The 72,089-nt window shown below is 37.7% G+C and overlaps 1 protein-coding gene and 1 long non-coding RNA gene across 2 annotated transcripts; one reads left to right on the forward strand and one right to left on the reverse strand.

The window, feature by feature from the left end:
* The first annotated feature begins 1,785 nt into the window (after positions 1–1,785).
* LOC134205595 (serine/threonine-protein kinase OSR1) lies at positions 1,786–58,010 on the forward strand. Its single transcript, XM_062680974.1, has 2 exons — positions 1,786–2,213; positions 55,338–58,010. The coding sequence occupies exon 2, from the start codon at positions 55,539–55,541 to the stop codon at positions 57,120–57,122; it is 1,584 nt and encodes a 527-aa protein (XP_062536958.1). The 5' UTR covers positions 1,786–2,213; positions 55,338–55,538; the 3' UTR covers positions 57,123–58,010.
* LOC134209066 (uncharacterized) lies at positions 32,663–33,216 on the reverse strand. The gene is made up of 3 exons (XR_009978717.1): positions 33,062–33,216; positions 32,835–32,974; positions 32,663–32,757 (listed from the first exon to the last, which is right to left on the reverse strand). It is a non-coding gene; the product is annotated as an uncharacterized LOC134209066 (long non-coding RNA).
* Positions 58,011–72,089: the final 14,079 nt, after the last annotated feature.

Below are 72,089 nucleotides of genomic sequence, written 5' to 3' on the forward strand. Positions count from 1 at the left end.
CATCACATTCTATTGAACCATGTTTGTTCTTTGTGTGTAGATTTGAGAGTGCATCACCCTGCTTTAATCCATCTAAGGTAACAAATGACGTCGATATTTCATCCGCAACCCTTACACTTGATTTCGATCCGTCCAACGTTATACGAATCAGCCGTATCAGTTTCGCCGGAAAACCATGTTCAAGCATAATTTGCCATAATTCATTCCGTTTCACTGAATCGTACGCCGCCTTAAAATCAATAAACAGATGATGTGTCTGCAAGTAGTACTCCCGGAATTTATCAAGGATTTGTCTCAGGGTAAACATTTGATCCGTCGTTGATCGGCCCTCACGAAAACCTGCTTAGTATTCGCCGACGAAGGACTCTTCAAGCGGTCTCAATCTGTTGAACAGAATACGGGACATAATAGTGCTGTCCAATGAGAGCTTTAAGTAGCTCGAAGTTTCTCCCTGTCCCGCTCATGCCCATTTGTTGACAAAAAAGAACGAGCAGGATGGGAACAACTTCGAGCTGCTCATTGGACAACACTAATTTTGTACGCCGAATTAAGGGCTCATTCACAAATTACATAACGCTTTAGGGGGTGGGAGGGTGACTGTCCGAACGTTACGGCCCATACAAATTTTAGAACCCTTCCATACAAAACACGTTACGAGGGGGTGGGTGGGGGTTGAAAATGGTCCATTTTAGCGTTATGTAATTTGTGAATGAACCCTAAGGAGGGTTATTCCTCAGTAATTGACGCACTCCAGTCTGTGCCCTTTCTTAAAGAGAGGCCGTCCCAACCAGCTAGCAGGCAGTTCCTCGTCTTCCCATATTTTCGACATAATATGGTGCAGAACTTGTTTTGAGTTCATGCTATGAGTTCCTAAATAGCATGTTCCGTAGTTCCGTAGAATAAAAATAATTCAATCACGTGTTCGCTTCAATTCGAAAGCCGCCAAAACAAATTATCCGATGAGTGCGTTCAATGTATCCTCTTCACCCGCCATGCAATGGGCTAACTTGGCGTACATCATTGACGTTTTACGTTTTACTCTGATGATGATTATCTTTCTTTCTCGAGCTGAAAATGTCATGCACGCTTGAGTTCATTAACAGAATTCTATTTTTCGTTCACACAAAACGGGCCTTTCAAAAAATGTTTAATGTCAGTTTGATTACATTTTAAATTATAATATTTATTAACCAAGCAGACGTTATTCTTTGGAATAGGCAAGAATGTGCGTTGGCAACTGCCCATGCTAAATTTCCATACAAATCCTAATTTCATTTTAACCAATTTTAATGAATTTAATACGTATATAATTTTCATATGAGAAATGGTTATTGAATTTATACTTAAATAATTGCATTAAGCTAAAGATGATCCGTTAATATTTAATTTCAAAACAAAATGAAGGCCAATCATATAAAACACCACATATTTTCTGAAATTGGCGTTTATTCTGCTTAAGCTGCTTATAATTATATTTAAAGGAAAATAAAAAAATACGCTCTCTTCATAAAACTTCTCACACTTTTTTTTAATCGCAACTTTTATTGTTACTTTTGCTACCTTTTGCTTCTAATCGCATTTCCCCCATTTTCCGATTTCATATCAGTGCTTACGTTTTGGTTGTATGCCACTTTCAAATGTTACGCGAGAGATAACAAAACGTCGTCACACCATCAGTAAAGAGGCTGCACTCATAACAAAGAGATGAAGTGTCAAAATTGGAACAGCGCATTTGCTGTCAAATCGGTTGTTCCAATCGAGCACAAGGTTGTTAAAGGTAGGAGTATTGCGTCTCTTTGTTTTTAATCCAGGCTCGTTAACCATCAGAAGGAAAACAGCCAAAAAATACACGAATCATCGTCATCAGCCAACTTTCTGCTGCAGCACGGTCCGATTGAACGAAACCCGTGTCGGAAAGTTTTCACCCAGCGTAGCTCCTCCGGTATCGAAGAATTATTGTTCCCGTCGTTTCGTAGCGTTTCGGAAAAGTGTTTCGATTTCGTCGCGAGAATCGTGAATACCGTGGGATTATTGGCCGACGTCGTTCCCCTTCGGAAGAAGTGCAATTTGTGTGTGATTTTTGTGTCTCGGAAGAACCTGCGCCACAGAAAGCTTCGAGAAGGAATTGATTTTCTCGACGTGCAGGACGTGATTACATTGCTTGCCCACTAGAACACCGGTTCCGTTGCGGACACTTGCCGATTGCATTGCAGGTAGGATCCGTTTTAAAATTACATAATTTCGTCAGAATTCCATTCCTGTTTCGGACCATTTCTGACAACAAATCACTGGGTCAGCAAAGTGCGATGATTGAGGAGGAGGAGATGTTGCCATAGGCGGCTTCAGGGGACATATCGGTTAGAGCTCCTGACGATGAAATAAAACACTATAAAATAAATTTCCTTAGCACATGAATGAGAATTTTTATAGACGTCTAATTGAAACTAGTTGATTTTTTACTTTCCCGTATAACAAAGTTGTACCAAAAGGATACCATTTCACTCCAAAAACGAAGTTTTTAAGAAGGCTTGGTAACCAATAGCACAATAGGTATACCAATCAACTTAGCTCGACGAATTGAGCAAACGTCTTTTATAGTTATTCTCAATTTATTTTAATTTGTAACTTATTTTTTTATCTTACAACGTAAACCTGTTGTTAGTTACAACTTTAAATCAGGTCAAGGAAGCTATTATTGAGGAACATGTTTGGAAAAGACAAATTGTTTTTTTGCAACAAGTTGCTTGCATTGTATTTGTATAGGTACCAATCTATTTCAACGATAACTTTAAACTTTTTACAAGGTCAAGGATGGTTTGCTTCTAGAAAAATACAGAGCCGGATTTTAAATAAACTAAACATAATTATAGAATATACTGCAAACTACGATAGAAGTGGATGAACTGGAAAATAAATTGAATTAAAAATCTAAAACTTCAAACTCAAGACTTTTAGTAAACGCTTTGAATGAGGAAAATGTGGGTTTTAGTTTAGCTTCGATTGGAAGACCATTCCAGCAAGTGGCGCCGTAAACCAACAAACTTTTTCCGCTGGTAGTTGTATGCCTCGGGATGATCAAGCAACTTGTTCGTTGCTGTTGTCCGTATTGTAGATGTTGCTGGATGTACTCTGGCAACTCTCTGAAGTAGGCCTGTCTCATAAAGCAGCATATCCTCAAATGGTAGTTGGATGGTAGATCGATTCCAAGAATCGAATTCCGAACTCCTGCAGTTGAGTCGCGTCTACGCAGATTATAGGTGAATCGTAGAGCAGATTTGAAGCATCGGTGTAGTTGGTCTTTGAGAGCTACCGAGAGTCCGGGATAATAAATTACATCACCATACAAGAAAATGGGCATGATCACTGCTTGTACCAGCAGCTTTACTCGGGTTTGAATGGAAAGTACCGAGGCAAACCAGCAGAACGTACGTAGTACATTGTACGTTTTCTGAACAATATTGTTTACCTGGTGATGACCGCTTTTTCCAGGATGAGGAAAAGCAAGCATGTCGATAATTGTGTTGTACAGGTGAGTCAGATGTGGGAGAATAACAGGGCGGTTGTAGGACAAAAGGTCGAAGGACAAAAGGTCGAAGGACAAAAGGTTGAAGATCAAAAGGTCAAAGGGACAAAAGATCGAAACAAAAAAACTGCGTAAAAAGGTCGAAGAATAAAAGGTCGAAAGGACGGAAGGTCTTTCTTTTTTATTCTTTCTTTCTTGTTTCTTCTTCCTTTTTTTTCTATTCCCTTTTTCCTTTTTCCTACTTACTTCATATGTTTCCTTCCTTCTTTCTTACTTCATTCTTTCCATATTTATTCTTATTTATTTCTAACTTCTTTCTTTTTTCTTTTTTTCTTCCTTCCTTCCTTCATGTTTCTATCTTTTTTTCCTTATTTCTTCTTTCTTTTTCCATTATTTCTTCCTACTTGCTTTCTTCTTTCTTTCTTTTTTCCTCCTTTCTTATTTCTTCTTTCTTTCTTCTTTCTTCCCCTTTTTTTCTTCCTTTTTGTTTCCTGTTTTTCTTCCTTCTTTCTTTATACTTTTTTCCTTTTTTCCTTATTTACTTTTTCTTTTTTGCTTCTCTTTTCCTTTTTTTCATTTTCCTTCTTTCATTTTTCTTTCTTCCTTTCTTCTTCGCTTCTTTCTTTTTTTCCTACTTTGTTTTCCTTCTCTCTTTTCTCTTCATTTCTTCCTCCTTTTTCTCTTCTTTCTTTCTTTTTTCTTTTATCTTTTTTTATTCGTTCTTCTTCTTCATTTCTTTCTTTTCTCTTCTTTCTTTCTTTCATCTTTATTCCTTTTTTCCACATTCTTCCTTCCTCCTTTTTTCTTTCTTTTTGCTTCTTTTTTCTTACTTTCTTTCTTCTTTTTTTTTTCTTCCTTCCTTCTTTTTTCTCTCTTTCTTCCTTTTTTCTCCCTTATTTCTTTCTTCTTCCTTTTTGTTTCCTGTTTTCATTCCTACTTTCTTTTTCTTTGTTCCTTCTTTTCTTCTTTCTTCCTTCTAGTATCCTTCTTTCTTCCTTCTTCCTTTCTTCCTTCTTCCTTTCTTCCTTCTTACATCCCTCTTTCTTCCTTCTTTCTTTCTTACTTATTTATCTCTTCTTCATTCCTTATTTCTTCCATCTTTCTTCTTTATTTCTTCTTTCTTCCTTATTTCTCTCTTCTTTCTTCCTCATTTCTTCCATCTTTCTTCTCTTTTCCTGTTACTTCTTCCTCTTTCTTTCTTTTGTTTTGCTTAATTGCGTCTTCTCTCCTTCTTTCTTTCTTCTTTCTTCCTTCTATTTCCCTTTTTTCTTCCTTCTTCCATCTTCCTTCTTTTTTCTTTGTTCTTTCTTCCCTACTATATTTGTTTCCTCCTTTCTTCTTTTTTCCTTTTCACTTCTTATTTACATCTCACTTTTTACTTCTCTGTTCCACACTGCTCACATCACATTTTTCACTTGCCACTTTATACTTCTTATTTCTTCCTTTCCACTTCTCACTTCTCATTTCTCTATGTTCACTATTTCCATCCATCTCACTCACAACTCCCATCTCATTTCTTGTCTTTTTGTTCTTTCGACCTTTTGTCCTTCGACTTTTTGACCTTCGACGTTATGACACATATTCGACCTTTTGACCCTTCGACCTTTTGTCCATTCGACCTTTTGTCCTTTAGACCTTTTGACCCTTCGACCTTTTGACACAGATTCAAGGCATAGTTTGATGAAAGAAATTGGGATCTCATCTGTTCCAGTTACGTTCGTCTTATCACGGATAAAATGAAAAAAGCTAATTAGCTTATTATTTAATCCTTCTGAAGCTTTTTCAAAATTTAATTGTTACAAGGATTATTAATAAATTTAGCTTCGCTTGCTTTTTAAGCATTGTAATGATTTTCTGAAAAATAAATGTTTAAATGCTTAACAAGCTCGCATTATTACTCTTGAGACTTGAGAAAAACATTCATTACACTTTTGTCATTCAGCAAGGTAGGTCGAATCGCAGCAACATTTAATCTTTTTTCAGGTTGTTCCAGCTTATTGGACGAATAATCTACGCCATCTTGCCCGACTCAAGTCCGGCTTTGTGAAGTCAGCAAAAAGACTATGAGAAATTGAGCCGCGCGTCAGAAAAAAAGAATAGTAGTTTGTGCAACAAGTTGCAAAAAGATGATTTTTTCAGCACGAGTTGTACGTTTATCCAACGAGGCTTGCCGAGTTGGATAAATACTACGAGTGCTGAAAAAATCGAGTTTTGCAACGAGTTGCACACGCTATTTTTTGCAATGACGAAAAATGGACTTTAATTTGATAAATCTGTTCCAAAATTGTAGTCTTATTTTCTCCACATGATCATTCTTGCCAATAAAATATGTTGCTGCGGAGAAGAATCAGATTCCATGTTACCGTGCCACATTGCAAAGTTCAATGAGCCGTGAAGCGATAGATGTACTTGCCTTTGGATGTCATGACCGCCAAACTATTTAATTTATTACGGGGCGCATAGAATACACTATTTGAGCACATACCCAAGCTAATTTAGCAAAATGTAGTCACGTAACGACTGTTCTGGTTTTTCATTATAGCACCCAAATGAGTGTTATAATGAATATTATGCAACCCATTTGAGTTGCATAATGTTCATTAAAGCACCCATTTCGTTGGTATGGAAAAGTAGGCCGTTTTATCACTCAAAGACGAACTGTAAACCAGATATTATGATAAGAAATTGCAAAAAGTTATTTTTCGCACTTGTTCCGGAGTTGAGCCGAACCGACGAATTCCTCAAGGGGAAAGAAACAAGTTTTCCTATGCCGAAAAAGACGGCATATCCCTCACAAAAGACGGCATGCGGGTTGTCTTTTTTTGGAGGAATCACCATCGTTTTCGGAACTTCAGCCCATAAAAACTTGTGTCGTTTCCCTTGGCAATCCAACAAATTCAATCGGTTTTCCCCTGTTTCCCCATATGGAACCCAAGCTAGTAGTACTCAAGTTTCAACACGTTCGCAAAAAGGCTGCTAAAAACGAACCGTAATTAGCCCGCTCTTGATCACAATTCCATTCAAAGGAACTTACTTTTTACCATTGGACTTTTACATTCTAGTCGTGGCTGAAATCCCGTCTTTTTTCAAAATTTCATTTCAACGTCGTGACGTTATCATTGTTTGTTAGTTTTTCATTTTAATTTTTTCATATTTGATTTTGTTGTAAACAACCTGCACACCGTTGACTAACAATTATAGCTAGGAAAGCCTTGCAATGATTAAATCAACTTTAATCCTCAAATGATTAAATCAAAAATAATCATAGCAATGAGTGGGTAGACCGAATATGGTTATAGCTTAAATTTTAATCTATTTAACTTTTATATTTTTATCCGTGTAAGTGAGTTTGCTTGGTTTCGTATGTAGGGGGACAAGGTTCAATATGGACACCCTAAGGTTTTAATCAATATTAGGTGATTTAAATTGAATATAATTCGGATTTCTAGCAATTACATGATACTATTACTCGTTAACTACCAGTTCTGTATTGAATCGTATTGAAAATCAGGCAAATTCAATTAAATAGGACGATTTTGTAATAGTTAATTTTTCACTACTCTCGGGAAGGGTAGATTGGACACCCCCATGGGGCAGTATGGACACCCTTATAAAATATAAAGAAAACTATCTTACTTGTGATTATATGCCATTGTAACCTATTTTATGAATCATCCAACATAAATATTACCCAATTGTTCATCTTCCTGTCATGATTTTGTATAAGACACCTAAAATTGTGTTTGGATCATTAACATCCGAAAATCTATTTCCCTCTTCTTAAGCGAGGTAATATATGGTCGTTTTCTAAATTAATTCCATGGTGAATTTTCCCAGTCGTCTCTACTCTAAGCATTGCACAATCTATGCATACTCTTATTCACCCTACTGGCATCGCCAATCCTTCCAATGGGTTGTACCGATGACCTTTGTCAACGAGATTGCCAAATCTATACAAAACACTTCCTCTTTTTGTTGCACTTTCAGCGACTTTTATGGTAAATTAATGATTTCGTGTGTGTTACTTCCCTGTCCATGGATAAGGGGCTTGACGTTGATATTTCAAGTGTCTTAAAAAGATTTTTATTTTATTTTTATTTTTGTTGTTTAATAGAGTGCTTTTTTCAAACAAAGGTTAAGTTCAACACTAAATTAAAAATTAAGATATTTTTCCATGTTTTATATCTCCTTCACAAGAATATCGTTATTTTAATGGTAATGGTTTGAAAATAAGCTCCGTAGAGAAACTTTTATCACATCTTACTTAAATAAGGTCAACAGTTATACCAAACACTTGAGGTACCATGCCTCCAAGTTAACTAATGGTTAGTGTCGCACGATCTAACAACAACTGCCTATTGGTAAATTTGGAGGTGCCGGCAGGGCTTAGTAGGGGTCTAACTAACATAACTCTAATACTAACAAGACCCTGAAACAAACGCTTATCCAAATAGCATACATCTATTTATACTTGTAGTAGTAACTAACAATAATTCATTTTGTACCCGTATACTGCCGTCATACGTATGTTTGTCCCATGTTTGCTGGGATTCCCTATATACATGGGACAGTTATGCGTATAACGGCAGTATAGCTGAAGTAGAAGTAGAATTTTAGTAGTGAAAAGTAGAATTTGTAGATTTACTAATTTGGCATTGGAGATAGTGAATGTATCTATTATATCTTCTCGGTAATCTTTTTATTTTAGTCTCTCTAGCTGCATGGATCAACGCAAAAAAACTGTTTCTCTCTTCCTTCTATTAGGTTAGTTAGAAAAATTAGCGGATATATAGGGGACATGACTTAGTGTTTCTCGTATTAAGACAAATTCATGACCTTCACCTTATAATAAAATAAATGACCGATAGTAAAATAAATGACTGAAATTTAATGATATCAAATAAATAATAAAAAACGAAAATAAATACATGACCATCGGTGGACAGAAAGACAAGAGACAGAGTTCTGTTTAGAATAGTTAATTGAGACCATTGCACTCACAAGATAGAGAATAACTAGTACCACTATTATTGCTACAAGACTAATAACTTGACCACTTACGGAAATGAGGATAGACCATATGATGCGTTCATCCACTATTATATTGAATATTGTATACCCTGAATCTGAATAACTGAATTTTAGACCTCATTATTTTAATAAATAATAAAGGTTTGAATATTAGAAAAGGGAATAGAACTTGACAAAAAAAAAGCAATTACGGAACAACTGGACAGAAATTTTGTATAATGATCACTATTAGACTACTGAAACTTTAACATATGACATTACTGTGACTGATAGGATACAATTAACTCGACGACGTATTGACAAACATCCGATACTCAACCGTGTTAAAATAAGGGAAGCTCTTCAATGTGTCCATTTATTACAATAGTACTTAAATTAATCTATTTTGAAACTACCCTACCAGAATGATATCATTACATCTTTATTCGAAATTGTTACTTGAAATGGCAACAGTACCACCTGTTGTCAACATAGACTACTATTAGGTATTGAATGTCGGCTCCAAGTAACTAATAATTAAATTTACATGTTAACTACTTATTCAGAAAACATCTATGTACATGTTGAGCTTCCATTATTTGTTCGGTTTATAATTGACAGACTGTAGATAGAAAGAATAATGTTTCGGTATGATCACAATACAAACCCAGGCCGCAGTGACCTAGTGAGCAACATAGCTTGAGTCGTCTGCTAGTATTGTGTATCACATGGAGAGCCCAGCCGAGATACCAGTCTATTAAGACTACAACTGGTCAACTCTCGAAAAAAAAAAAGATTTCGTGTGTGTTACTTCTACGTGAAGTTAAACGATTTACAATGATATGGAAATGCTAATATCATCTTCCAAACTTGGACGTACATGTTCATGATAGCATTAGAGGCGAAAGTATAGAATTGATAGTTCCGTTAGGATACGGCAGGCATGAAGAATGTTTTTTATAGAAGTCGATTTGAAAGCGAGCGGAGGGCAATATTTGTGATGGCACATATCGCACGACCTTCCTTCTGCCAAGCTCCCGTATGAAGGGGGAGGGAAGAATATCAGTGTGGAAGCTGATATATCTCCACTGGCAAAAGGAAGGTGGTTTGACTTGCTCATATGCCATCGCGTGCGGAAGGATTTGCTATCGACGAGTACTGTCTCTAAATTTCTAATATGACATCAGCATTTAGTCGAATAGGATTTTTATTGCACAGTTCTGTTTTCTCATTGCGTCCGTCTCGTCGCAACCAACTTGGCTGCCTCGGAGAGAACAAAGCAGAGAAAGGCACTGCTGCTGTACCGTCGACCAATAACAGCTGAATTGATGGATGCCCCCACCAAGTTTGGAAGATGATATTAGCATTTCCATATCATTGTAAATCGTTTAACTTCACGTAGAAGTAACACACACGAAATCATTAATTTAGTGTACTACCCTTGGTGGGGGCATCCATCAATTCAGCTGTTATTGGTCGACGGTACAGCAGCAGTGCCTTTCTCTGCTTTGTTCTCTCCGAGGCAGCCAAGTTGGTTGCGACGAGACGGACGCAATGAGAAAACAGAACTGTGCAATAAAAATCCTATTCGACTAAATGCTGATGTCATATTAGAAATATTAGACAGTACTCGTCGATAGCAAATCCTTCCGCACGCGATGGCATATGAGCAAGTCAAACCACCTTCATTTTGCCAGTGGAGATATATCAGCTTCCACACTGATATTCTTCCCTCCCCCTTCATACGGGAGCTTGGCAGAAGGAAGGTCGTGCGATATGTGCCATCACAAATATTGCCCTCCGCTCGCTTTTTCAAATCGACTTCTATAAAAAACATTCTTCATGCCTGCCGTATCCTAACGGAACTATCAATTCTATACTTTCGCCTCTAATGCTATCATGAACATGTACGTCCAAGTTTGGAAGATGATATTAGCATTTCCATATCATTGACTTTTATGGTATTTATATGCTTCTATGGTATATATGTCATGTACTGGAACTTTTATAGCGATTTATAATTCCGCACCATGATAACACGAAAATAACACGATATGAAAGCCAAGTTCGATGAGTTTGAGGTTATGTTTTTAATTTTTAAGGTGTCAGTTCTACCCCCATATAGAGTGTTCAGTTTGCCCCAACAGGTGAACAAATTTAAAAACTGTTGGAAATTTTGTAAAAATCAAGGAAACTTGTCACAAATGCATGCCAGAGCACTGTAAATAACAGAATTTTGCTATGGGATGACTAATAATTGAGAAATCATCTTCTGTGGTAAAGTAAAGCTTATTTTATGGGAGGTGAAACTTATAATTTTTAACCATTTGGAAGACATTCTAACTTTTTTTTGTCAAATTTATGCTCTAAGAAAATAAAACAATGGCTTCTACGCTATAAATTAGTTGTTTATGAAAGGATTATAGAGTTCGCTGCATTGAAAGTAGAAAAATGATTGAATTAACAAGAATATTGGGGGTGTCCAATCTGCCCCGGGTGTTCATAATGCCCCCTGGTCCCCTAGTCCAGCCATTGATTGTCTCCTCTGAATCTGTTTGGGTTCCGTTGGTAAAGCGTGTAAGCCATGTCTCTCATTGAGATGGCCTGCTTGATTGAGATCCAGGGAGTTTTCTCGTCACGTATGACAATGGACAGGGATCAACGCTTCATAATTATTGTTCATTATTTAATTTGATAAAGATGGCCCATTCTGTAAAATAAGAACGATTGCGCAATGATGACCAAAACGGTGCGCGTCTGACCTTCCCATTTTTTTATTTTTTGTTAAATAATTCCTTTATTCCTTGACCTGAAAAAAAGTCTTGTACCTACTAGCAGGGTATCGTTTTTAATAAAGCACCAATTACCAAGTATTGACTTAATGCGAAAAAGGCAGTATTTATAAAAATATTTTTAAAAAACTGTAAGAAAAAGTAAATAATTGACTAGTGACTAGGTAAATAATTTTGTTTTTTTTTATTAATTCTGTGGAAATGTAAATAATAGAATAATATTTACGACTTTGGCAAAAAGCATTTTTTTAGGATCTTATAGCCTAATAAGACTACGAGTTTTATCATGTAATAAAATGTAACGTCATTTGTAATTTTTATGTAATTCCCTCCCCTCGGATATGTTATCTTGCCGCGACATTAGCACTGGGATGGAAATCAAAGACATATCCTGTCAGGGCCGAATTTATGGGGGGGTGCGGGGTTTGGGCGTGGCCCCGGGCCCCCACAAATCTTATGTACCAAAACCAACCTTTTCTGTGCATTTTGGGGCCCCCACATACCGTCGGCCCCGGGCCCCCTTCCGGCTAAATCCGTCCTGGTGATATCACATGTTGACTTTTTTTTGTTGAGTGCCGCGTCACATATAATCTGGCATTGACGCACTGATTGTGAACTAACGGACATTGTGTCTTAGAGCCTTGAATAGTAGTCACCCGAGCAAAGGTTGAGAGCAAAACGATAACTTGTTTTGATGTCGTGAAATCGCCGAATATGATTACTTAATTAGATATCTTTTTGGTCGTTTTAACACAAAATTTATATCAGAAAAATCTTACTGTGACATCAAATCGAAAACTATTCTTGCTATCGCTGAGAGCAAATCGAAAACTAAATTTGATCTTCTTCTTCTTCTTCTTATTGGCATTACATGCCCACACTGGGACAGAGCCACCTCGCAGCTTAGTGTTCATTCAGCAGCACTTCCACAGTTATTAACTGCGAGGTTTCTAAGCCAGGTTACCATTTTTGCATTCGTATATCATGAGGCTAGCACGATGATACTTTTATGCCCAGGGAAGTCGAGACAATTTCCTATCCGAAAATTGCCTAGACCGGCACCGGGAATCGAACCCAGCCACCCAATTTGATATTGGTTCCGATAACAAAATAAGTTCATAGTTTGATGTAAGATCATACAATTTAGAAATCTACAGCAAAATGTGATCAAAATATGTAATCAGTCATGATGATTCATATACCGCCGGAAATAAGTATAAAGACAAGCATGATTTTCATACATTTTCATCATGATTGAGGATCGATATCTCGATTCGTAGCGATTCGATTTGGCTGAAATTTTACTAGGCACCTGTTTTTAACTTGAACTTTCGATCTTTGAGTAAATTTTATACATCTCTGTTGATTTTGACCTCAAAATCTGGAAATAATTATAAAGACACCACTTTTTTATATGGAGCTCCATACAACGGAACTGTCTTTATAATTATTTCCAACAGAAACGCGTATAACCAGAATATATGCATAAATGTAACTATCATTGAATAAAAATTCAAGTCATTATAGGCTTGTTGGCAAAAAATCAGCCCAATCGAATCGCTAAGAATCGAGATATTGACTTCCCAATATGGCCATTTTGTATGGAAACCGAGCTTGTCTTTATACTTATTTCCACCAGTGTATTTGAAAACAAATTATGACTTCAATTTGATGTCAAAATCAAAATGTGTTATCGATATGCTCTCATTATGTTTTCAGCCTTTGCTCGGGCAGACAATACAAATTATGTAAAATGTCTTCTTTTCGACAATACTTTTTTGATGCGTTCCCTGATGATGATGAGCCATGGCCACGCTTAAATCAAGCTAGGTGGGAATACAAATTAGGGGCCCTCCTTAGCCGTGCGGTAAGACGCGCGGCCACAAAGCAAGACCATGTTGAGGGTGGCTGGGTTCGATTCCCGGTGCCGGTCTAGGCAATTTTCGGATTGGAAATTGTCTCGACTTCCCTGGGCATAAAAGTATCATCGTGCTAGTCTCATGATATACGAATGCAAAAATAGTAACCTGGCTTTAGAAACCTCGCAGTAAATAACTATGGAAATGGTTGAAGAACACTAAGCTGTGAGGCGGCTCTTTCCCAATGTGGGGATGTAATGCCAATAAGAAGAAGAAGAAAGGTAGGAATACATCAGTAGTAAATGTTCAAGTTTATCGACATTAACAGGGAATCGACTTTTGGACTCATTGAGTAGAAGTTTTATCAAAACATGGCACCTGATTTACAATGTTCTGAAAACTCATATGTGAATATGTACATTATGTGGAAGATAATGATTTGAAAAATGTATTGGAGGTAACCACTTTCCCTTCATGGGACTCGAACCGACGACCCTCAGTTCGTGGGTTCGAGTTCAATCCCCGGAATATAGACAATTAACTTAGATTGAACACCTGATTTATTTTGTTATGTCTCACTATAGAGAGTCATAATAAAAATACCACAAGTTATAACGACGGTGTAAAAACAAATCTCACTTCATTGGCTTCATTGACGATAACTTTTTAGTAATAGATACGGAATAGGCATGATGAAACTTTACTCTGCCACCGAAAAGTGAAGCTGAGCACTACTCAAGCAATGCTTATTTACAGTTTGAACTAGGTTTCGTCAAGCGAGATGGACTTTTAGCGATAACTATTAGACAGTTAAACGCATAATCGCAAAATCTACAATGAGTATAACTTAAACTGGATTTAGGAAAGAAACGTATGGATGAACTTCTGCCTTACTTACTAACTTAATTTTTACTTATGAACCCTGTACACCACTCGATGTCCAGCTATCGCCCAAACCTGTTGCCAAGTTAGATTTCGGTTAACTTTTATTTATTTGTGTAGGCTGCGCTACCATGAGCTTCTGAGTCTGCCTGTGCTTCGATGCTCAGCAAGCTTCTAGTGCTTTCCGGATCAACGTACTTGGTGATCGAATGGTTACCGCTTCTGCTTGTCCGTGATCGTTGGTTCAGTCTCAAGCTTGTTCCATTATCCTACTTTGTATCTTTCTCTATAATTCTCAAGTTCTATCGCTATAACTGCAAATGAATTCCATACCGTTTCCTTCTTCTATTCTTGACTATTCTTGCATTCTGCTAGAATTGGAAATAAACGGAAGTAAATCCTCGTTTCTGCATTCAATTGGAACACTATCCTTTCTTTCCTACCCCATTTGCAACCGTCAACCAAGACGAACCTCTGCCATAGAACCTTCCTCCAAATTGCAATGAATTTCCGCATGCACTTGTACCAAGTTCAGAAGTATACTGGGCTTGCAGTGGGCGAGTGACTGCATTATCAATTCCTTCCCATCCACAACTTTTCAAAGGAATCACTAATAAAGTGTGCATAAGAATTATTAAGATTGTTTTAAATTATTCCTAGAGCTATTTCCAGGATGAGTCCCCGAAAAAAAACAGGAGGAGTTTCCGGATAGATTTTTAAAGAAATTTTAGAAGGAGAACCTGAAGGGATTTTCAAATAAAAAAAAGTCTATAGGAGATCTTGATGGATTTTTGCTAAAGGAATTTTCGAAAGAATTCCCGAAGAAATTCCGAATGTATTTTCCGAAGGAATTTCTAGAGGAATTTTTAAAGGAATACCTGAAGGTATTTTCAAATGAATTCATATTTTTTTTTAAAGAATTCCTCAAAGGAATTCCAAAATAAATTTCCGAATAAATTTCTCACAAAATTCTATTCTATTTAGAATTTCCAAAGGATTTTTCGAAGGTTTAATGTTTGCTCAATGTTTGAAAGAATTTCCGAAAGCTCTGAAAGAACTTTCGTAGGAATATCCGAAACAATTCTTCAAGGTGTTTTCAAAAGTTTTTCTTCAAAGAAATGTTCGAATAAAAAAAAAACAAAAAAATAGATACTTTCCGAAGGTATTTTCAGTAAAAGCATGAGTACTAGAACGCTTATGGTACTACTATTTTGCCAAAGTATGCTTCAAGGCTAAGTTACCGTTTGGTTTCATCACCAATATCGGCTTATGATCGCATATCAGTCCCATCTTTGCTGGATTTCCTGTTCATATAGGACAGATATGCGATCATGGACAGTTTAGTACCGGTACTTTGACAGCTCGGTCCTAGGAAACTAGATGTTGGTCACGCAAGCATGAGTGACATTAGCAGTTTTATACTGTTGCATCAACTATATTTACCAACGAATTTCTAAAGCAATTTTCAAAGGAACTCCTGAAGGACTTCTAAAAACATTTTCGAGGAAGTTGCTATATGATTTTTGATAGGAACTTGTAAAGAAATTTATAGAAACATCATCAAATGATTTTTTCAGGAATTTACGTAAGAAGTTCCCATACAAATCTCCGGAACAATTCATCAAGGAGTTTTCTATAGCTTCTCCGAAAAAATACGTAATTTAAATCCAAATGATTTCCTAAAGACATTTCTGAATTCTCAAAAAAATTTTAAAAGAAGTTCTGAAGAAATCTCCGAAGGATTTTTCCTGGAAATTTTTGAAGGAGCCCCTTAAGTGGTTTCAGATTTTACGATCGTGATTGAATTGAATGATTTGTTAAGAAAATTATTTTGAGCTTATTAGTGGTTTGAGCAGAACTAACCGATAAACCCTATAAACAAATCATTTATTGGAGCCCCTTAAGGACTTTTTGAATGTGTAAAGGAATTGCCAAAGGAATCTCTGAAGGATTCTTCGGGGGATTTTGAGGTGTTTTCTGTAATGGAGTTTCCGAATTAAATGCTGGAAGAAATAGTTTACTCTCATCAGGCCTTTTTTTCTTTAACAAAATGATTTCTCGGCAAAAATCCGCGTGAGTGAGCAGGACTATTTATTATCCCACCAGTTTTGAGCAGCACACAGTCGTTTTGGCGGAGCCTGCTTGCGGATACATGCAACTTTTTATAGAAGTTCTAGAGAGTCCACTGTCAAACAGGCAGGCACCACAAAGCGCAGTTGGCCTGGGGAGGGATCGTCAAGCCCTTGGACATAGTCCCTGCTGCCCCCATGGATCGATTCATCGACCAGATGGAAGACGATTTGCAGACCCTCCGCAGAATGCGTGGTTGACGACGTGCAGCCATGGACCGAGCATTCAGACTTTTCGAAGTTGTCCAACATTGAAGTAGTTCTCGAGATTTGTTACTGTGAGTACAACCTCTCTTTTATCATTGTTCGTTATCTATTGTGCATTTGGACCAAAACTGTTTATATGACGCTGATGAACTGGCAGCAAGGACCACTTCCGACGAGATTCACACGGAAAAATAAAATAAATATGCAGCACTGCACGGTGTTATCTGTCACAAAATCGAGCTTGTTTTGTCGCTGACAACGTCGCTGGCACCAAATTGAAGTTCGAAAGTCGGAAAGATATTGAGCACGATTTCTGCAAACCCTGCTTTTCGGGTATGCACTTTAATGACTGATGAGCATTGCAGAGTGCCATGAATAAAATTCCTGAAATTATGAGTTACAATCATGCTTTCATGAACTGACAATATTTCTCGGGTACTTTTTCAAATCGGCGTATGTAACATTTTGATCAAGCTGAGAAAATCGGCTTGGAAGTTTTCAGATTTCATTTTTATTCCTATTTAAAAACTAAACATTTTTATTGCAAGTGAATTCACCTCAACGATACATTGAGAAAAGGTTCATCGTCACTGACTCTGAAGTCTGTCATGCGTGTGAACATTTCAGTTATTTTGACAAAAATATATGTTACAACGTTCTGCAAAAGATAAATCACATACGTCGTTCTGATACGTCAGCATGACCGAGGTCATGCTACTTTCGTCGAAATGTTACGCTGCTCCGTATGCTGCATTGTTGATACGTCGAAATGTTGCGTCAAGTTGAAACGTTTCACGCACATGCGACAAAAAAATTGCAACACTTACAGCACGACGTAACAGCATTTGCTGCAGAAAAACAACGTAAAATGTTTTTCTTAACAAAAATCAGAATTTTCAAGCAACAAGCTTAATTTTGAACTCAGTGATAAAAAAGTACAAGCAGACGCACGTTTTAAACTATTTAGTTGTTCGAAAAACTTTTTAAAGTACATTTTTTGCTAAGCGGTGTATGTGCAATATTTTCAATAATGATGTTACACCGTTTTGTAAAATATTGATTTACATTTTTAATACCGCATTTTCATGTAGCTTTGAAGATATACACATTTTTAGATGAATTTGATGCCATATGCTGTTGAAAACGGGTTTGTTTACAATTTGCGACATACGCCGTTTTGAAAAAGTACCCGAGATTTATTATTTCATGATTTTATATTCATGATTGTTGGAATGCATTTGTTTCCGTGTACAATGTATATTCAAGGCAATGATCCACACTCAGCGAACTGGACTATCGAAATTCATAACTCATGAATCTTCGACCAATTATTCCAACAACAGTGCTTCTTATACGCAGTTACCTTCTCGGGTATTCAAGCGTCGATGGGCGTGTGGTCTACATACCGGTCTCCCGACCTCGACGTCCATGGTTCGAACCCAGTCTGCCGCACTTTACTTTTTTTTTAAATGAAAATCATCATTCATAAGGCAAATGAAATTCATACCGATTCCTTGTGGCAAATTTTCATAAGGCGTTTGATTGGAAATCATACCTCCATTTTCCTCAGTGCAGGTCAAAACTACGTTTTTTTGGAGGATATGATCCACAATGCTCGAAAAATATTTATTGGAATATCCAACATGTGAACAGCATATTGTGTTGTTCGCTTCTCATAGTGTGCATGTTTTATAATCGTTTCAGCATACTTTTTATAACAAGTCATATTCGAGCAAAGGGTTCATCCCTTGAACTGCCATTGGAAAACTATGGGGGTTAAGTTGGTGGATAGCGTTAAGCTAGTTGTTGCGGTGCTGCTAAGAGCCTGTCTGGTGCCGCTCGCAAAAGAATGATAATGATTCACATCGCAAAAAAGTGGACTTAAATGAAAAGCTTCCAACACAGCGATTATACGTGCTTTCCATCCAATCGACTTCTTTGAAATACGCAAAACACTCTTCCACCATCATCGCACAGTTGCCGGTTGGTTTCGTTGATTTCTTTCGAACCAGAACTGCCAGCTCTCTTCTATGGCAAATGCGTCCGTTTGGCCACTCAAACTCAACCCGCTCCCACCCGCAGTCAGTGTTTCTTCGCCGGACGGCGCGCGGCAGCAACCCCGTTCGTTGTCCTGTCTCGCTTAACAAACTCGAACCCAACTGCTGTCGTCGTCACCTTAATATTTGCGTTTGCGACATGCCTATCAAATCTACCAACACAGCAACAGCGCTGCGACCGATCGCAGCTAGTAGCAAGCGCCAAGCAGCAGTATTGCTGGCAAGCAAGCGGCATGGATGTAGGCTGTGCTAATGTTGAAGAAAAGTTAAAATTGTTGCATGAGATTTGGCAGTCCATTTTTCGATTATGACGAAAAGTCTGTTTCGTTTTCGTTTTCTTCAATTGAATGAAATTTAAACTTAAAGTGATAGTTTAACAAGTTTGATTGCAGAGCAAGATTATGGTGACAGGTATCGAATAGTCGCTGATAAATGTGTTAACAGTTATATAAATGCAATAATTATATTTATATATTGCTAAATATATTTGGCATTTCCGTATAACAGGTACACTTGGTACAACTCGTGACTCATACGTTTACGTATTCACCATTTTCCACCAGGCGTCCAAGTATCGAACGCAGTATTTTCCGCTCAAGCACTCCAAGAAATCTATAGTCTGCATCTGTTAACATCCATGCTTCATGGTCGTACAAGGCGACTGGATGAATCAACCATATATACGAGCTAATTTTGTCCATGTCTGTCAGCTGCGAGACTTTACCAGGCTACAAAAACCGTAAAAAGTTTTACTTGCAGCCGCAACATGCCTTTTCACATCGCGGCTAACATCATTATCACATGGTGTCTTGACTAAAAGAGAAAGGCAGTATCACTACTCTAAAAGTTTTTGAGTAGTAACACCTTTTATTGTGAAACACATAATTTTGGCCAAATTTGTCTTTTTGCCTTTCGCGTATATTAAGTATAGGTAAAGTCTATAGGATCACTCCAAAACCGAACTTTTGATAGAAGGCTCAGAGACCCATAGTGTTATATACCAATCGACTCAGCTCGACGAATTAAGGTGATGTCTGTATGTGTGTATGTATGTATGTATGTGTGTGTACAAAAAAAATGTGAGACACTTTTTTGTACTTAGCCTTATCCGATTTGCTTGCAACAGATTGCATTCGACGCGGAATCCTTCTTTATTTTTTGCTATTGAAAATTGGCCCACTTGAAAAAACGAGTTATTGATGATTTATGAGTTATTGAAAAAACATTGTTTTTCCCATATTCTTCCCAAAAAAAATTTTTTTTTCAAGGATTGTAATGCATTTAAATGAACGCAAACAAATGTGAATTGATGGAAATAACTTAATCTGTCTCACCAAAGTGAAATTCTGACCTCTCTTATGTTCTTTTCTTGTTACATTTTATAATACACGAGAAAGGCACCATCACCGCTAGGTGGATTATTTTTTCTATTGTGCCTTGGTTTTTTTCTATTGTGCCTAGTAAGAAGAATACTTTTTGTGTAGCGAAAAACTCTTCACTATTCCACTGGGTGTTGTGTAAATTTCTTGTCCGTTGCAGGGCTGGTAGCGACCGAAGCCACTCAAAATAGTGACTTTAGTGACCAAAGCTGATGAAAAAAGGGAGCAAATAGTGACTTTCAGTTGCAGAAAAAGTGACCAAATAGTGACTTCCAATTTCAATTGCAAGTTCGAGAATATTTTTTTCGTAATTTGTGGCGGAAAACATCTTTCGCTCACCACTCTTTTCTCTTAGAACGAACTCAGAAGAGAAACGAAAATCGTACTTGCTAACTTTTATCTACTTAGAAACTAAGTAAAATTATTGCCCTCTCTTTTAACCCCACGGAAAATTTAATCAAAATCAATAAAAAGCAAGACAACTCAAAACTATGAGTAGTCGTCAAGCAAATCAAATTTTACGCCAGTGGAAGTGAGCGAAATATGGTTATCACTCTTAAGGACACTCCACACGAAATCAAAATTTGAAAGTACTCGCGTTTTCAAGGGCACACCACTCGATATGGAAGCAATGCACAACTGTCATTTTTATAATTTCAGATTGGCTGCGTCGCAGCAGGCGTAATGGCAGTACTTTGAAATTTGGATTCCGTGATAAGGGCAAACCTGTTTTTTTTTCCTGAAAATTATTTCTCGGCGAAAATCTGCATGAATGAGCATTCTCTTCTCGTGAGAATGAGTGAAAATTACGATCATTGGATTAGCTGAACACCTACTTAAGAAAGATGCAGAGAACTCTACGATTTATCATAGGTTTCACGGATGTTTTTGGAATTTTTAGTGAGACAGGAACAAAATGCGAGTGTTACAAACATGCGATCATGGGCAGTTTAGTTCTTGGTAAAACAGAGGAGAATCAAGTCTCCCAAGGAATCAAGTCTCCCCACCTTCCCATACTGCATAAAGTTTGAGTCTAAAAAAATTCGAAACCAACAGGTGTCTTGCTTGCATAACTGTATACCAATTTATAAATTGTGAAGTAAAACACCTTCAATTAGCTACTGGTGAAATGCCAATAAGAGCAGCGAGTTAAATGGCTGGTGATGTTTCAGAGTCATTTTTCCAAGATCCGTAATGTCATTTCCACCATGCACAAAGCATCTTCCGATGGATTTATGTAACACTTTATAAAAAAAAATCTTAGTCAATAGTTTCAAAATAGTTGAAAATAGTGACTTTTTGCGAGAAAAAGTGACTTTAGTGACTTGAGGTCAAAAAAAGAGACTTTTTAGTGACTAGCCCGAAAAAAGTGACCAAGTCACTTAAAAGTGACCCGCTACCAGGCCTGCCGTTGTCAAAATGCTATGTGTTAAGTGTTTTGCCTATGAGACCTCTTGTCGAAAGCGGTGTGTCTATTTTTTTTCTTTTATAACAATCTTAATGAGGATGTAGATAAAGTATTTTTGACTCAGCCATATTTCCACAAAAAATGCAAAAATCAATCGGGTTCTATGATCACAAGTTATATTAAAAGTTATATGCTACTGGTTTCCGACAGGTCAAGAAGGAATAATAATAACTAATTTTAAAACGAAGTACTTAAATCGATGCGGGCGGCCGAAAAGCTTTCGGCGTTGGGCCAGGACGTGCGAAGTGTCAGGCGCACCAAGATCGGTGAAATGATCTTGGTTCTGAAACGTGGAGCATCAAACAACGTGGATATTGTTGTTTTAATCTTCAAAGCTTCAACATAAATCATCCTGTCTGCATGAAGTAAGCATGAAGAAGAGATTTATTTGTTTATTTGTTCATTTATTGAAATAATAATAGATTTAACTGCGACAGTAGTGCTGGACAATCGATGTCACCCGTGAGCAGCTTCCCAGCAAACGTAACTTGAGCAGCGTCTAAACTCTAGTGGTTCGATGCTAATCAACCGGCATAAAACCCAATTGACGATTAGCTCGGGCTACAATGTCATCGTAGTGAGGTCTGTATGTCAGTCTGTTATCCAGAATAACGCCAAGATCCTTAATGTGCTGAACGCGAGTGAGCCATCGTCCAGACAGGACATAGTCGAAGATGATGGGTGCGTTTTTCTATACTTAAGTCCATAAGATTTCTTGAGCACAAGTCCGCAGAAATACACAACATATTTTGCAGTTCGTTGCAGTCTGTCAAGTTTTTTATAACGTAATAGATTTTGGAATCGTCGGCGTAGAAGAGGCGGCAGCCTTGTAACAACAGCATGAAAATATCATTAATAAAGTTCGAGAATAATAGAGGGCCCAGATTGCTGCCTTGAGGTACTCCCGATTTGTTTGCGAAAACTTCTGATTCTGACGTGCCAATTTTCACACGCACCGAACGATTCTGCAAATATGATCTAAACCAATCGGCAGCCGTTGATGAGACGCCGAGTAACATCAGCCTAGCAAGCAGAATTTCATGGTACACAGTATCTAAAGCGGCTTTCAGATCCATATATGCTTCCTCGGAAGCCTCCTTCCAAGAGGCTCGGAAGCCTCCTTCCAAGAGGCTCGGAAGCCTCCTTCCAAGAGGCTCGGAAGCCTCCTTCCAAGAGGCTCGGAAGCCTCCTTCCAAGAGGCTCGGAAGCCTCCTTCCAAGAAGGCGCGGACGCCTCCTTTCAAGAGGCTCAGAAGCCTCCTTCCAAGAGGCTCGGAAGCCTCCTTTCAAGAGGCACGGAAGCCTCATTCCTAGAGGCTCGGAAGCCTCCTTCCAAGAGGCTCGGAAGCCTCCTTCCAAGAGACTCGGAAGCATCCTTCCAAGAGGCTCGGAAGCCTCCTTCCAAGAGGCTCGGAAGCCTCCTTCCAAGAGGCTCGGAATCCTGCTTTCAAGAGGCTCGGAAGCCTCCTTTCAAGAGGCTCGGAAGCCTCCTTTCAAGAAACACGGAAGCCTAGAAAAATCCCTAAAAGTGTTATAGGACGCTCGATGCATAAAATAAATTTTTCATTCAGAAAAATTCCAGACAACTCTTTGGGTTGCTTATATCCCGTTAGTTTTCAGGTCAGTTTTTCACATATCTCATTAGTCATGCTTATTTTCATTAACAGCGAAAAAATAGGGGTACCTCAATGAATGTTAAAGTTCGAAGGAGTACCTCTCAAGCAAAACGTTTAGAGCCGCACTCTAATCGAGCAGACATTACCTCAATTCGTCGAACTAAGTCGATTAATATATAGTTTGGTTTTGGAGTGATCATATAACTTTTACGTAAGGAATGTTCAGTTTATTGTGAGGACACTTTTACATGACGACATGTTGTTTAGTTATCGATTCATCGTCGTGATCTTCATTCCCATAATTTTATTCGCTTTCTTACACCCAGTAAAAATTATGGCCGAAACCGAAACGAACCTATCAGTAGTACCGTACGGAACGTTCAACCTGCGTTATAGTGATATAAAATGTTGATATAAAAGACAGAGGTTTTCATGCCTGTGCATGCATTGTCAGGGTATAAATAATATGTCTATGTCAAATATAGGTGACAGAACTCAACTTAAGTTAACTTTAAATACAAAATTAATTAAAATACTCACATTTTTCAGATTGAAGTTGTCCAAAAGTATAGGCGCCGATGAGTGCCCGCAATGATTCTATGCTCATTACAAAGCTTAAAGCAATAGCTTTCTATGAATCACTATTTTGTTTTGCGAAAAGTTGCGATAAGCTGTTTTTTTAACCGTTTACTTCGAAATGTACATACTATTTTTGGTCTATTTCTAACTAAAACCTTACAAATGCGCATTTTTTGTTCACAAGAACCTTAAAAATGCCTTTTTTAAATTATTTGATTGAAGTGGAAACGTTTGATATAATTATATAACATTTAAAACATGTGTAATGAAAGCGATAATTCAATTATTATTATTATTTATCTTTATTAACGAGATTTTCGGCCCTTGGCCGGCTCCTCTCGTGGATAATTCAATGACGGAATCATTTGTATACTTTTATTTGAATATTTTTATTGCTGTAAATGAAATTATTGAGTAGTTTTCTTTCCAAACGGCTAGAAGATAAAACACACAAAATTTCTTACTTCCAAAACTTTCTCCTGACATCCGCGAGTCTACGAATTTTAGATTTCTTTCAAATGAATTTTATTGTCTGGATTTTGTTTATGTCTAATAATCCGAATTACGTAATCATGCTGAAATTTTTTCTAAAGCAGGAAATGAAATGAAAATTCTTAGTATTTTTTAGCAAATTGGCATTGTTCAATACTTTGCCATTAAAGTGATTCTACATATCAAGAGTTTCAAGTTTAAATGTTTGAGCTGTAACACACTATTCTTGGCAGCAATAGAGAATGTTTGCACTGAGCAATAGAGAATGTTGGTACTGAGATTTGAACTGAAAAGCTGAACTATAGACCATCAAAAAACCACAATACAAACATAAAACCTATTTTTAGAGACATTTTGAGGTTTTGGCCAACCTTTGTTCTAGAGCGAACCACTGTGCTGTGGGAGCAGGAGTGTAGTAGTAATTACAATGTACTTCGGTTGTACTGGTCACCGACTAAAATAATTTAACAGATTTTTTTAACTTTTTTACAGTTGAACAATGCAAAAGATAGAATTTATGTCCTACTGGTCTCCGAAAGATCAACGGGAAGGGGGAGGCATGATAAAAAATAAATATTAAAATGAAAAAAAAAATTAAAAACTCCTCGTATTTGTTGAAGAATGTTTTGAAAATCCTCAAAAAAAAATTTGTTACCCCCTCAAATTATTATTTTTGGGGAAAAATCTGAGGGGGGGAGACATATTTTTTTTAAATATTTGTATCGGCCTAATTACAGAACAGATCTGCAGTCGAAGTTTCGACGAAATTCACAAAACTTTGTGGAATGAGTTAAATGTGTATCGTTTTGACTCAAATCCCGAGCATGACTCATATTCCGAACACTGGCGTTTTAGCGTCCTAAAACTAAATTTTCCATCGGTTTCAGATACGGAGGGTCAAGATTACAAACGAGCGAGTGTTTGGAATTTGAAGTCAAAACGGTAGATTGCTTCGATCGTCCGGCGTGCCACAAAGGAGCGTGCCAACTGGCAGCATGTCAGGACGACGTCAAACCAAGATGGACCCATAGGCTGATTCCACATGTACAAGCTGGATCAATAGAAACCATTGCAATAATGTAAGGAAAACTTACACCTAAAACGGGTGTTGATCGAACATGGTTGCTTAAAAAATACTTTTACTGATTAGAGCTTGCATATCCATCTGACTTCGTTTTTCATAGACGCCGTAGAATCGACGAAACATGTATTATGGGGGTCACCTCCCATGTGTCTAGTTGTACATTACTGATTTATAGTTAAGCGATCGAAAATAATTGCTTATGAGCTCGTGTGTACCCACTGATCCCGTTACGATCTTTGCAAGGACCCGTGCCTTCGTTTTACGTTGGACCCGTTTGCGGAAGTAAAATTCCGACAAGCGGTGGTAATCCTGCAGGGACACCGTTCTGGGAAAAAAACCTCTTAGAAGGTCACGTCTCCACGCTCAGAAATGAGCATTAATAAAAACAAGAGGAAGGGGGAGTCTCTGAATTCTCCACTTCCTTCAAAGAAACAAGGTTTCAAGACCGTCCTGCCAAAGCGCGGAAAAAATAGAAGGAAGCTGGAGAATTCAGATATTCCTTCTAACTCTACACAGTAAAAAATAAAAAGTAATATCACATCAGATTTGATGCACATCATCGCCGTCGTAAATATAATGTTATATTACATTAGGTTGACGTAACCAAAAGTTGACGTACTTGATTATTCGTTTTCAAATTAAAGCCGTGTAATTCATTTGCGACGTAATATTTGCGATGTAGCAGAAAAACGACGTAGAAACAGGTCAGGATGAATCCCGCTTTCGGCAGCGGGGTTAGGGGTATTCGGATATTTTTCTTACATGTTCGAAAATACATTTTCAGATGCAACAATTTCGAATTTTATTTATTCAAAACACATTACATACAATACATACAATAATCCACACAAACTTGAACGCTTAACTTAAAATTTTCAATATTTTTTTATAGATATTTTCAATAAATCCTTTTTTAATTTTTAATTATTAATATTCAATTTTAAAGTTAAATTTTTTTTTTTTTTCATAGATATATATATTTTATTCAATTCATTTAATTCACTATATATTTTAGCAGTATTTATGTATTATATTTTGTCGGTGGTGACGTAGCGGCGTCACGTTGTTGGTTATCGGCAATAGAGGTGGGGAATTTATTCGAAAGTTTTTTCAGGTAGTCCTCCGGAAATTGCTTAGGAAATTCCTCCAAAAAATTCTTTAGAAGATTTTCTAAACATACTTCAAAAAGTTCCTCTAGGAATTCGTCCGGAAGTTTGTCTGGAAATTCCTCCAGATACTTCTTTGCAAATACCTCCACGAATTCCATTGAAAATTCTCCCAGGAATTCCTCTGAAAATTCTTCTAGCTATTCCTCCGGAGGATCCTCCAATTCTTCACAATTTCCTTCAGGAATTCATCCGGAAGTTACTCCAGAATTCCTCCGGAATCTCCTAAGTGAGTTCTTCCAGGAATACCTCCGGATTTTTCTACGGGAATTTATTCGGAGCTTCCTCCAGGAAATCCTGCAGAAGCTCCTCCAGGAATTGCTCCAGAAGCTCCACCAGGAATTCCTCCGGAAGTTCCACCAGGAATTCCTCCGGAAGTTCCACCAGGAATTCCTCCAGAAGTTCCGCCAGGAATTCCTCCGGAAGTTTCTCCAGGAATTCCTCCGGAAGTTCCTCCAGAAATTCCTACGGAAGTTCCTCCAGAAATTCCTACGGAAGTTCCTCCAGAAATTCCTACGGAAGTTCCTCCACAAATTCCTACGGAAGTTCCTGCAGAAATTCCTACGGAAGTTCCTCCAGAAATTCCTTACGAAATTCCTACGGAAGTTCCTCCAGGAATTCCTCCGGAAGTTCCTCCAGGAATTCCTCCGGAAGTTCCTCCAGGAATTCCTCCGGAAGTTCCTCCAGGAATTCCTCCGGAAGTTCCTCCAGGAATTCCTCCGGAAGTTCCTCCAGGAATTCCTCCGGAAGTTCCTCCAGGAATTCCTCCGGAAGTTCCTCCAGGAATTCCTCCGGAAGTTCCTCCAGGAATTCCTCCGGAAGTTCCTCCAGGAATTCCTCCGGAAGTTCCTCCAGGAATTCCTCCGGAAGTTCCTCCAGGAATTCCTCCGGAAGTTCCTCCAGGAATTCCTCCGGAAGTTCCTCCAGGAATTCCTCCGGAAGTTCCTCCAGGAATTCCTCCGGAAGTTCCTCCAGGAATTCCGTCGGAAGTTCCTCCAGGAATTCCTCCGGAAGTTCCTCCAGGAATTCCTCCGGAAGTTCCTCCAGGAATTCCTTCGGAAGTTCCTCCAGGAATTCCTTCGGAAGTTCCTCCAGGAATTCCTCCGGAAGTTCCTCCGGAAGTTCCTCCAGGAATTCCTCTGGAAGTTCCTCCAGGAATTCCTCTGGAAGTTCCTCCAGGAATTCTTCCGGAAGTTCCTCCAGGAATTCCTCCGGAAGTTGCTCCGAAAATTCCTACATAAGTTTTTCCCGCAATTCGTTTGGAATTTCACCCATATCTTCGGAAGTTCCACTATGAATTCCTCCGTAAGTAATTTGTAAGTCATTGTGATGGTCTTTTCAAACAGATTTCCAAAGATTTTCTATTCTACCTTTTGATGTGTCCATGAGTCAATTGTCCCTTCAATATCGACTAATTAGGTTTTGACTGTAATAAAGGAATAAAAACTTCCGAACTTCCGGAGAAATTCCTGGAGGAGTTTCCGGACCAATTCCTGGATGAGTTTCCGGACGAATTGCTGAAGGAACTTCCGATAGAATTTCTGGATTAACTAACGGAGGAATTCCTGGGAGAACTTTCTGAGGAATTTCTGGAGGAACTTTCGGAGGAATTCCTAAAAGAACTTCATGGAGAAACTTCAGGAAAAATTCAGGAAACTTCCGGAGGAAATCTCGTAGGAAGCACTTCCGGAGGAATTCCTGGTGCAACTTCTGGACGCATACCTGGAATAACTTCCGTAGGAGTTTCTGGATAAACTTCCGAAGAAATTCCTGGAGGAACTTCCGGGACAATTACTGAAGAAACGCCCGGAGGAACTCCTGAAGGAACTTCTGAGGGAAATGTTCGAGGAAATTGTGAAAGAATTGCTGGAGGATCCTCCGGAACAAATTCCAAAGAAATTCGTGGGGGAATATCCAAAAGAATTCGTGGAGGTATTTGCAAAAGAATGTCTGGAGGAATTGATAGACAAATTTCCGGAGGAATTCCTGGAGGATCTCCCGGAGGAATTCCTGAAGGTACTTCCGGAGTAGATCCTGGAGGAAGTTCCTGAGGAATTCCTGGAGGAAGTTCCTGAGGATTTACTGCAGGAATTGCTGGAGGAACATCCGAAGAAATTCTTGGATGAACTTCCAGAGCAATTCCTGGAGGAGCTTCTGGAGGAATTCCTGCAGGAGCTTCTGCAGGAATTCCTGGAAGAAGCTCCGGAAAAATTCCCGTAGCAAAATCCGGAGCAATTCCTGGAGGAACTTCCGGAGGAATTTCTGGAGAAACTTCCGAAGGAATTCCTGGAGGAACTTCCGAAGGAATTCCTGCTGGAACTTCTGAAGGAATTCCTGGAGGAACTTCCGAAGGAATTCCTGGAGGAACTTCCGAAGGAATTCCTGGAGGAACTTCCGAAGAAATTCCTGGAGGAACTTCCGAAGGAATTCCTGGAGGAACTTCCGAAGGAATTCCTGGAGGAACTTCCGAAGGAATTCCTGGAGGAACTTCCGAAGGAATTCCTGGAGAAACTTCCGAAGGAATTCCTGGAGGAACTTCCGAAGGAATTCCTGGAGTAACTTCGAAGGAATTCCTGGAGGAACTTCCGAAGGAATTCCTGGAGGAACTTCCGAAGGAATTCCTGGAGGAACTTCCGAAGGAATTCCTGGAGGAACTTCCGAAGGAATTCCTGGAGGAACTTCCGAAGGAATTCCTGGAGGAACTTCCGAAGGAATTCCTGGAGGAACTTCCGTAGGAATTCCTGGAGGAACTTCCGAAGGAATTCCTGGAGGAACTTCCGAAGGAATTCCTGGAGGAACTTCCGAAGGAATTCCTGGAGGAACTTCCGAAGGAATTCCTGGAGGAACTTCCGAAGGAATTCCTGGAGGAACTTCCGAAGGAATTCATGGAGGAACTTACGAAGGAATTCCTGGAGGAACTTCCGAAAGAATTCCTGGAGGAACTTCCGAAGGAATTCCTGGAGGAGCTTCCGGAGGAATTCCTGGAGGAACTTCCGAAGGAATTCCTGGAGGAACTTCCGAAGGAATTCCTGGAGAAACTTCCGAAGGAATTCCTGGATGAACTTCCGAAGGAATTCCTGGATGAACTTCCGAAGGAATTCCTGGAGGAACTTCCGAAGGAATTCCTGGAGGAACTTCCGAAGGAACTCCTGGAGGAACTTCCGGAGGAATTCCTGGAGGAACTTCCGAAGAAATTCCTGGAGGAACTTCCGAAGGAATTCCTGGAGGAACTTCCGAAGGAATTCCTGGAGGAACTTCCGAAGGAATTCCTGGAGAAACTTCCGAAGGAATTCCTGGAGGAACTTCCGGAGGAATTCCTGGAGGAACTTCCGGAGGAATTCCTGGAGGAACTTCCGGAGGAATTCCTGGAGGAACTTCCGGAGGAATTCCTGGAGGAACTTCCGGAGGAATTCCTGGAGGAACTTCCGGAGGAATTCCTGGAGGAACTTCCGGAGGAATTCCTGGAGGAACTTCTGGAGGAATTCCTGGAGGAACTTTCGAAGGAATTCCTGGAGGAACTTCGGAGGAATTCCTGGAGAAACTTCTGGAGGAATTCCTGGAGGAACTTCGGAGGAATTCCTGGAGGAACTTCCGGAGGAATTCCTGGAGGAACTTCGGAGGAATTCCTGGAGGAACTTCTGGAGGAATTCCTGGAGGAACTTCCGGAGGAATTCCTGGAGAAACTTCCGGATGAATGCCTGGAGGAACTTCCGGAGGAATTCCTGGAGGAACTTCCGGAGGAATTCCTGGAGGACCTTCCGGAAGAATTCCTGGAGGAACTTCCGGAGGAATTCCTGGAGGAACTTCCGGAGGAATTCCTGGAGGAACTTCCGGAGGAATTCCTGGAGAAACTTCCGGATGAATGCCTGGAGGAACTTCCGGAGGAATTCCTGGAGGAACTTCTAAATGAATTTCTGGAGGAACTTCCGAATGAGTTCCTGAAGAAACTTCCGGAGGAGTTCCTGGAGGAACTTCCGGAGGAATTCCTAGAGAAACTCAAGAGGAACGAAATTCCAAAGGAATTCGTGGGGGTATTTGCAAAGGAATGTCTGGAGGAATTGATGGACAAACTTCCAGAGGAATTCCTGGAGGAACTTTTTGAGGAATTCCTAGAGGAACTTACGCAGGAATTTCTGGAAGAACTTTCGGAGGAAGTTTCTGAGTTGTGCCTGGAGGAACTGCCGAAGGAATTTTTGAAGGAACTTCCGAAGCAACTCTTGAAGGAACTTCCGAAGCGATTCCCGGAATATCCTCCGAAGAAATTAAAAGGAATTTCTGGAGAAACTTCCGAAGGAATTCCTGGTGGAACTTCCAGAGGCATTCCTGGAAGAACTTCCGGAGGATTTCCTAGAGGAACTTCCGGAGGAATTCCTGGAGGAACTTCCGGAGGAATTCCTGGAGGAACTTCGGAGGAATTCCTGGAAGAACTTCGGAGGAATTCCTGGAGGAACTTCCGGAGGAATTCCTGGAGGAACTTCCGGAGGAATTCCTGGAGGAACTTCGGAGGAATTCCTGGAGGAACTTCCGGAGGAATTCCTGGAAGGAACTTCCGGAGGAATTCCTGGAGGAACTTCCGGAGGAATTCCTGGAGGAACTTCCGGAGGAATTCCTGGAGGAACTTCCGGAGGAATTCCTGGAGGAACTTCCGGAGGAATTCCTGGAGGAACTTCCGGAGGAATTCCTGGAGGAACTTCCGGAGGAATCCCTGGAGGAACTTCCGGAGGAATTCCTGGAGGAACATCCGGAGGAATTCCTGGAGGAACATCCGGAGGAATTCCTGGAAGAACATCCGGAGGAATTCCTGGAGGAACATCCGGAGGAATTCCTGGAGGAACTTCCGGAGGAATTCCTGGAGGGACTTCCGAAGGAACCTGGAATTCCTGGAGGGACTTCCGAAGGAACCTGGAATTCCTCGAGGAATTCCTGGAGGAACTTCCTGAGGAATGCCTGGAGAAACTTCCGGATGAATGCCTGGAGGAACTTCCAGAGGAATTCCTGGAGGAACTTCTAAATGAATTTCTGGAGGAACTTCCAAAGGAGTTCCTGGAGAAACTTCCGGAGGAATTCCTGGAGGAACTTCCGGAGGAATTCCTAGAGAAACTCAAGAGGAACGAAATTCCAAAGGAATTCGTGGGGGTATTTGCAAAGGAATGTCTGGAGGAATTGATAGACAAACTTCCAGAGGAATTCCTGGAGGAACTTTTTGAGGAATTCCTAGAGGAACTTACGCAGGAATTTCTGGAGGAACTTTCGGAGGAAGTTTCTGAGTTGTGCCTGGAGGAACTTCCGAAGGAATTCTTGAAGGAACTTCCGAAGCAACTCTTGAAGGAACTTCCGAAGCAATTCCTGGAATATCCTCCGAAGAAATCCCAGAAATCCCTTCCGGAGGACTTTCTGACAAAACTTCCGAACAACTTCCGCCGCCTCTATTACTGATCACCAGCAGCGTGACGCTGCAGCCGATACAATATAATTCATCAAAAATAATATAATATATATATATGAAATTAAATGAATTGAATAAAATTATTCATTTATTATACACTCATTAATTTTAAAATGAACAAAAAAGCTGAAAATAATAAATTGAAAAATTCAAAATTGAAAATTTACAATGAGGAATTAAAAAATTAAAATTCAGATTTGCAAACTAAAAATTAAAAAATTAAAAAAATAGATGAGGGTTTTTAAACGAAAATTTTCATTTTTTTCCTAAATTGAAAATTAGAGATTAAAAATAAAATAAAAATGAGATTTTAAGCATTTAAAATAGAAATCAAAAATTTAAGAAAAATTGAAAATAAAAAAATATGTAATTTAGTAATTGAAACGAAATTAAAACTTGATATTTAATATTAAAAAAATGAAAATTAAAAATTCAAAAATCCAGAAAAATAGTTAATGAAAATAAAATAATAAAAATTCATAGATAATAAAAAAAAAATTCAAATCTTAACTTTAAATTTGAAATTTTGAATTTCAAATTTTTATTCTTAAATTTTAAATTAAATTGTCATCGGTTTCATTTGTTCTTTTTCCCAAAAATGTTGGGTACAAATTTGACAAATTGACATTTAGCTATCACCCTATTCTCATCAGATGATCTGGCCAATAACAATATTTCTTGGGTACTTATTCAAAACGGTACGTGATTTTGTTAACAAAGATTCAAATTTCGATGATGGCACTCTCATGCAAAACAAAACCAACAACAGGTAGACGAAGCCTCCCCCTAGGGATCCTACATTAGGATCCCTATCTCCCCGTACTGTGTGTGGTAACGGTTTGTCAGATTGGACAAATCAACGTTTGAATATTTGTTGACAAAGTCACATCTCCTTTTGAATACGTACCAGTTATTTCTCTGTGGTGAATCCGTTAATACCGGCACATCATTCATGTTTTCCATACGCACATTCTGGGCATCTATGCGGGCCATACCTGTTTCTGCAAATATTGTTTTTGTTTCGCAGTCTCAGCAGTAGAGATGCTTCCGAATCCACCGAAAATTTTGTCTGCAAAAAATATGATTGGGTATGAATCAGATTTACACCGGTTTAGTTAATGATATGTCGATCATAAGCTTCCTTACCTGTGCAATTTAATTTTTCAAATTTGGTGCCGGAATTCGTGTTAGCATGATCACGGTACCTGAATTTTGGCACTCATTCACATCCGACGTCAATGGTGGTTCAGGAAAACCTGGATTCGATGGTTTACGGATTGTTAAATCTGCAATACGAAAAAAGATTTCACTAGTAAATATGATAATTGGCATTGGGTAGATTTCATATTTTCGCTTATAACATTTTTACTTACCAGATGAGTCCTCATATTCGTTCCGATGCACGGTACCCGTTGGGAGATACATTTTTGCTAACTGGATTAACGAAACTCTTGGTGTTTCGTACCGATGCGCAGTTGGGAAAAAGTTATCTGATCCAGGTAGATTTGGCCATATTTGTTGCAGTGGCTTTTCTGTGCCTCCTCACTGGCAAACAAAATGTCAACAAACTGAAACAATGCCGACCGGCGACCGACTGCAGTTTTTTTTCTTTCTTTTTCTCGCCTGTTCTCGCTCGCGGTCGCTGAGTTTTGTCATTCTCTATTACATCAATTACGCGCAATATGAAATTCATTGAAGGTAATATTCTGTGTAATTGTGAGCCAGTATGATGTGCATAGTTTCGAATGTAATCAAATACCATAAAAAGCACAGAATTTTATGTTCGTTTGACGTAAGTGAAGAAATCTTGTCACCGATTTGATCTTACCTTGGGATATGTAATAAAACATTGGTTATGATGTGAAAATACATTAAATCGGTTTTTACGTTGGATTTTTATGTACGTTCCAAACATTTACGTAGCAGCATATTAATATTTTTTTTGCTGTGTAATATCGGAAATAATTCTTCTCCAATCGAACTGAGCAATCAGTTCGATTTGATTAATGATGAAATTGAGCAAATCGAATATACCTCTAGCCCAGGTGATTCGATTCATGCGAAAAAGCAAAGGATTCCGCCAATTGTGGTATCTGTTGCCGAGTTTTCTGGCTTTCGGAATGAAATCTTGAGTAACCTTCAGGGGATCAAGGTTCATTTCAGATTGCTAGGAAGGGTGACTGCCGCGTTTTGCCGGGATCCTTTGACGATCGGAAACGTCTTCTTCAGTATTTAACTGAGAAGCGCCATAAATTCTTCACATACGACGGCAAAACTGAGCGATTGTTCAAAGTCGTCTTGAAAGGTCTCCCCAGTGATGATAAATCACTGGATGAGATTAAAATTGAAATTTCTCAATTACTTGGATTTTCACCAGTCCAAGTAATTAAGATGAAAAAGAAATCCCACTCTGGTACTGGCATTTCTCAAGAATTTTATTTAGTTCATTTTAACAAAAGTGAACTAAATAACATGAAAAGTTTGGAAAAGGCCTGTATTATGTCCCATGTCCGTGTTACATGGGAACATTTCCGCAGGCCTGGGGGAAATTTCCAAAACCCCACCCAGTGCCGTAAGTGCCAAAAGTGGGGCCATGGAACCAAACATTGTCACATGGATGCTATATGCATGATTTGTGGTGGAACCTCTCACGCCAAGGACGCATGTCCTGTGAGAGAAGATTCCAATAAATTTAAATGTGCAAATTGTGGGGGCAATCATAAATCCAATTTCTGGGAATGCCCTTCACGCAAAAAAGTTTTGAATTCCCGTGCAAAATTGATGACGGGAAATTCAAATCGAATCCCAGATTGACCGGGAAGAAATTTTTCAAAAGCTCAAATTTCGAAACCAGTTACCGGTCGAGCAATTCATACCCACCACAATTCACAAACAAATTTTGCCGCTCGTCAACGGGTAGCAAGCACTTCAGTAAATTCCAATTTTTCGAATGTACCTACGTATGCAAACATCGCTGCTGGTAGACAAAATTTCTCTTCTCAAAATGAGGTTTATACCCATGTCCCAACGGAAAATAACGGTTATGTTGCCGATTCAGGTAGCATGACTGCTTCCGATTTTGATTTTTTAACTGAACAATTGCATCACATGATTGATGCAATGTTCAAAGCAAATACCATACCAGAAGCTGTTCAGGTTGGTATAAAGTACACACAAAAAATTGTTATCGGACTCCGTTTTAATGGATCTAAATAATTGTGTGAAAGTTCTAAATTGGAATGCCCGCTCTCTAAAGGGCAAGGAAGATGAATTATTCAACTTCCTAACAGTTCATAATGTACATATTGCCATTATAACAGAAACTTATTTAAAGCCCGGACTCTCCATTAAAAGAGATCCAAATTATTTTATCTACAGAAATGATCGTCTTGACAGCGCCTGTGGTGGGGTCGCCATTGTCATTAATAGACGTATCAAACATAAATTATTTTCTTCGTTTGAAACCAAAGTTTTCGAAACCTTGGGAGTTTCTGTTGAAACAAATTTTGGTCAATTTTCCTTCATTGCAGCCTATTTGCCTTTTCAATGCAATGGGCAGCAAAAGAATTTGTTGAAAGCTGATCTTCAAATTCTGACTCGCAACAAATCAAAATTCTTCGTAATTGGTGACTTCAATGCCAAACACCGTTCATGGAATAATGCTCAAAGCAATTCCAACGGCAAAATTTTATTTGAAGATTGTTCTGCGGGATATTATACTATTCAATATCCCAATGGCCCAACTTTTTTTCATCCACTCAAATCCTTCGACAATTGATTTGGTTTTAACGGATTCAAGTCAGCTGTGTGGCCAATTGGTAACTCATGCTGACTTTGACTCTGATCACCTTCCTGTGACATTTGAAATCTCACAAGAAGCCATTTATAATCCAATCAGCTCTACTTTCAATTATCATAGGGCTGATTGGGATTTATATAAAACGTATATCGATAGGAATTTTGATGTTGATATTCCTCTCGATACCAAAAGTGATATTGATAATGCTCTCGTATCTTTGACAAATTTAATTGTCGAAGCCAGAGGCATTGCAATTCCTAAATGTGAAATTAAATTCAACTCCATTATTATTGACGACGATCTTCAGCTACTGATCCGTCTTAAAAATGTGAGGCGAAGGCAATACCAAAGAACTCGCGATCCCGCGTTGAAAGTTATTTGGCGAGATTTGCAAAATGAAATTAAAAAACGTTTCGCTATTCTGAGAAATACAAACTTTGAGAATAATGTCTCGAAGTTGGATCCCAGTTCGAAACCCTTTTGGAAATTAACGAAAATTCTTAAAAAACCTCAAAAGCCAATTCCAGCGCTTAAACAGGGAAATAAAATTTTATTAACAAATGGCGAAAAGGCTCAAAAACTTGCTCAGCAGTTCGAGAGTGCCCATAATTTTAGTCTAGGTCTCACTAGTCCAATTGAGGATCAGGTTACACGGAGCTTCGAAGACATTCTCAATCAAGAGAATGTTTTTGACCCTTCGTTGGGAACTAATTTGGATGAAGTGAGATCTATTACTAGAAAATTTAAAAATATGAAAGCCCCGGGTGATGATGGTATTTTCTACATACTTATCAAAATACTTCCTGAGAGCTCTTTATCCTTTTTGGTTAATTTATTTAACAAATGTTTTCAATTGGCATACTTCCCAGATAAATGGAAAAACGCCAAAGTTGTTCCAATTTTGAAGCCGGACAAAAATCCAGCTGAGGCTTCTAGTTATCGCCCAATCAGTTTGCTTTCTTCAATAAGCAAACTGTTTGAAAAGATTATTTTAAATAGAATGATGGTTCATATTAATGACAATTCTATTTTTGCTGATGAGCAATTTGGTTTTCGCCATGGGCATTCAACCACTCATCAGTTATTAAGAGTTACGAACTTAATTCGGCTCAACAAATCTGAAGGATATTCGACTGGAGTTGCTCTTCTTGATATAGAGAAAGCATTTGACAGTGTTTGGCATGAAGGTTTGATTGTAAAATTGATGAATTTTAATTTTCCTCTGTACATCATTAAACTGATCCAAAATTATTTATCTGATCGCTCACTGCAGGTAAACTATCAGAATTCTAAATCTGATAGATTACCTGTAAGGGCTGGTGTCCCCCAAGGCAGCATACTGGGGCCCATATTGTATAACATTTTTACTTCTGACTTACCTGATTTACCACCAGGGTGTCAAAAATCTTTGTTTGCAGATGACACAGGTCTCTCAGCCAAAGGGCGAAGCCTTCGTGTCATTTGTAGTAGATTGCAAAAAAGTTTGGATATTTTCTCCACTTACTTGCAAAAATGGAAAATTTCCCCGAATGCTTCCAAAACTCAGCTTATAATAATACATAAGCCGAGAGCTTCTTATTTGAAACCTTCTAGCAGACATAGTGTCACTATGAATGGGGTTCCAATTAATTGGTCTAGCGAAGCTAAATATTTAGGACTTCTGCTAGATCAAAAATTAACTTTTAAAAATCACATTGAAGGCCTTCAAGCCAAATGTAACAAATATATTAAGTGTCTATATCCACTTATAAACAGAAAATCAAAACTTTGTCTTAAGAACAAACTTTTGATTTACAAACAAATTTTTAGACCTGCCATGTTGTATGCTGTGCCAATATGGACTAGTTGCTGTAATACCAGAAAGAAGGCACTCCAGAGGATTCAAAATAAAATTTTGAAAATGATTCTGAAGTTGCCTCCGTGGTATAGTACCAATGAACTTCATAGAATTTCTAATATTGAGACATTGCAACAAATGTCCAACAAAATAATTTCCAATTTTAGACAAAAATCGTTGCGATCTTCTATTGCAACGATTAACTCCTAGTACCCTAAGTAGAAAAGAGGTTAATGTTAGTTTAAGTTGAAAACATTGTAATTCCTACATGGTTCAATTCAACCAGAGGAAAAATTCTAACTGCCAGAGGCAATTGAAATGTATTAATAATAACTAAAAATATAACATAGCAAATAAGGATGATAGTGTTAAGAAAACACGGAACACCTAGTCTAAGAGATGAATGCATGTATTAGATAATTAGCAAAAAAAAAAAAAAAAAGTGACAAGTTAAATAAAAGAAATAACTTCCCCGAAGTGAAACAGAGCATTCAACTAATTCGCATACAAAGTAGATCGGTCAAGGTAGCGAGACCCAATATTGTTAATTTCGATCACTTTCAAAACTAGTATCAAACAAACGAAGTAAATTGTAGCACATCGATCTGAACGATTATGCATGTAGAATAGCTGGATGTCGTGTTTCACTCCAGCTAAAAAAAACAACTTTATATTCTACATATTATAACTTCTCTATTTTTGACAAGATCACTTGCGGTACTCGGGAGCCTCTTTGTAATACAGTCGCGATTCGCTGGTTGGGCCATGACTTCGCCCAACCAACGAATTCGTTTTTTAGTTGGGCCAACTGACAGCCATTTGAACACGTGTATTTCGACTTGAACATCACAAATGATGTCCAGTGACACCCAATCCCGTTTACCGTGTTTACATTGAATTTTGACGTACGGTTGCTTTTTAGTTGGGCCATGACCCAATCAGCGTAGGCCCAACTAAAAAGTAGCCCAAGCATTAAAATCCCAACTAGCGAGTCTCGACTGTAATGTAAAGATGGTAAATTTCACTTATGAGCGGAATTGAATGACTACAGCGCCTCCTAGAGGTAAAAGAGTGGAAAGTATGCATTCTCTCATATAGGGGAAATGACGGTTTAGGCAGGTTTTGCTCTATTATTGTCAGGGGGGTTTTACTGACCAAATTTTATGAAATTCGGCCACAATATTCTTTGATATGAGGAAGGGGAAGGATGGTTAGTTGGACACCTACTTAAGAAAGATGCAGAGAACTCTACGACCTCTCATAGGTGCCACGGGAGGTTTTGGAATTGTTAGTGTGGAAGGTTATAACAGTAGGAATCGTTTTGGTAGAACGTGAAACACAGATAGAAATACAAAGTAGGACAGGAACGATCCTAAATTTGAACCCACGACCTCCTGCTTATAAGGCAGAACCGGTAGTATGCGTTATCCAATATATTTAGTCGCCTTTCCCAAATAAATTTCATGCTTGTTGAGCACCCACTTGGGCTTGACGGATCTGGCTGAAATTTTCACAGTAGCTTCTGGAAGCAAAAAACTTTAATTTCTACGTCTTAAAATAAAGATTGTAACTAGTTCGATTCTATTTCTGTCACTTTTTCCTCTTTTGTTGAAGTCAACGTATTGTCGATAAAGTAGTTTCGCAGCATTTTCGAAAGTTAAAACAACTATGAATATTGTTGTTTGTTATGCATTATTTGACAGTGACAGCTGGAAAGCATGATTAAATTAAAACAAATATCGCGTATGATTGACGACTACGCGGATTTCGCGGATTTGGCGCAGATTTAGTCTTAAGTGACAATTTAACAAATAAAATACTAGAATTAGGATCGTTTATTTAAAAATTAGTTTTATGCGTATCTAGTTGGGCTTTAATTTTGTTAGCAAATGTTGTTGAGTACAAAATTTACGTTCAAAGTCAATTACTTACATTATTTTTCGAATATTTACAAGCTCTTATTAAATGCCATGATTACACTCTTGAACATTCTTTAAAAAATGTTATTAGGAGAGGGGTGCCACTTGTTATTTTTAAACTATTCCGAAACATGACGCATACAAAACATGTCTGTTGAAGGACTTGAATACCCGTCTTTTATCTCGGCAATTTCGTCGTAATTCTGAGATATTTGTCAGTTGGTGCTTCCGCAGAAATTCGCTCAAACATTAAAATGAGTGTTTGAAAAGCTAGGGTATCCAATCATGGTTTGAACTAGTGAAAAGCGTATCATGGTTTGAACCATTTTGAAATCAGTAGAAATTACCATCTCATTGGCGGGAAATGAACCTAAAACAGTATGAATGGCATATTTAGGTATACTGGAAGTGATAGAGTTTATTCAAGCATTCGTACATCTTGTTTAAGCAATAAAATAAAGCGATTTAAAAACGTCCTGAATTTGCGCTAAATTCCCCCCACCAGTGGCATAATTTCAAAAAGCTCGTAAAGGACGCATTTTATGACACAGGAGTGAGATCAATATATCAAAAGAACGCTATTTTTATCTGTAATCGATTGACATCATCATACAATTGAGAAACAGTTTTAAATTGTTGAAATAGTAACATTTATACAAGGTAAAAACATATCATGGTTTGAACTAAATTCGTACCATGGTTTGAACTTGTAAATGCAGTCATGTTCTGCTGCTGTCCGCTAGGAGCGCTGCATGCGACTAGCTGGAGCATTTTGTTTACATTTCCAATATGAAAAAATCGCAATTTTCATATCGATAATTTGGACGATTTTCACACGTTTCTAATGCGAGAAGATGAAAAGTAAAACAAATTTGCTTTTCTATAGATTTCCTCAGCGTTTCATGCATGTGATTAGTATTATATTTAGGAGCTGCTGGCTGCTGCAGTAGTTCAAACCATGGTACGATTTTAGTTCAAACCATGAACAGTGTAGTTCAAACCATGGTACGAATGAAAGTTATGTAATTATTAAGTTTTTTTTAATGAAACTAGGCATAATTATGTGCACCCAGGATGTTTTTAGAAAGATATTGAACTAAGCTTCCATATAAAATAGAAATCGCAGTTCTAACATGTCCCTTTAATGAAATAAATCATCTTTGTTTTGACGGCTCATCTGAAACCCGCCATTTGGTTCAAACCATGATTGGATACCCTATTTCTGAAAAAAAAAAAAACGCAGTATTTTTTGCGATATGTTCAGATAACTCCTATGTTATTCTTGCGGAATTACTTACCAGATATTACTAAACCTCCTAATAAGAAATTTTCACAATGCTTCAAAGAAGAATTTAATAAACAAAATCGCTATAGCCTAAAGAAGGTTTCTGCAGCATTAAAATCCGAAAAATTATCAAGGGTTTTTGGATGAAAGCTACTGTAAAAAATCCGCAGGAATGCCGCCTTGAATTTACGATAGAGTTTCAGGAAGGTTAACCACATTAATTCATCAAAGAATGTCTGCGGAAATTTCCAAAGCGATTTCCACAGGAAATAATGGAAAGATTTCCACATGTTCTGGAAATTTACCGCAGGTTGTTCTTTAATTTACTTTAATTTAAAACCGAATGTTTTTCCGAATTAATTCCCAGGGTAACTTTTGCAAGAACACCCGGAAGAATTTCCACAGATGTTCTCGAAAAAACTACCGCAGACTATTTTGGAGCGACTTCTTCGACTGACAACGGTGCTTATGCAACTATGGTAGATTTTGTATTATTTGTTTGTTTACACAAATTCAAATAATTATTATACAGAAGTTTTGTTTAATAACGAAGTTGCATGGTGTAATTCCTTAATCTCTACGCAAGTTTGTCTTGTGATCAATATTTACAACAAAGTTGCATAATGTATTACTTTAGGAGAAATTGCGGTTTCAGAAGATTTTTTATTATTTGCCAAGTCAATTATGGTCAAATCTGACCTGAACATTCCTTGTATATCAATGCATCTCATAAAGTTCGATCAACAAAAATTCCACTGACAATAACGGAACAAAACATGCCAAAACTATCATCTCAGCTAAAAAGCGGTGCTTATTGCAATAGTTTTGGCTCTTTCCTCCCACGACTTTTTTCAAAGATTTCAAAAATAAATAATCACTAAATTAATGATTTCGTGTGTGTTACTTCTACGTGAAGTTAAACGATTTACAATGATATGGTAGTGTGGGGATGGGTATGTCATGTAACTCTTACCCGACCCACTAAAACCAAAACCCTTTCGCCAGTCCGTACCCTCGGCCCGCAATTAAGCAATACATCAGGGGGGGACTATTGAGAACGCTCACGCCTATGCTAACGCACTTGACGTCAATACACACAACATCGACTTCAAGGGTGGCTACCTCACCACCCGTCGATCGCAAGCTATGATAGTAACCTAACGGTCCGTATCATAATCTCACGTTGGAGACGAGCACCCCGACAACAACCACCGCGCGCGAACCGCAATGACCTCTATATCTACATACTGCGGTCCCGCAGCCCACCCGCGACATGTTGGTTGTCGGGGTGAACAAAATGTTCACTGCATCACTAGGTGCCCTTCTTACTGCACTCGTTGGTTTTGTTCAAGACGCCACCACCGCTGCAGTTTCGACATAATCTGTTGAGATGCTGTGTTCACCGCATTCCATATAGCTTCTTCCCGGCACATCCTCTCGACGAGGTTGTCCGGGGTTGTATCCATACCACTAATAAGCAGCATGGTATTGCGTTCTACCTCAAATCGCGGGCATGCGAACATCACATGCTCTGCCGATTCTACCTCACCTACACATTCAGGACACTCCGCAGAATCTGCGAAGCCAAACCTGTGTAGGAATTTCTTAAAGCAGCCATGTTCAGACAACACCTGTGTTAGGTGGAAGTTGACTTGACCATGCTTCCTATCAACCCAGTTGGACACATCTGGAATCAGTCTGTGGGTCCAACGACCTTTGACTGCGGTGTCCCATGCTCTTTGCCATTTGAGCAACGAAGCTGCTCTCTTGACACGTCGCACTTGCACCGAGTCCCTTTCGTTGTAGCACTCCACATCCTCCTCTAGGAGTGTGTCGATCGGCATCATTCCAGCTATAACGCACACTGCCTCATATGATATGGTGCGATATGCGCTCGCGACACGTAAGCACATCAGCCGGTGTACTCTGATCAATTTCTTTACATTGTACTCGGCTTTTAGTGCTACGGCCCATGCCGGCACGCCATAACGGATGATAGACAATGCTACGCCAGCTATCACCCTACGCACTTGACTATGCACCGCCGATCTGTTGGACATCATTCGTGATAAAGATTTTATCGCCAATGAAGCCCGCTGACATGCATAATCGACGTGGCTCGTAAAATTGAGCTTATCATCGATCATCACGCCCAGATGCTTGAGAGACCTCACGGAGTTAACTGTGCAGGTCCCTACTCTTATCCTAGTCTGTTGCAACCCATCGGTTATGCACTACCACGACTTCCGTCTTATGGTGTGCAAGGGATAACCGTCTCAAGTTGAGCCATTCCTCCACTCTGCCAATCGCGTATGAAGCCTTCAATCTAACTTCGTCGAGAGTGTCACCTGCTACTTCTAGCATTACGTCATCCGCGAAGCCTTCTATCTTCACTCCGGCCGGGAGACTTAGGCGTAATACTCCATCGTACATAATATTCCACAGAACCGGTCCGAGGATCGGTCCCTGTGGAACACCCGCGGACACTACGATCGACCAGCATCAGTGTCGTATAACAGCACCCTATTCTGAAAATAGCTTTTCAGTATCCTGCACAGGTAATCCGGAACTCTCAATCGGTGCAGGAGTCAGCAATTTGCTGCCCAGCTAGCATTGTTAAACGCGTTTTTACATCAAGTGTAATCAACGCGCAGTACCCTAATACCTCTTCTGTTTAAACCTCTCGCTATCTTGGCCGTATCCGTTACCGCTCGAATTGCTTCGATGGTAGAGCAGCCCTTACGGAAAGCTCCCATACTGGTTGCTAGATAAGCCACCAGCACACTCTGTATAAGCCGACAATCTATTCAGAATGACCCTCTCTAGCAGCTCTCTAGCAGCTTTCAGAATATCAGTGTGGAAGCTGATATATCTCCACTGGCAAAAGGAAGGTGGTTTGACTTGCTCATATGCCATCGCGTGCGGAAGGATTTGCTATCGACGAGTACTGTCTCCAAATTTCTAATATGACATCAGCATTTAGTCGAATAGGATTTTTATTGCACAGTTCTGTTTTCTCTTGTTTTCTCATTGCGTCCCCCTTCATACGGGAGCTTGGCAGAAGGAAGGTCGTGTGATATGTGCCATCACAAATATTGCCCTCCGCTCGCTTTCAAATCGACTTCTATAAAAACATTCTTCATGCCTGCCGTATCCTAACGGAACTATCAATTCTATACTTTCGCCTCTAATTCTATCATGAACATGTACGTCCAAGTTTGGAAGATGATATTAGCATTTCTATATCATTAATAAATAATCAGTTTTGAGAAAAATGCTAGTACAAAAGTTATTTGGCAAAGTCAAACTTAGCGAAAAACGAAAATCAATAGCTTTTTGATTGTTTTCAGTCGATACTACTTTACACAAACCATAAAGATATGCAAAATATTGCCTTTTGTTGTTGTAACCAGAGTGTAAAATAATCGATATTTTTTGGTGAAGTCCACCTTTCTTCACTTGTCAGCTCACTTTCAGACGCATTCATAGTCGACACTGGACTGTCAATATTCGATTGAATATTAGTCGTTGAATATTTATGCACATTCTACAAATTGATAAATTATCTGAAATCTAAACACGTTTTAAATGAGTGAAGTAATTTATCACATAGAACTGAATCCGATTTGCATCCGTGAGGCACTTTCAACGGTAAACATCAATATAAACAATGCTTATTATGTTTTTTTCTGCACATAGTAAACACACTCAGTGACAGTCGAATATGGTCCAATGCACCGAGTTCATCATTGACGTTTGAGACGGGCGCTGTTTACTAAGAATGAATACTTCTTCATTCATCGAGTTCATGCAAGTGTTCATTTTTAGTAAATAGCGCCCGTGCATTGGACCATATGAGTTCATGGAGCAGTCGTCTGACTATTTCATTCTATGTTTTGAATAATCATGCGATGTTTGTCAAAATTCGGACTGAAGTAGCTTCATGAAAAATAATATTTTACGCTCTGGTTGTAACAATTCGATGAAAGTAGGAAGGTGCAAAATTTGACGGAGCTCAACAGCTACCATGGGAAATAGAGGATTTTCGTAGTCCTAAATAAAAAATATTATAAAAATCAATATTATTATAAAAACTTGAAAAGAAGGCGTTCAGTAAATTGTGCTAACTAAAATTGACATTTCACGTGTATTTGCTTACAATATAGTTCAGGATAGCGCGGATTTGACGCGAAATGGATTTCATGTCGCGTGGAAATGGCGCGGATTTAATTTTAGTCGGCGCGGAAAATATTTCAAGATCTCCGTAACAACCCTGCGTATGTATTCAATGTTTGATAAGATTATTTGCCTGCTCGATTAATGCTTACTAATCAATCAGCGGTGATTTTTCCGCTGCTATTATCTTTTTGTTGATAAACATAATTCCACCTTTGTTCTGCTTTATACTGTATTGAAAGTTAGATTTGTGAATCGTATTTCATATCCGACTCATTAAGTGTACGTAAAGGCTCTAGGTATGAGGTCATTGCAAAACAAAACTTTTGGTAGGTCCCGCAGACATGAAGCTATAATATACTCAGTTCGACGGAAATAAGAGATCATGTGTGTATGTGTGTTTATTAAAATATGTGTGATATCTGTGTTTTTCGCTATTGAAAACTGGTTCGATCGTTCATTGTGCTCCGGAGTTATTTCCAAAACATTTTTATGCTTATAACCCGTCGTTCCTATTCGGAGAAAAGTATGTAAGGACTGTTGTATCGTAAATAAATGTAAATGTAAAAATGTTTTCGAATAAAAATGAATGTGTTGAAAAATGTTGGAAAAAATATTTGACCTTAATCATTTCACATATTTCGGTAATTATTTAACCGATTTTCTGTGATTTTTTCTTTTGTACTGTCCAAACTACCAAAAATTTGGAAAATTATTTACCGAACAGCTCTGCTGTTGAGATTTCGATGAAATTTCACATAAATCTGCGATTTATTTTAAGTGCGCATATATTTCAAGCCTTATTGTGTAGTTCTACGGAAAAATAAAATATCACTATTTCAACATTTATCGCAGCTTCTTTCACCAAAAAACGAATCGACACAAAATTGCATCAATTTTTAAAGTTGGTTATCTTCTGGTCCGAATTTGGGTCACCTAGTCTTGTTTTTCTTCGCTTTTATTGGCAGGTCAGCGAACGTGTAATGTATCTCGATCTTGTTGACCATGGATTATACAGTGGGGTGAATAACAAAGCGCTTGACCTAATTATTCATCGTGACATCTGTCTTACGAAGTAAAAAAAACTCGAAATTTAATACCTCTTCCAAATCGCAATATATTCGAAACACTAAAAATCCAAAAAATGAGATCTTTAAATTTACAGATGAATACCTATGTCGAATGCAGTTAGACCAGATATAATTATCAAGATACAGAGGTCAGAGCAATTTAGTACTCATTTTGTGGTTCCAATGTACTAAGATTTCTGTATTCATCGGTACCCAGTGATACTAAGCAAACTTTGATGAAAATACAAATATAAAAATAAATATAATACAAATACCTTTATTATTTTTTGAGTAGTAACACCTTAAACTTATTTTCGATACAGTCCTTATTCAGAGAAATCTCTTTCTTACAGGAGAATCTCGATCTCGATATTGAAGGGAGTTTGAGGATAGGGATAGATCGAAGAATGGAAGAAGCATTGAAATGGGTACTAGATCAGAAAAGCTCGTGGCTATGAAAAACGACAACAGAACAAAAAGTATTGCTTGTTTGTTATTCGCTAAAGGTGGTCTAGTAGCCTAAAAATTTGGATAGTTATATCGACACAGGCAGAGTAGGTCCTGAACATGATGTAGAATCGACATAGAGAGATATCGAGATGTAGAGAGTCGACTGATATACAAATTTGATTTTCGCCTTAGCGATTCCATGTGTATCACTCGTGGATCCTCCACATCGGAAGTAGGAAGTAAATTAAAATCAAAATGATTATTGAACAATACGATGCTGTTGATAAATCTAGAAAACTATTTATGTCGTCTAAGACGAATTAAGTAATGTCCATTTAATTCCACCAGTTAATTTTCGTTATCTTTGCAGATACGTATTTCGACCACAACTGTGTGGTCGTCTTCAGTGTCTTGTACTTGACTCGACTTCAAGTACAAGTCGAGTCAAGTACAAGACACTGAAGACGACCACACAGTTGTGGTCGAAATACGTATCTGCAAAGATAACGAAAATTAACTGGTGGAATTAAATGGACATTACTTAATTCGTCTTAGACGGTTTAATACATTCCACTAAAAGAGCTTAATATATTTTTCTGAACTATTTTTGTTTTTGATGCCACATGACTTAAAAATGCACGAAACCACGAGATCTGACGTTACTTAAAAAAAATGTAAAAAATCGATTTTTTCTCTTAGAACATTTTTGGGACTTTTTTCATGCTTTAACGGTGCACAAAATCAATCAAAACTTAATTTTTTTTTCTCATAAGGGGATTTTTTTTTATGCCAAAGGACTAAAAATGCATGAAACCTTGAGAATTAATTTTTTGAAAAAAATCTACTGTTTTGGAAATTTTCTTATGGCGAAAACAATTTTTCATCGAATTTAAAAACCGGGCGTTACGCAAACATTTCCTAAACCCTAAAATATACCCCTATGCAAAATTTGAGCTCCATCGAACATGATTTAAAGGTGTTCAAAATCTTGCTATCAAAATTTTGAATTTTTTTTAACTTTGAAAACTTTTGATCACTAGTGTTGTTTAAAAATGAACATTTTTAAAGAGTAAATAATTTTTGCCATCCACCTTGCATTATGCAGGCCTGGTAGCGAGTCACTTTTTAGTGACTTGGTCACTATTTTGAGTCTAGTCACTAAAAAGTCACTTTTTGCATCCAAAAGTCACTATTTTGCATTGCTTGTTGTAAAAAAGTTCAAAATAAAAATCATTTGTACCTATTATTATCAACCAAATCAAATGTGAATCTGGTACCTAGTAATATATTAAATTTGGGAAATATGCACCAAAGAAGTTCCAAGTGTGTTGTGAAAATCGTGAGATTATTTCCGATTCATATCAACTATGATCTTTTTCTTAACGAATGAAATTTGGCTTACCTAAGTAAAGAGTACAGAATTGAGGAGTATTGAAACCAGAACCACGTATGTTGGTGAGCGTTAATACCCTTCGGTGGCAAAGATAGTTAACACCCTCAGTTTCAGTTACACGGCAATGATGTTTGATGTTTCTCAACTTCAGGGAGAATAATGAGCGATAAGCGCGTCGATGACAGAAAGTACATTATGATTGTTAAACACGGCGTCTTTGTCAAAAGGGGCTTATTTTCAAAAAAATCAGTATCTCTAAAACACCCACTACGCGAAAGTATATATAGGTTTTCCTCTTTCACGTAGATGCATTTATAAAATGTTCTATCGGGGGTCATTTTTCCATACATTTTTGGGGGTGTTGAATTGGCTATCATTCGAGTTTCGAGTTTACTTTATATTTTTCAAACAAATGGTCCTACCAAAGATTTATAAGCTTTGTGAGTCCAAATAGTTCACCGTCTAGGTATCAATTAGATCATTTTCTATCATTTTTTGGCTGTTATACAGAAAACTTCGACCTCATATTTACCAACAAATGTTTTTGTAATTATCAACATAATTTCGAGACGCAACTTATAACTCACTACCAGTTCCCCAGACGCCGGGTAGTTTCCTTCTTGTGGTGTGTTACTTAATATGAGGTATCACGGTCACATCCCGAGCAAAGGCAGATAACTGAAATGATATCAAACTTAGAATACGGTAAGTTATCCCTATTATCATTTTGATATTTAGTTATCAATCATGTGATAACTGAATAACAATAAATTTTGTTATCAATACAAATTTGCCAGGTTTTTGTTTAGTTTCGCATTATTAAATATCGAACCAATCATATTATTTCAAATATTCTAATTTGTAACTATAGCCAGGCCTTGGCTGAAATAAAACTCTTCCTACATACATTCAAACGAAGCCCAAAACGAATAGGACAATCGTTCTGATTCATGTTTGAGATTACAAGTAAAAAATAAATACGGAACAAAATTTATGATAAATGGCCATTCTTTCCATACTTCGCGCAATATGTATAAATATTTTGCTGTTGACTGTACAAATGGGAAAGCAAAGAAAAAAGTGTCACGCAGATACATATGTAAATATATCATAGAAACCGAAACGAGATTCTCTAAGTCGGTTCTTCATTTTATCCTATGAAACATAAAAAAACGGGTTTTCATAATTTATAACTTTTATTTACAAAAGAGTTACGACTGGAAGATTTGATGTTTTATTGTACGGCTTTCTCAGTCTAACTGAGTCAAAACGATTAGTTTTGGTTCATATTACTAGCATCTGGCTGATCCAACGAATATCATCCTCAATATCCAATCCGTGGTACTTATGAGAGAGTTGCAGTCAGGCCAGTGCTTCCATCCTCTCCCTCCTTACGATGAAGATCGGCGTGGCCAGTAGCAGTAATCTCCATGTGTTTGTCGGCTGTCCGGCCACATTGAGAGTTGACGTAAAGTCAATGTCAACTTCTCTCCACGAACAGCCTAAATAGCCGTGTGGTGTCGGCAGCTGGTTATCTGGCTAAGAATAACATTACGGATTGCCTGTTCCAGTGGTAAAAGTCCATCATACAGGTGACCCCTAATTCTCGGTGTGATGCGGCTTTATGCTTACCGTGCCTACGAATGAATGGTTAGGGGGTCTAATAAGAACCTAGCCGCAAACGGAGCCTGTGAAGCATCGGGGCCCCCTTCACAGTATTTAGCCCTCGCTGCGCTAACCGGAGCTATGGCGTAGTTGACTTTTTACTTCTCCGAGATAATCGGCTACTCTTATTCAACCTCATCGTGGGGTTAAATAAGAGTGGGGTTATGAATATGTGTTTTACTTAGTTTTCAACAAATTGCCACCTATATGGATTCGCATTATGCGATTTTTACAATGTACTTTGTGATTGTTACCTATATGGATTCGCATTATGCATCTTTCACAGTGCACTCTGTGTTTCGTTTTTGACGTTCGTCTATTGTTACGTCCTCTGTGTTTTTGTGACACCTCTCTTTAGTCCCTAGCTGAATGCGTGTGAGTCTACATAATTGGCTTTCCTATAAATGGTTCCATTCTCCTTTCCAACTTCACTTCCTCTTCCTTTCCCCTTTTCACTTCCTTTTCCGTCAGGTAAATGATGAGAAAGGCCAGTGAAGGCGATGGCACAAATCTCCCAAATTGAGGGGAACGTGCCTCCTGAGCCGACGTTCTGATACCTGATACCTGATATCCCTATTATCATTTTGATATTTAGTTATCAATCATGTGATTGACTGATAACTGAATAACAATAAATTTGGTTATCAATACAAATTTGCCAAGTTTTTGTTTAGTTTCGCATTATTAAATATCGAACCAATCATATTATTTCAAATATTCTAATTTGTAACTATAGCCAGGCCATGGCTGAAATAAAACTCTTCCTACATACATTCAAACGAAGCCCAAAACGAATAGGAATCGTTCTGAGTAAGTAAAAGTAAAAAATAAATACGGAACAAAATTTATGACAAATCGCAATTCTTTCCATACTTCGCGCAATATGTATAAATATTTTGCTGTTGACTGTACAAATGGGAAAGCAAAGAAAAAAGTGTCACGCAGATACATATGTAAATATATCATAGAAACCGAAACGAGATTCTCTAAGTCAGTTCTTCATTTTATCCTATGAAACATAAAAAATGGTAAGAAAATTATTTTGAGCTTTTTAGTGGAATGTTTTCACCTGTCATAAGACGAGTTTATACAATCCCATTGAATTCCACCACTGGTGTATCTTTCAGTGTCTCGTACTTGACTCGACGTACGAGACACTGAAGACGGCCTTACTCTTTGAGGTCGAAATACGTATCTGTCAAGATACAATTAAGTGGTGGAATTCAATGGGATTGTATAAACTCGTCTTATGACAGAAAAAAACGGGTTTTCATAATTTATAACTTTTATTTACAAAAGAGTTACGACTGGAAGATTTGATGTTTTATTGTACGGCTTTCTCAGTCTAACTGAGTTAAAACGATTAGTTTTGGTTCATATTGCTAGCTTCTGGCTGATCCAACGAATATCATCCTCAATATCCAATCCGTGGTACTTATGAGAGTGTTGCAGTCAGGCCAGTGCTTCCATCCTCTCCCTCCTTACGATGAAGATGGGCGTGGCCAGTAGCAGTAATCTTCATGCTTTTGTTGTTTTTGCCTTTTCTTGATTTCAGATAGCATTCTAGATAAGAATTTCAAAAATAAAACACTAGTTTGCAATCTACGAATTATGCCTAACAATTCTAATGCAACTTGTAGCTCTATACCGGTTCAAAACTTTATACAGTCGCCTCTTCACATCTCGATATTGAAGGAAGATAGGGAGAGATCGAGGAATGGAAGGAAAATTGAAATGGGTACTAGATAAAAAAAAGTTCGTTGCTATGAAAAACGACAACAGAACAAATATCGTTACCTGTTATTGATGTGTTTGCTTTTGTCCAAAGATGGTCTAGTAGCCTAAAAATTTGAACATATCGACATAAGGAAAGTGATTCCTGAGCAAAATATGATCAGAACACATCGAGATAGAGGGATATTGAGATAGGGAGGTTATCGAGATGTAGAAAGCTCAAATATATGTAGATTGAAGGGACTGAGGAAACCATCGACATAGGGAAAGATATCGATATATAGAACATCGAGATGAAGAGAGTAGACTGTACAAAAGTCACTATTTGGTCACTTTTTCTGCAATTGAAAGTCACTATTTGGTCACTTTTTCGTCATCGTTGGTCACTAAAGTCACTATTTTGAACGGCGTTCATCGCTACCAGCCCTGATTATGGAGATCATGGCAAGTTGGATAACTTCCCGATAATCTTCGCGGTGATGTTGCTCTTTAAGTTGTCGTCCAAAAAACTCTAATAAGGAACTTCTCTCGTTTTCTGTTATTGATGATTTAACGAATGTATCGTTCATACCTGAGTGATACGAACTCTTTTCTAGGCGGTGCCATTCCGTCTGAAATCGCTTGAAAATTTCGACGTTCGAATTTTCGAATTGTAGGACTTTGAATGTCTTGCCTACCAAAAGTTCATGAATGTGATGCCTACAGGGAAGCCCAATTAGCTGTCTCTAAAATATTTTGTCTAAATGTTTACACGCTCCTCTTTTTCGTCCGGTGTTTGATGCAGTTGTGTCGAATGATATTGAACATACAGTCAAACCTCCATGAGTCGATGTTCTATGACTCGATATTGACTCATGGAAGCAAATTATTCCATATCAAAAAAATTTCCTGGGTTACTATGATCACAAAACAGATAGGCATCATAGAGCAAACGGCAATTTTCAAAGTAGGCTCTTTGTGTATCAACAATCGACGAACGGCACTTCCGTATATCCAAAGCGGAAGAAAGAGACAACACAGCATGCGATGCTTCTCTGTCTTATGCACGTTTTTCAGTAAAGCTTGACTTCCACCGCTAGGTTCGCTAGCGCTTCAAAATCATGGAAGGACCACATTTCACAGCAAAGATGCCTATATGTTATGTGCTATGATGGTCCGTTCGAACAGCTTTCCAAGGATTTTCTATTCTACATCTCGATATTTTCATAAGTCGATGGTCCCTTCAATATCGACTCATGGAGGTTTAACTGTAATCTATGAAGTATCTGTGGGTCCACGTGTTTTCGTTTCTTGATTGTTGGTCCGCTGTCGCTGTTCTTGCAAGTAGCGCATTGCTTCCTTTTCCAACTTGTTCTTTGGTTTACACTTCTTGCAAATGGCGAATAAATCTCCCATCGAATCAGAAAAGTATTGCCTCTTCTCAAGTTCAGTCGTCGACATTAGCAGCCTGTTTTTCTGTAGATCTCTCCATTTTTTATGGTAACGCAAAATTTTAAATTCAATTGCCCTATTACCAATCACTTGATTAATTTGTTTTCCTTTCCATACAGCTGTCAACGCTTCTGTTGTTATTTGCGCACTTTGTTTAGCAGTTTTTTTCTCAGCTCGCAAATGAAACAAGAACTTACGAAGAACTTCACCTTACAACTCAAAATTAGATGACTTGGAAAACAATGGCAAATATGCCCCAACAAACAGAGTATCCTCCATTTTATAAAAAAATAATAATAATAAACAGTGTCACTGCTTTCATTTCTAAAGTTCAAATAAATACTGGTAATGGGAGAATGAATCTAGAATGGAAAAAAGGTCTTATTAATTTTGAGCACCCCTAAATCATGTCCGATTTTGCTCAAATTTTGCTAAGGGGGATATGTTAGGCTACGAAAACGTTTGCGTATCGTCCGGTGTTAAAATTTTTCATCTGGAAAAAATCCCAATAATGTTTTAAGGGGTCGTACACTAATCTATACCAACATTTGAAAAGGGTGTAACAGCCAAAGTTTATTCCTTTTGATTCTTCTTCTACATATAGCTCTATATGTGGACGAAGAATCAGAAGGAATAAATTTTGGCTGTTACGCCCTTTTCAAATGTTGGTCTAGTAATTACGTAAGCATTTATGAAAAAATGGGAGCTCTGCCATTTCTTACGTTCCATATAAATGAAAAATGATTTTTATGGGAAAAATCTAACATGGTGGGAGGGGGGGTTGTTGAAAAACCTAAAAAAAAATACTTTCGTAATTAGTGTACGGGTAAGAGAAAAAATCGATTTTTATCATATTTTTTAAATAACATCAGATCTCGAAGTTTCATGCATTTGTAAGTCATTTGGCATCAAAAACAAAAATTTGATTTTCGACTTTTTGTCCCCCTTTGGGAAATTTTCAAAACTTAGATGAATTTTAGACACCCTTAAATCATGTCCGATTGTGCTCAAATTTTTCATGGGGTCATATTTTGGGGTAATGAAACTTGTAAGCAATGTCGTTTTTTGAAATTCGATGACAAATGTTTTCCCATACATTCCATTGGCACCCTACTTATTTATTATAGTGGATGGTGTTCAGCACCTTCAGTCAGGCACATCCAACAATCGTTAACGTTCCCTCGTCGCTGTTTTGAATGCAGTAAAATCGAATATTTTTAGTTTTATTTTATCGTGCGCTTCTTGACTTATTTCTTCCCCGTGAACCGTTCGTCGAGTTGCACTGCACTTCCTTCCTCCTGCGTTCTCTCCATTTCGAATCGCACGAATGTAATTCCGAAGTCTAGTGTTGGATGGCCAAGTATGAGATGTTAGCTATGTGAAGTGTATTTCTTCCCTTTTATCTCGTCGTACGTGAATAACCGGACGGAACGTGACGAATACAAATTGTTACCTGGGCAAAATGCTTGCGCACACCTTAATTACCCTGTTTGCCTATCGAAAGCGCGAGGTGTCATTCCATCGCCCCTGCCAGTGAATCCTCGTCGATTCACCACAATTCAAGGTAAACCCTTCCATAGAATCGAACAACCTGATGACACGGTTGAGTTATCTTATCATACAACCCACACGTTCCTACTGCCGCCAAGCTTGTTCGATACGATGATGGTGTTGCTGCTGGCTGTCTGTCTCAGTGCCGCCGCCGTCGCGACGCCATCATCACACCGGATTGCAACGTTGTCGTCCAATACTGATACACATTCGCTAACCATGTAGGCATGTGGCGTAATGGCACCAGACCTATGTGAAAGAACTAGATATTCGGATGCTCTCCGAGACAACAAAGTTTCATTCTTTGCAAAGCGAGACTTTTGTTTTCGGTGTCTCTTGTTTAATTTGTATGATAAGGCGCGGACGACGACACGGCGCAATTGACGTCAGTTTACACTTTCTCGATTGCTGAAAGATATCTCGCTGGTGGCGCCCGACATGGTCTGGTTTGTCAGAATGCACTTGAATTTCATCGCTATGCGTAACTGCGTGAATCACTCGTTTATGTCTGCGTCAAGTCCCCTAGTTTTGGTTTAGGGATTTCCCTTGAGTAATCTATCGAATATTTGGTCTATTCTCACTAATAAAGTTCCATGTATTTGTTTTAGAGAATTTGTGATCATCATCAATTGTGATCAAGTTCATAAGTCATAACAGTACAAAAAGCTCCCTTCTACACTTTGCAGTATTACGCAACTTACCAATTTTGAATTAGAAATTTGTAATATGTAATAATTATCAGTTTATTTTGACCATCCCTTTACCATGTTCATGTTAATATCTGGTTATTGTGGAATGGAAATGCGTGCGCGCGGAAGAGTATGAAGCCAAGAGAGCAAGATTCCACAAAGCATGGGTGAGAGCACGCGCGAGTGGATAAAGAAAGACGATCATGAGGTACGCAGATTATGCGTCTTTTATGCTTACGGCAGCTCGACTGGGTCCGAATAGATTGAGGTCTACAGCATGTTAAGTTGATATTCAATTTCCTTGGCACCCACCATAGAAGGAAATCTGTGTAGGTAGCGCTAATTAATGCTCGAATAAAAAAGGTAAATGGTTCGGGAAAGTTTTTTCATCCTTGTTGGTTTCTTTCGCCCTTGCTCTCTTTACGATGCGTCACGCTGGGGCTTACTTCGCAGCGCACAAGACGCGTAATCGATTCGCGCGTGTCTACCGTCCTGCATATTAATTAAGGCATATACATACAAACTACTAATAATCGAGTAATGAACTGCCAACAACTAAAGCAGTTTGTTTTGGTCGCTAAACTGATTTTTGTATCTTCTTTCTCTCACCCTCTCTTTTCCGGTACTCACTTTCGATATCTCACTCGCAGAACGTTCCCACCAACCTTGAATCATCATCCCGTACCAGCTCCGCTTCGCGCAGGGGGATCAGAGAGGATTGGTTACTTTGAGCGTTTGGTACCTTCGTTCGGGACGGAACCGTCTGCCTCTTAGTTGAACGTCGCGATCGCATCCGGACGGACGCGTGTAGGTGAGTTCGTTACTCTCTGCAAAGAAGTAGTGTATTTGAAATGGCCACTGGTGGCAGTAATAGCGGAACGGTGTCGATATCGGCATCGTCGGCCAGCTTAGCTCCTCCGATACAGCCCGTCAATACACCTTGGCCGAACAGCAAGGATGATTACGAGCTGCGGGAAGTGATTGGTGTTGGGGCGACTGCCGTGGTCCATGGGGCTTATTGCATGCCACGAAATGAAAAATGTGCCATCAAGCGGATCAATCTGGAGAAGTGGAATACATCCATGGATGAGCTACTAAAGGAGATACAAGCTATGAGCAGTTGTAATCACGAAAATGTCGTAACTTATCATACCAGTTTTGTGGTGAAAGAGGAACTTTGGTTGGTACTTCGCTTGCTGGAGGGTGGTAGCTTATTGGATATCATCAAACATCGAATGAAATCTGTCAATTGTAAACACGGAGTTTTTGATGAAGCTACGATAGCTACGGTACTGAAGGAAGTACTAAAAGGTCTAGAATACTTCCACAGCAATGGGCAAATTCATCGGGATATTAAAGCCGGTAATATTCTGCTGGGCGATGAAGGGACCGTGCAAATTGCGGATTTCGGAGTGAGTGCTTGGCTTGCAACAGGCCGAGATCTGTCGCGGCAAAAAGTTCGTCATACCTTTGTGGGCACACCGTGTTGGATGGCACCAGAAGTCATGGAGCAAGACCACGGATATGACTTCAAAGCCGATATATGGTCATTTGGAATTACGGCAATTGAGATGGCCACCGGAACAGCACCATATCATAAATATCCACCGATGAAGGTGCTGATGTTGACCCTCCAGAACGATCCACCGACCATCGATACCGGTGCAGATGAGAAAGATCAGTACAAAGCCTACGGAAAAACTTTCCGGAAGATGATCGTCGAATGCCTACAAAAAGAACCTTCTAAACGTCCATCTGCCAGTGAATTGCTTAAACACCCGTTCTTCAAAAAGGCGAAAGATCGAAAATATTTAACTCAAACTCTATTAGCCACGGGTCCTTCAATGGCCACACGCGTTCACAAAGCTGCCAAGCGACAACCGGGTGCCTCCGGTCGTCTACATCGTACCGTAACCGGGGAGTGGGTGTGGTCATCAGAAGAGGAAGACAACGGCAAGAATTCCTCTGACTCCGAATCCGAGGAACGGCCCATGAATCGCCTGGAACAAATGGACTCTTCGGCTTCTGAAACGGAAGACGCTTCCGAGCAATCAGAGGTCACGGTTACGGCCCCTACTGGCTCGGAGGCCACTACCACTGATGTCACCAATGCGGTTGGTGGTCTGAACCTGGACGACCTTCCTCCTATCAACCTAGTGTTAAGGATGCGAAATGCCAACCGGGAACTGAACGACATCCGGTTTGAGTTCGCTGTTGGTAAGGACTCGGCAGAGGGCATAGCGACTGAGCTTGTAGGTGCCGGTCTTGTCGATGGACGCGACATTGTCGTCATGGCGGCCAACCTGCAGAAGTTGATTGATCAGCGAGTTTCACTGAAGACTGTTACGTTCCAGCTGAACTCTGGCTTCGTGAGTGGCGAGCAACCGGATGAAAAATCGCTGATCGGCTTCGCACAGATTTCCATCACGGACTAACTTAAGTGACTTGTCTTGTTATTTTAACTTCCTATTATGTTTTTTTCGCTTAAGTGTGAGCGTGCCTGCCTCTATTATGTATGCGTTTTAGTGCGATCGTGAGCTGAACTGAAAAATTAAATTCCTGTTTTTCGATTTCTTACATAGTTTTAATATGAAAACGAAGAAAACAACAAATAGCAAGTTATTTAGATTTAATGCTCTATATCCCTATCGAAGTTGGAATTGAGATAAACACGAAAGTTCGCATGAAATAACCCAACAGCTTTGTTTCCACAAAACAAGAATAAGGTATGAAAGTTTAGCCTTTTCCATTAAAAGTTCGCGCTTTATTCATACACTTATCACCTATATTATCATATTTGAAGCAAAATATATATTTAATGTTAAAGCGAAAAGTGATGTTGAAAGTAGCCTTTATCGATTATCGCGCAAGTGCATCAGTGATACAAACAAACTGCAAGCAAATGAAAACGAATTGATCGACAAAATTTAGCAAAAAAAAAAACAAGATAACAATTCTAATGAAATCTCGTTTGCGAAAACATCAACGTTCCGCGTACTCGAAGAGCGCCCCACATAAGGCAATCGATTAATAGATTGAGCACATGACGACTATGATGACGGCGATAACGATGGACGGATACAACGCGGATTGAAGAAATGTTGGAAAAGATAACTGTATTTTAAATAACTTTTTGACTAGCGCGCGCAGTTTGCGTTTTTAGCGGTAGATATCGAGTCACACCCCTCCTGAAAATAGCAGAAAAATATAGAAGAGCAAAACGACAACAAACAGAAGAACAAAAAATATAAACACAAACAAAACCAACAAAACAAGAAATAACAATAAAAAAAAGCATCTAATAGTTGATGAGCTAGAATTGACGAGTGTCATGTGTTTGCGCGCTGTTCTCTATTATGCCGAAAACTCTCCTTGAGGACGATACGTATTTGTCTACCAGGCCCATGTTCAGTGTGGCGGAAGCACCTGCTACCGGGGTCGGTGACGATCGGTGAGGCTTATTGCGTAAGAGCATGTGAGCTGCGGCTGTGTTTACTTGCAATGGCTAACCAGTGGTCGTCGGTGGTTCAGTGGCGTCAATTTCGGGATATTTTTTCTGTTATTTTTTTCTCCTCATCCATCCGGCGCATTGACGTAGATCTGGTGTTGATAGAAGATTCTTGCATATTTACGCGACAAGAATTGCAAATAATTTGGTTTGGCAAAACCTGCGGTCGAATTTACACATTGGCGATATTTAACACCGTGTGGGTAGTTAATCGGAAAGGAAAACATTCTGGTGGATGATTTGAAGAAGTAACTCGGAAAGAAACTTTTTTTTTTGGTTCTGTGATAGAAGCTGTAAAAGTGTTTAAAAAAATATAAAATTAAAATTCAACTATCTTTTTTATTTATTTATGTATATGCAAACGCATTATTTCTGCCATTTTTTTAATCGCATCACTTATCGGGGGATATCTTCTTTCAAATCTTGATAATTACCCCGGAGAACTTAAGCCGAGAATCTTGAGATTTGCAAGCGTGCATCTAAATTCGTAACCATGCTACCTTCCGTTAACTGCCACCTCGCCTTTCAAGTCCTCTTTGCAGTTATTATTAGACTCTAATAAAATTTCTGTTTGTAATCCCAAACATGTCAACTTATGGCACGTGGCCGGATTAACTTCTCGTAAAACTTTGGTGTGTGCTGTACACTACCGTTCCACGCATAATTGCCCCAAGTTTCCATTGATAAAAAAAATCAAACTGACGTCAATTTGTCCAACTAAATTTAGAATCGATAAAATTTAAGGGGGTCAAATGCAAAGGGGTGTAAGTGACAAAAACGTAGTTTTGATAAAAATGGGTGCAAAGTTTTTCAATATTTTTTTCGTTTCATACAAATCGTATGGAAGTCAAAAAAAATACTAATTTTCTGTGAATTTTCACATTTATCAGAAACATCGTACAAAATATATCAGAATATTGTCGCGAAGCTCTAGAACAAAAATATTTTTTGCTTATTCGACTCTATTTTGACAAAAATGTCACTTACACCCCTCTGCTCCTAACTCCCTCATTTAAAAATTTTACCAATATTTTCGGAATGTAATGAGCGTAGGCAGAGCGTTAACGCATCATTACTTATGTAAAGCTTTTTATCATCTTCATTATCATCTAAAGACAACTTACTTTTTCCAGTTAAACACATTGACTCGAGTTTCACATTTGAAATTTAACCATTTGGGGGCAATTATGCATAGAAGAAATAATCGAGTTGCGGCTATTAATATATCCTTTGTAATCAATTAAGCTTGTTACTAACATAATGCACCTGGCATCAAGGCATTATCGGAACACAAACAGAATTGAACTCTTTTAATAATGGAATAATAGCTTTTTCAACAAATTATGTGCATATGAAAATGTCTCTGTTCGTCATTATTATTAATTTTCTCCAAACACCAAGTCACATTTTTTTATTTCTTGTGCGTTTTTTTTATTTTATGAGAAAAGCGCATCAGATAGGTCAAAAAAGTATTCTAGGGAGATATATTTGATAATTTTTATCAATTTACATGTTTGCATGTATCTCACACAATAGGTTTGTTTTGCAGCCAGCATTGCGCAACCGCATCCCACTGACAGTTCTGTATCCTAATGAAAATCAAATGAGATGTTTGTAAACAAAACACATACTATTATGAAATTTATACTGAGATGTTGGCTACAAAAACATGGCTTCGTGCCACCCACCTGGTTGGCACTCATGTGTTTGCATTACTGGAAAATCAAAAAAATAGGTTTTTTTTTCTTAGGAGGGGGAATTATTTTTTGTCATTAATTCCGTAATGCAATAATAGATCGAACCATTTTTCAGTAGCGAAAAACCCTGTAGTTTAAGGGTGGTCGAATGCAACTTGTGTCGATCTTGGACGATGGTAAGTACCAATAAGTGTGACACACACGCTCAGCACCCTCACTTCCACCTTAATAGGGGAAATTCATGAAATGGTTTGTCCCTCTTTAAAAAAAAGTCATGAATTTTCAAAACATTTGTTACACATTATCTCTGATTCAAGCAGAAAGTATCATCGTGAAATAATAGAATTATTTTGGTTGTAAAAATTAGTTTTCAATTTTATTACCCTCTCACAATAATGTCAATCATCCCTCTTAAAAATAATGTGGATATGATGCTCACTAAGAGCAATGTTGGCCAAGTATGGGAACTTTATCCCATTTCCTCTAAAAGCCCAGCTCAATTGTACATGGTTTTGAGGTGTCTCTAATTCTTTAAATTTTGACATTTCTATCCATAAACGCATCTCCACCCCCTCGAAAATAATCAAATTGTATTTTTGGTACCAAATGCCTTAAAATGCATCCTGAGATCCGATGTGTAAATAAAAAAAATCTCTAGAAAATTGTTGAGACTTGATGAAAAAATCCAGAATAATCCAACTAGCGGTGATGGTGCCTCCCTCGTGCTTTGTAAAATATAACGAGAAAAGCACATAAGAGAGGTCAAAAACGCACTTTGGGGAGATAGATTCAGTTATTTCCATCAATTCATATTTATTTGCATTCATTTGAAAACATTATAGCAGTTTTTGAAATAAAAAATCGATTTTGATATTTTTTTCCGGGACCCTTGGGAAAAATGGAGAAAAAACAACGGAACGCAATGGCCAATTGGGCCAATTTTCAATAGCAAAAAATTAGGCAGGATTCCGCGTCGAATGCAACCTGTTGCAAGCTAATATAGGCTAAGTACAAAAAAGTGTGTCTAACATTTTTTGTACACACACACATACAGACATCACCTCAATTCGTCGAGTTGAGTCGATTGATATATAACACTATGGGTCTCCGAGCCTTCTATCAAAAGTTCGGTTTTGGAGTGATCCTTTAGCCTGTACGTATACTTAGTATACGAGAAAGGCAAACATGGAAAACTTCTCGGCCCGGAAGTCGCTCTAAATTTCTTAGTGGACAATAATTCCTAATGAAAATTGGCGGGCGTCTCAACTCGCTGGATGTTTATTAGCTTTCATGAATTAGTGAAGTGTAAAGGAAAATAGAATCGGTCCAGAAAACGAAATTTCGGTTATATTCTCGAGCTTCCTGTAAATTTTCTTACCATTTCAATTCAACTGATTAGATTGGATCTTTTCAATTCTATATGAACTCCCTGGTTTTTCGAGGAAACCAATAATAAAGGAGTAATTGCTCAAATGCTTATTGGAGCATATCTAAAACAAATATTCTTCTTAGTTTGCTTTCATAGTTTATAACAAATATCTTTGATTCAAATATTTGATCAATTTGTAACACAAATATATTTGTTTTTGGAACAAAATGATGAACTATGTATCTCTGATTGATACAGCAAAGGAATTTTCTGTCAGTACATTACTCACGACAAATTTCCTTAGTGAGAAAACGATAACAAAGAAAAAGAAAAACAAAGATGTCCCCTCTAGTCCCGACATCCGCTTCAAAAATGTTTTGTAAATGTATGATGGTTCTAACATTTGAAACAGCACAAACTTTGTTCGATTCATTGTTTAATATACAGAAGAAAATCCTCATTAAAGCACCCTTAACCCCACTTGAACATTTTTTTTGTTTTAAAATGACTCTTGGGTATTGGAAAAAAAAGTTTTGCGTTTAATTTTGAGCTCTAACAATTTTGATTAAAATATAGCCGTTTTTTATGAAATTCTCAAGGTTGTGGTTGAACGTTATGATTTATATGTTTAATATACTCAAATTTCGATTTATTGTACAAAAAATCAAAAATTGTGACCCAGAACATCGACAAAACGATTATTTTACAGAATAATTGGTTTCATTCAACATTCCTAATTTTTTTTCAGGAATCACATGAATTTTCTTGAAATTATGAAGGCTTAAGTTAATTTACAAGAGTTTTTCCCAAATTAATAACTTCCTGGTCAAAATAATATAATTCCTAAAAATATCGTTTTTGCCTTTCTCGTACAACTAAGTTGTACCGAAAGGCTATCATTTCACTCCAAATTCGAACTTTTGATAGAAGTCCCGGAGACCCATAGTGTTATATACCATTCGACTCAGCTCGATGAGTTGAACAAATGTCTGTCTGTCCGTGTGTGCGTGTGTGTGTATGTGTGTGCGTGTGTGTGTGCACAAAATGCCATAAAAAACATTAGCCAAATTTTCACATAGAAACTCTTAACCGATTTTCTTGCAACAAGTTGCATCCGACAGAGACTAAAACGCTGTTGATCACTATTGAATTTCATAATAATTGCAAATTGCAAAAAATAGATAATATTAAAATAGTGATGAGACATAGTCACATAGAACAATAATGCGTTATGAAAAATGCCTTGCATCTATGAATATTTTATCCGTGGCTTCCCATTAAGAATTTCATCGCACTATAAAGATGCTCGTGTTGCACGCATTTAGGCGTAAGTATGCTCTTCGTTCAGTTTCATAATACTATGAAATTGTCCGAAAGTCAAAATTCGAACAAAGGAAATTCGAGAAACTTTTGACAGCGCCATCTGTCGTCTAGTAGTGTAAATTTTCTATCATAACATTAGACGGTGTAACTGTTTTGCCTTTCTTGTACAACATCGAGGTGTAAGCGTAAAGGCTACATTTATTAACTTTTTGCGCGAGAAAGGCGCCATCACCGTTAGGTGGATTAATCTGGGTTTTTAAGATGAGATGCCAACAACATAACATAGATAACTAATGCGGAGGCGATTTTTTTTTTCGTAATGAAACTCTTAAGGATTCCTTGGTTGATCTTCCAGAGTAACGTAAAGTAGCGGAAGTTCCGCAGTAGATATTGGCGAGCTATTCAAAGAACATAGACCTTCTGGTCTGGAAAAGATAAATGTTTCAACGGCAGTATCCTAAATGTTATGCTCTAAGATCCCGTGCATGGTTTCGAAAAGAATACTAAAATTATAACTATATATAATTCCTTTGACTTAGGTACAGTGGGGTAAGTGGGTAAATGGGGTAAGTGAAAAAAAACGCAAGTATTTCACTGATGAAGCACAGAATTATTCAATTTCACTTCACAATCATACAAGGCCATTCAAATCAATGCGTTAAATAAGTGAAACATGAAATAATGAACCATTTCAACATGCGAGAGTAATAGTAGTTAGTGCAACAAGTTGCAAAAAGATGATTTTTTCAGCACGAGTTGTACGTTTATCCAACGAGGCTTGCCAAGTTGAATAAATACCACGAGTGCTGAAAAAATCAAGTTTTGCAACGAGTAGCACACGCTATTTTTTGCAATGATGAAAAATGGACTTAAATTTGATAGATCTGTACCAAAATTGTACATTCTACTTTACTCCACATGATCATTCTTGCCAACATATTATGTTGCCGCAGAACAATCAGCTTCCATGTTACCATGCCACATTGCATAGTTCGATAAGCCGTGCGGCGATAGATTTTTCCGCCTTTGGAATTTTTTTATGTCATGTCCATCAAACTATTTCATTTATTTGGGTGCGACGCAGAGAATACACTATTTGAACACTTACCCAAGCTAATTCAGCAAAATGTAGTCATGTAAATACTGTTCTGATGTTAGTTTTTCATTTTAGCACCCAAATGAGTGCTATAATGAATATTATACAACCTATTTGAGTTGCATAATGATCATTAAAGCACCCATTTCTTTAGTATGGAAAAGTAGGCCATTTTATCACACAAAGGCGAACTGTAAATCAGGTATTATGATCAGGAATTGCAAAAAAGTTTATTAACCTTTCGAGTTTATCTTTTGCACAAGTTATTTTGTGTGTCAATAAATACAAATATTTTTTTATGTTGGTTTCCATAACATATCCAATTAGTGCATTGATAGGTTGGTTTTCTTTGTTGTTTTGAATTCCAGCTACAAAAATATTGATATGAACATCAAAAATTTTGAAAAAAATATTTTATTGCTTGGCCTGTTTTTTACCATGGGTGGGGCAAGTGAAAATTTTCCGACACTGAATGCATTTCTCTATTTTTCCAAACAATAATAATTTCTATTAAGCGTATATAAACAAATGATACCAATTCAAACTCATTCGAAGGCTTTTGATTATTACAGTGATACGTGGTAATACTAAATCAGGAACCCAAAGTGCCAAGCGTGTCAGTGTTTTAAATAATCCATGCTTGGTAAATAATTCGTGGAAAAATGTTATTTATATAGCTTAAATACAAGAATCACTACTATTGCAAATATATCAACAATTATGATTTATTTAGTTGAAATTTATAAAATTTATTTAATTATTATTGTAGACTTTTCTACTGAAACCATAAGTGGATTGTTAATGAAACACAATATGATTCCAGGTTTGATGAATATTTCAAAGATAATTTCTCTGCATTATCGCCAAGGTTCATTATCTTACTATAAACCTGAAATAGAAAGTAGTTTTAGACACAAATGGAGATGAGATATGAGATCTCAAAAAGTTCAAGTAAAGAAAACATAAAAATCATTTTATGGAGGCACTCTAGTGCCTTTTGACTTTCATGCAGTGTCAAAAAGCATCACAACATATCACAGTTATGCTCTATTCAGTATAATTATCATTTGCATGAAATATATGAACGGAAAATGTGTTCTTTTATTGAAAAATCCTCTTTTAAAATCATTTTTTCACTTACCCCACTTGTGGGACAAGTGAAAAATTGAAACCGATTTTTTTGTTTTCCAAATATTTGGTATCCTAAAAGTATTTTGCAAAGATCTTCTTCGCAGTCATATAAAGATTGGATAGATGATTCGTTATGTCATAAATATGATCAATTTCAATATTATATTCAACTTGTATGACTTGATGAACATGAAATATACGATTTCCTTTACCCACTTGCCCCACTATACCTTACCTGAGATAATTTTCAGCCTAATCAAAGCACTGGTATCCTAACAAGTGCGATTTACTGTGAATCGAACCGTGGGTACCTTGGAGGACATCGAAGAGGCTCATGATAGCGTTGTCGACTAAAATCCAAGATCACCAACAAGTTCCGTAATTCGCATCATTCCACGATCAATTCCAAGATTGCTTGTTTAACTGCTTCGACTTAAAGAACCTAACGAATTCAATGAAGATTTGTGATTTGAATGCGGATGAAATTGATGACTTAATTCACTTTGCCTTCTTTTAACTTCCAGAACAATCATTTTTAGTTTCATAGTTTTTTTGTACCTTGTAAAATAGTCGAGAATGAACATGTTCTCTTTTCTATTTCTATTTCGGAATATTATTTTATTAAAATCTTGTTGACCTGCACATCACACATTTTCTGGTCATTGTGAGTATAGGCTCAGCATTTTACCCTACTCTTCGAACAAACTTAAGAGGGAATTGACACGACAAGTAGATTCAACTTCCAGGTCACGAGCAACCGATACAGGTAGCATTTCCATACGTTCTGTTAAATAAGAACATAACGTAGCATGCCGAGAAATATTTACTGACAAAGCTGCCTCTGTTTTTGTTAAGATTTGATCGATTTTGTCATCAATGAGGTATGCGGTCTTCCTTTTCTTCGCATTTTTTTCGCCCGATCTATGAACTTTGGGAGTCCTTCCCTCGGTTCTTTCACTGTCGTTCATATCCAGATCAACATGTATATTTTCGTCCTGATTTGCTTCTTGAGAGTATTCCTCCATTGCCACTGTGGTCCAGGATACAGATTTACGCGAAAAGATGAATTTTACGCCAAAAATATATTTTTTAGAAAAAACTGTGTTCTACAAAATTGTTCGAAATAGTAAGGTCATCATTATGGTTCTGCCAAAAAATAGGGTGGCCCATCATATAAAAAAATTAGAAAATATTTTTTTATTTCTCAGAATATTGTCATGTTATGTTCTACAAAGTTGTAGCGCAGCTTATTCCAATCAATTTTGCTAAAAACTTTTTCTGTAGCTTTTAAGTTGGCTGATTTAGAGCAATTTTACCTAATTGGATTAGGGTGTACCTAAAAAAACAGTATTTTTGATCTACTTTTTTGTTTTAGATTTCTCGAAAAAGTCGTCTTCAGGCGACTTTTAGAGCTCAAAAAAATGCAACTTTTGATGGGTAAATATGCTCAATATCTTTTCCGAGTTATAATCGTTTTTTTTTCAAAATTACATTTTTTTCATAAATTGTTATCTCCGGTTAGGGCAAACCAAAAAAATATATTCAAACGGCATCTGAAAGAGAAATTAATATTCTTTATTATGTCAAAAAATTGGAGACATATTATTTTTTTTATCTCAAGTTTCACCAATTTTACTAATATCTTGTTTTTTCAAATAAGTAAATTGATATAACTCGACAACGGAAGAAGATACAGACGATATTCTTATAGAAAAACACGCGTTTTAAAAAGCCCCAAAAGTCTTCAGAAGGTCACATCCGTGAAAAATAAAAAATGAAATGAGCAGATCATAAATATTGTTTTTTGAGGAACACCCTAATCCTGGTAAGTAAAATTACTCTAAACTAGTGAGCTTAAAAGCTACATAAAAAGTTTATATAGCAAAGTTGATTGGAAAAAGCTGGGCTACAACTTTGTAGAACATTTTATGTCAATATTCCGCAAAATTAAAAAAAAATTAAATTTCACATTTTTATAAAATGGCCCACTCTATTTTTCGGTAACTCTATAATAAGGGCCCAAGTATGCAGAACAACTTTGTAGAACAAATTTTGTTTCTTAAAAGTATGCTTCAGACCGAAAATCCATCTTTTCTCGTAAATCTTGCAATACGATGATAAAGATAAAACTTATAAAAAGTGTTAAAGCTGTAGATTTTTTATTTTCCATTTCTCACGAATGGGGCTTTTCAAAACGCGTGTTTTGCTATAAGAATATCGTATGTATCTTCTTCCGTTGTCGAGTTATATTAATTTATTTGAAAAAACATGACTTTAGTAAAATTGATAAAACTTGAGAAAAAAAAATAACATATCCCCAAATTTTTGACATAATAAAGAATATTAATTTCTCTTTCAAATGCCAAGTAAATATATTTTTTTTGGTCTGCCCTAACCGGAGATATCAACTTATGAAAAAATTTAATTTTGACAGAAAAACGATTATAACGATTATAAATTGCCAAACAGTTTAATTAAATAAAAAATAAATTAGGGCACCTATCTAACATCTGTTGGTCATTCCATTACTTTTTAGAATACTAGGTAAATTATTTGCTCCACAATTCAGTTATGTTGATTTTTCTAAATATCATATTTCTCTTTACTTTTTATTCAGCAACCTTCTTTTTTTTCTAAGTCCGTCAATGTGATAAATTTAATTCACTTTTTAAAACCGTTGACTCAATTGAAAATGTATATCAAACCCAAGATCAAACCCACTTTTCCGCTTTCCGCCTTTCCGCTGCCGCATTTTTTGAAAATTTTCAAAAAAAATGCGGTTTTAGTACATTCCGCATTTGCCATTCCGCACCCATTGCGTGCCGTGCCATACACTGCCGTGTATTCAAAAGTGACAGCTGCCGCATCCTTCCGTTGCCGCACTCCATTGCGTTTTCCCCTTAATTGGTCGCATTTGAATCCATTAATGTTATTGTACGTGAATTTCCCTATTGAACCCGACCGTTCAAAATAGTCGCTCCTTGAACATAGTGAACTTGAACCTATATAGTGACTTTTTAAGTATATCCAGTAACTTTTAACTCACATTAAATATTATTTGCACAATGCTGCAAAATTATAGTTTAAATAATAAACATAATTTAGTGTAACAACTTATAATACACTGTCTACTTTTTAATTTTATTCAAAAGTCACTATTTGGTCACTTTTCCTATAACCGAAAGTCACTATTTAGTCTCTTTTTTCGTCAGCGTTGGTCACTAAAGTCACTCTTTTCAACAGCATTGATCGCTACCAGCCCATAGGGGTTCTATTCCCATAGAAGGGCGGCCATATACAAACAACTAGTATTTATTAGACTTCGCGTATATTTTGAGTTGATAAATCTATTTTCCAAACATTTTTACACGCCTCAGTCACGTATAACACTTTGCAGAGCCGATTTCAGTATTGAATGAAAGAGATCAACTATTTTAATTCGAATGTTTTGCAGCATATTTGTTAATAAACTTATCGCGAATCCAGCGTCGATACACCTTTTTCTAGCGTATTGTAGAGCTCTTTAATTATCGGTCTTGAGCGGTGTTCCTACAGTTTCATCATGTGCTGAAAGTCTTCCACGAAATCGCCGGCATCTATCCGGTTCTCTGTTGAATATGATTCACAATATTTATGACAAAAAAGTGGTTGATGCCTTCTGTAATTACGATAAAGGCAGGGTATTTTTTCAGTTTCATTCTTAATCATTATTTTTGCAAAATAACAACTGGAGGACAATTCCATTTCATCTGTCAATCAATTCTTTCTTAAGCTCGGTTATTTCAGCAGAAATGTCAGAATTTCTAAAAAGAATCTTGCCGTGTTGCCATGATTTGAAATTCCGCTTCCTCCACTCCTCGGTTTATCGATTATTAATCCTGGTTTGGTTGGAAGTCATGTTGCACTTGCTTTTTACGAGCAGCAAAAAGTTTTTTATCCTTTATCCTTTCTTATTTGCCATGTCTTCACATCTTTGCAATAAGCGACATTTTTTTAAATATTCGAAAAATCGAATTTTTGCGTGCAAAGGAGATATCGATCCTCATGAACGTAATTCTTAAGGCATTGCTCAATGTTGTTCATTTGTTTAGGGTTAGCACCACATATGAAGCACCTAAAATAATATAATTTGAAGTTCTTAAGCCTGCTTAAGGGAAGAACCATTAATTATGTCACACGAAAAAAGATCATTTTCAACCCTTCCCTCACTGCCTCTATTTGTTACACTTTATGTGATAGATTTTTTTCAGAACCTTCCCCCTTTATCCTAGAAGTGTAACATAAATATTTAATCGATGTTCTTTTTTCTTAAGTTGATATTTTGTCATACTTGGAGGATTTTTCCAAATTTTTCCACACACTATCGTAAGATTAAGATTATGTATATCGAATGTTCCTGTTTCGACTTCCTTTAGCTATAGATGATTTATCTTCTGCTTATAATATGATTCTTCAGCAATTCATAGCTCAGCTGTTCTTTTAAGAACTGGAGCCGGATGGGTCTGCAATACCGTGTAGATGATGGACATGTGTTTTTCCATAAAACAACGGAATCATTCAGCACCATACGGAGAGGAACATAAGACGTGAAACACAAATTTCCGTCTTCTTTCCTGTGAAATAACTGGATCTGACTTAAATATCCTGGACACAGTACGATCCAGAGGGCTTTGCAGCTCGATTTCAGCAGATGTCTCAATAATTGTTTCATCCGCAGGATAACCGTATTTTTTGGCGTTAAAAACTACCTAAAAATTAGAAATAGTTTTATTTAGCCTTGGATTTTAGTCAACCATACCATACCTGGTAATATGGGAATACTGGTAGATCCGTTTTTTTTTCATTTACAAAGCTTCGAATCAATTAATACTGGTGCTTTATCAACTTGGCTTCAACAAAGAAAGGATTTTGTTCGGATTGGGTTGACAAAATTCAGATATATTTGCATATCGTAGAGAGCATGAAGCGGATTGATCATGTTTCGACAGTTCTGCTAACCGCCTTCTCCTTGAACGTTTGCTACAATCTTCAAACTTCATTCTTGGACGACCACTTGGAAGATTTGGCTTACCTTCCTGGTTTGGAGAAGTTTGAATACTTTCGCCTTGTAGAAGTACATTTTCTATGTTCTTCAACCAATTACCATGTCGCTTCATCATTCTTGTTTTGTTCCTGAAAGACGCCTTCCACATGACCGCCAGTTTTTTTGCAAACATAAACAATTCTTTTTCTTATCTGAACTTTATTTTTTTTCAGGAATTGTTTCAAGAATCGTTTCCAACACAATTTTTTTTTAGAATCTGTACCATCCGAGAGAGAGAAATACAGTTATTTTGATAATCCATTACTTACAAGTCTGATGACAATATTTCAGAATACGCGCACGTTCGAGAACTGACCAGTTTAGACAGCTAGTAGAAATCAATGGTATGGCCTACTGCGGTGAACAGGAAAAAAAGGGTATATGATTCACCAAAAACCAAAATGCCTTCAACTGTCTAGTACCTAATTATTCAGAAAAAAGCAATTGCAAATGAATTGAGCTACACAAGACAGGTGGAAGGTTTTAAATTTAAGCAAAAGTTATTTAAGCAGAGGAATCGAGAGGGAACATAATTTTAGATAATTTTGAGGGTAAAGATGGTCATATTCGGCAGAAACTGCTGTTTTGATCAAAAGTTTTAATTAACTTGGTCGCAGACGGTCGCAGCTGGAATTTTCCTCAAGTTCCTCAAGAGATCCTTCATAATTACTCATGTTTCAGCGGGGAATTGAAAGAGGACGATAATTTATTAGTTGATAAAAATGGTCATATTCTGCAGTAATTGGTATTTTTGAGCAACAATTTAACTGAAATTGTTTTGTTCACAATTATCTTAGTCGCAGACGGTCGCAGTTAGAATATCTCTCAAATAACGACTAAGAGCCTGAACAATTACTCACAGGATGTTTCAGGAGAGGAATCGAGGGTAAAACATATTTTTCTCTGTGGATGAAGATGGTCATATTCTGCAGAAATGTTCGTATTTGATCAACAATTTCACTAGAATTTGTTTTTAACAATCAACTTGGTCGCAAACGGTCGTAGTTAGATCACCCCTCAAATAACAGCTGAGAGCCTTCATAATTACGCATGGGATGGTTCCGCAGGGAAATCGAGGAGGAAAAATACTTTCTTAGTGGATCAAAATGGTCATATTCGACAGAAATTGACGTTTTTGAACAATGATTTTACTGAATTTGTGTTGTTCACAATTATCTTGGTCGCTGACGCTGACCGCTAGAATAGATGGATTAGTCTGGGTTTTTCTTGTTGAAAATTTACTCGTTGCATGCCGACAGTATTTATTTATATGATGTGTAGTATCGAGAGCTTCCACCCAGCGTACGAGGTACGGTGGTCCAAGTATTCAAATGTACCAACGCAAGAGCCCGTCAAGCTTTGTTGACTAAACAAGGAATCTTCAAGCGTTCGACGAAAAAGCAAGCCGAACTCGACGTAGATTTGCTAAATACTGTTCCACACGGTCGTGGAAGGAAGCAGCGGGGAAGAAATTAATCTTAAAACATGGAATTTAGTTGATAACTAGTATGCATAGGCCAAGTATCTTTAAAATGTGCCTCTTGATATGAAAATGTTTAAATAGACTAAGGTTGAGATCCCTGTGGATTCCACCGATTAATTTTGATGGTTTCTATTTTCAAAGCTTAAATACTGCACATCAAAAATTAGATTATCATTGCATTTCAGGCATAGTTTGTTTTAAATCATAAATAATTTGGATTCTTCCGGAGGAATGTCCGATGGAATTCCTAATGGAATTTTCAAAAAAATTCCTGAATGAAATTCTGAAGTAATTCCTAAGAGATTTCGAAGGTATTCAATGAATTTCTTCCTAGAGTTTCGGAAGGGATTTCTTAAGTGATTACTGAATGAATTTTTCTGAAAAAAAAACTCTAAAATGATTGCTAATGCAATCTCTTAAAAAAAAAGTTGAAGAAGTTCTCAATCCAATTTCTACAGGAATTCTCAAAGCACTTTTCAAACAAATCCTTAGTGAGTTATTCACAAAAGGAATTCTCCTAAAAAAAATTCTGAAGGTTTTCCTGAAACAATTTCCTTAGATACTCTAAAAAAAAAGTTTGCGAAAGGTTTTCCTTAGAAACATATAAATGAATTCCTAAAGGATTTTCTGAAGGAATTTCCAAAGAAATTTAAAAAAAATCGTTTAGCAATTTTCGTAGGAATTCCTGGCAGAAATAGCGAATGAATTTTCG

The sequence above is a fragment of the Armigeres subalbatus genome, chromosome 1 (genome assembly GCF_024139115.2).
Source record: "Armigeres subalbatus isolate Guangzhou_Male chromosome 1, GZ_Asu_2, whole genome shotgun sequence".
Lineage (NCBI taxonomy): Eukaryota > Metazoa > Arthropoda > Insecta > Diptera > Culicidae > Armigeres > Armigeres subalbatus.

Coding starts and splice junctions, on each gene's coding strand:
- LOC134205595 (XM_062680974.1), top strand. CDS start 55,539: ATGGCCACTGGTGGCAGTAATAGCGGAACGGTGTCGATATCGGCATCG.